The 64,041-nt window shown below is 49.3% G+C and overlaps 2 protein-coding genes across 2 annotated transcripts in view; one reads left to right on the top strand and one right to left on the bottom strand.

Moving 5' to 3' along the window:
* Positions 1-5,797, top strand: part of LOC126046592 (L-threonine 3-dehydrogenase, mitochondrial) — an 8,402-nt gene extending 2,605 nt beyond the window's left edge. Inside the window, exons 4-8 of the mRNA XM_049819236.1 lie at positions 519-668; positions 758-930; positions 1,776-1,866; positions 2,341-2,610; positions 2,844-5,797. Of these exons, the coding sequence (XP_049675193.1) occupies positions 519-668; positions 758-930; positions 1,776-1,866; positions 2,341-2,610; positions 2,844-2,983 (824 nt within the window). The 3' untranslated portion in view covers positions 2,984-5,797. The remainder of the gene's footprint in view (positions 1-518; positions 669-757; positions 931-1,775; positions 1,867-2,340; positions 2,611-2,843) is intronic.
* A 33,369-nt stretch (positions 5,798-39,166) lies between these two features.
* Positions 39,167-60,289, bottom strand: FAM167A (family with sequence similarity 167 member A). The gene is made up of 3 exons (XM_049819245.1): positions 60,147-60,289; positions 51,265-51,806; positions 39,167-41,560 (listed from the first exon to the last, which is right to left on the bottom strand). Exons 2-3 carry the CDS (start codon positions 51,634-51,636, stop codon positions 41,297-41,299), a joined length of 636 nt encoding a protein of 211 aa, XP_049675202.1. The 5' UTR covers positions 51,637-51,806; positions 60,147-60,289; the 3' UTR covers positions 39,167-41,296.
* Positions 60,290-64,041: the final 3,752 nt, after the last annotated feature.

Here is a 64,041-nt window from a genome sequence, read left to right as displayed (position 1 = left end):
TGTACCCTGTTTTCATGCTGTTGACTGGATAAAACAGGAGTTCTTGCAGCAGTCTGTTGAGGTAAAGATAGCAGTTTCCCTTCATTTCTCCTGCTTATTTACTAGTTTATTGACCACTGATGTTAGGTGCGCATTCTGCTGTGCAGTCAAAACCTGAATATAGGTATGGTCAAGAAGCAGAAATCTGAGTTTCATGTAGAACTTTTCTTTACATCCATTTAGGACAAGAGGAAATGACCTCAGGTTGCACCAGGGGAGGTTTAGATTGGATATTAGAAAAAAATTCTTTGCTGAAAGGGTTGTCAGGCATTGGAACAGGCTACCCAGGGAAATAGTGGAGTCACCGTCCCTGGACGCGTTCAAAAAACACGTAGATGTGGCACTTCAGGACATGGTTTAGTGGGCATGGTGGTATTGGTTTGACAGTTGGACTCGATGATCTTAAAGGTCTTTTACAACCTAAACAATTCTATGATTCTTCTTGGCATTCAATTTCCTACTGGTACCATTTCTTCTAGGTCCTTTTATCTACGCGGATATCTTGGACTACAAGAATTTACGTGAGATAGTGGTGAATAATCGGATAACTTGGCTGTTTCACTATAGTGCTTTACTCAGTGCTGTTGGAGAAGCAAATGTCCCTTTGGCCAGAGCTGTAAATATTACTGGTATGTGACAAGGGTTTCAAGTTCCTGACTTCTACAGAGGCTTGAGAAAGTGCAGTGTATGTTCTGATAAATCCTGTTATTTGTTCCAGGTTTACACAATGTTCTGGATATTGCAGCTGAGCATAATTTGAGACTCTTTGTTCCAAGTACTATTGGAGCCTTTGGACCCACCTCTCCTCGAGATCCGACTCCTGATCTCTGCATTCAGAGACCAAGGACAATCTATGGAGTCTCCAAGGTTCATGCAGAGCTCATGGGAGAAGTGAGAATTTTTTATTTTATTTATTTCATGAAAGTTCTGAGAGAACTTCATTGCTTTTGTTAAGATTCCTCACTGCAGTGTTCTTTTCCCCATTCTTTCCTTCCTTTAGGCTTTAGTACTCAATAGTAGTCTGAGACAGCTCTTAAGGACAAATATCTTTTGAGTTTTGTTGGAAAAAGTACAAAGAATTGGAAGCTGGCAAACATCTAACTTCCAATATAATTTCTTTCCCCAGTTCTTCTGACTTTGGCCTCTGTGCCTCATCTGCCAATATGAATGGCATTGCATAAATGACAGTGTGCAAAATGTTGTGAAAATATGCTAGACAGTGATGACTTTGGGCTCCCCTGTCGTCCCCACCCCGTCTGTTCCCAACCTCCCCAAAACTCCAACTCTGGGAGTCTGTATGTGCACAACTTCTCTTTCAGCTTTGGAGTTTTATGTAAACATAACATTGTTAAAGCTGGTATTTTTACGTAGTCTCCTCAGACTTGAAATTTGGGAAGGACAGTGGCAGGTCTGAAGGCTGTATTAACCTGAAATGTCTCACAAACTTAGGAATTTTCTGTTTCTGAACACTAGATCTAGCTAGACTCTACATTAGAAGCCAATCCATATCAAGAATCCATATCTGCTGATGTGGATGAAAACTAGAAAAGTATAAGCAGAGAGCTCAGCTACCTGACAGGGAATGGAGACTGTTCAGTAGTTCCTTTTCTTTCATCCCTGTCGTGGGATGGCTACAGAATGAAGGTTCATACTGTGGCCGATTTTTCCCATTAAATCAATGAGTTGTGTGGCCTTGTCTTGGTGCATAAAGCTATGTTTCTCTCCTCCCTCTGTAGTACTACCATTACCGGTATGGCCTAGACTTCCGCTGCCTGAGGTATCCAGGAATTATATCTGCTGACTCTCAGCCTGGTGGGGGAACAACTGGTAAGTGGCTTGTGCATAGTTCTCAGTATTACAGCAAAAACATAAGCCAATACAGTAATTTTTACTGTGTTTATAGAAATTTAATCTGTGGGAGTATAGAGCATCAGTGTAGAGATGCTGTTTCAACAGTGTTACAACAATACTTTTGTCCACTCTAGCGTCGGGCATAATTTCATAGACTTTACATTTAAGCAGTATCTGAGAGATTTTAGATTAATTACAGTCGTTGAGACCATTTTACTTTAAAAATGTTTTAAACTCTGCTGTCTTGCTGCATTGTGCAAATGCTAGAATAGCATCGGGATATTTTGGGATGACTTCTTATGCTCCTGTTGTACAGTGTAAATTGTACGTGGTTCTGCTGCTAGATTTTAGACGGGAGACTTTGGGGGTGGCCTGAGGACTCTTGACTGTCATGAAGTGAACAATGGATTGAGGCAGATGAGTACACACATCCATTGTTCTTTTCTACAGATTATGCTGTCCAGATTTTTCATGATGCCATAAAGATGGGCAAATTTCAATGCAACCTAAAGCCAGACACTCGTCTCCCTATGATGTATATTGATGACTGTCTGAAAGCGACTTTAGAGGTCATGGAGGCCCCTGCAGAGGCACTGAGCATGAGGACATACAACATCAGTGCCATGAGTTTCACTCCTGAAGAGCTGGCACAAGAGGTGCAGAAGCACGTTCCTGAGCTCCAAGTGACCTACAATGTGGATGAAGTCAGGCAGGCCATAGGTTAGTATCAGCTTTGGCAGTGGGTAAGAAAAAACGTTAGATTGCTATATGTTAAGGGCAAAACAAAGTTTCTTTTCTTTTTAGGCACTTGCAAATTGCTCCTGTACAATTCAAGTCTTACGGTTTGAAATTCAGCTTTAGTAGTTCAAAAGGCCAGTGATGATATGTCTTGAACTTTAAAGAAGTTTTTCTTAAACCTCATGCTCTTTGTTTCTTCTCTCTTTTCACTGCAGCTGACAGCTGGCCAATGAACTTTGATGACAGGAACGCCCGGAGGGATTGGGGTTGGAAACATGATTATGATCTCCCTGAGTTGGTGACAACGATGTTTAGCTTCCTTGGGTCTGACTCCAGGATTGCTCAAGCTAACTGAAATACTTTGTAAGATGTTTCCAGATTTCCACAGAGGACCAGGAAGAAAAGGCTAAATTAGTTTATAATTTTCTGAGTCTTAGAGCATGTCAATTATTAATATTCATAAGTAGCAATAGAGTTGGGCAGAAATGTACTGTAGCTGGAATGTACTATTAGATAAACAACTTCATTCGGTACTGTCTCCAAGCACAGCACCAATGACAAACACAGGATTTTTGAACTTTCACACTTAAGCAGCTAGAAAAAAAAGCAAAAAAGCACTTACTCCTGGCTGATGATTCTCCAATCATTCTTGCTGCCTGCCTCTTCTTTGGCAAACAACATGGGGCAATATTGTCAAACCTGGTGTTTCGGGCATATCCTGCAAAGTTAACAATAGGTTTTTCATTTTTCCTGATGGAGGATGTTAGATCATAGTAAGATATGATCCTTTCTACTCTTTGCTTACAAAAGAGAGATCAGAAGAGCAACTTCATGTTTCCAAATTGCAGGGGTCGTTGCAATTCTAGTTTGAAATCAAACTTTGGTCGATAGTTCCTATTTATATATATATAAAAATATATATAAAATTATACAGTGCTGTATAAAAATACACTTTTCTATACATAGGACATACAAAGTAGCATTATTCTTATAATGCTTATAAATGTGAAGGGGAATAGGACTTGAATTCTCGTTATGCTTTAAAAAACCAGGGGTTACAAGCTAAGCTTTGTCCTGTTCTTTGAAAGTGCTGCTGCCTTCAGTTTAACCTCAGAGATGGATCTGAAATCTGAAGAGTTACATGTATATGAATCTGGGGTGTATTTCAAGAAGGCAATGCCCAGGTATGGGTTTATTGTTAATTAGCACTTAGTTTTGGTTATCCCAGTTGTTTGCCGTGCTAGCACGATGGTATACTGCCTGGAGCAAGTTTTAAAAGTGGGCTGATGATGGAGCCTTACGGTAGAGTCAAGTCAGCCTTTGAAACCTGTTCACGTTCCACGTGCACTGTAAGTGTATTTGTAGATGCTATTTATGTGTAACTGTCATACGCTTTTATTCTTTAGAGAGGGATCCAGAAGCTGAAACCATCTTCTAGTTGAAGTTAAGGGCTGTTCTGCTCACTGAGTTTCATGCGCAGGAGATTCTGGGATTAACAAGGGAGTCTTAGTAGATGCATGCAAGGAAGATATGTTTATTCAAAAGCTGTTTGGGAGACTTTGAGAAATGACAAACTGGAGAGACAGGAAAGCCATTTTAGGTAAAGTACCAGTTTCCGTGGATGTGAGTCTGAGCCATCGGCTACCCTAGCTATAGCATGCCTTCAGAAACAGCATCTGGGAACTTTTGATTTATATTTTTTTTCAAAGAAAAAATATCTTTCATTTTCAGAATGAGTGGAAATTCCCTATATGAAGCTCTCCATCTTTTTTTGTCTTGTATACTCCAATAGCGTGTGTAGGTATACACGTTCAAGTATTTTTTTTTGCCTACAACTTGTTTGCTATATTTCCTGTGACGATGCTTTGGTAGTTGCGAGTCTGTTAAGTCCTCTGTAACCCTGCGGTGTTTCCTCAGTAAGTGGATAACTGACATGACCAGATTTCTGTCTCTGTGAAGGAGTCTACATGCTGCAGGGAATATGTTTTCTGCTGAAAGTAACCTTCAAATGAAGATTCTGTGGTGAAACCCAGTTATTTTAAACATTTGTTAAACTTGTATCTTTTGGTTTTGTATGTATCTTATTGTTTCATCTGTTGGCAAAGTATGCGTTTCCCAGGTATTTAAGCTCAAAAGCCTCTAAGGTTATGGCCTGTTATTGAAACATTTTTTTTTTTATATTGTTTACATTTCTGAAAGGACAAGTTTTTAAACTTTGGCCTCTGTTGTAACTATCACATTGTTCAAGTGTAATATTTGGCCCAATGGGCCAGCAAAGTTGGCCCTCCATTCATACCCTACAAGGAAAGACTGGCTCAGGTTTTGGCCTCTGCCCTGCCAAAACAGGATTATCTCCTAGTAAACTGTTACACTGAGCTGTCAGATGAAGGGCTTTAATGTGAGCTGAAGTGTCTTTCATAATTCAGACCCTGGGGACTTCTCATTGCCTTTGTGTAAAATAAAGAGTTGTTGGCAGGTCTCACTCCATTTCTTTGCTTCGCTCAAAGTCACAGGGTCTAGTCCCCTCACCCTTGTTCAGAGCTCCAGTTCATACTAGCAAGAGTGAAGAGCAAGAGTGTTCATTCTTCAGAAACACGCTGTCTTTGGTTGTGGCATTGCACAAAAGCTTTGGATAAGGTGTTACAGTGAAGGCGAAACTCAAACCTATGGCATTTTGAACAAAATTTTTTTTTTCTTTTTTTGCCAAAAGTGGCTGACTTCATTTAGGGGCACCTGTTTAAGAAACTTTTATTTTGCAAAATCTGAAATAAACCATATTGCAACAGAGAGTCATTTGGAGGTAAGAAGGTGGTGGTAATTGAGGAATGTGATTAGATGCGTCTACAAGGTCTGAGTCCTGTTTGAAATTCTGGCTTTCAACCTGTGACCAATGATGCATGTATTTTTTTTTTTCCCTGTCTTTTCCATTAAGTTCTGTTGTAACTGTTACAGTATTTTCTGTATTAAACCAATTTGATGTGGTACAAAATGTCTAACTTTTGCTACCCATTTGAAGTTTGACTTCTGGGCAGAGACTTCTCTCATGACATTTGAGTGTTGTAGCTGTTAAATTACCTATTCAGGGAAAAAAAAAAGTTGTTAAGAATATTTTTTCAAATATTGTAAGTTGTGGATGATGCCTACTTTAATAAAATCTTATGCAGATGTAGCCTTGTTTTGTCATCCTTGCTTAGAGCATGTAAGAGCAGTGATGAAGGATGCTGGTTAGTGCTGAAGCCTCAAACATTTGTGTGTGTGTGTGTGTTTTAACTTTCTGCTGACTATCCCAGTCACTCCGCGTAGCGGAAAGTTGCTCACAGGCAGATACAGCATGGTTACCCTTTAATCTTCAGTCAGCCCCCAGGCAGGGGTATGGGCTGTGCTTGTAGATGGCAGCCATCCAAAAAGTGCTGGTTTTCAAATATTCCTCTTTCACTTCTAGGGTTCTTAGCCCTTTCTCATGTCAAGAGGCCAGCTGGTGTGTCTTCAGCCATTTTCTGTCTCTTTTTACATCTGTGCAGCTTTGAAAGGGCAAGAAAAGAGCAACGGTGTGCTGAGGGAGGTGCTTTAGAAAACGCATGCCAAGAAATTTAAGATTGTAGGGTCCTCATTTCTGCTTCTGTGCAGGTCTTGACTCCAGCTGTTGCACAACTAATAATGTTGGTCGTTGGGAGAGGTTTGTGCAGACATGACTGAGAATGAGTGCGCTCCTAATAATTTACCATGGACCCGCCCTGCCTCGTTAATCGATGAATAAACACTCCCTTCAGGTTAAACAAGGCCTTTCCCTTCTCCTACTCCTCAACTTTCTAATGATGGGAACTTCTTGTGGAGGAAGCATTCCACTTGACCGGAGTTTGATGACTAATGCAGCCATTATGTTTCTTGCAGAACAGGTGAGGGTGTTACAGCACCGTGCTCTTTCCAGCTACTTCACTTTGCTAATTAGTTTGACTGTTGTTCACACATGCTCAGTCTCGGTTCTATAAGTGCTATAGGTGACAGCTCTTCATTTAACGCGGCTGTAGCTGAGGAGGGAATTGCCATTACTCCTCAGGTCCTTCGTCAGGCTCTACAAAAACAAGTATTCCACTTCTCCCATTTTGCCTCCACCCTGTTCCTCAGAGATTTAAGAATATCTGACCCTGTAATCGCATTCATGCAGCAAAACCAAAAGCCCCCTAACCTTTCTCCTTTCAATCCTCCAATTTACTTCTCCTTCTTGCTGGCTTGCCTTGGAGTCAGCGGTTGACTTTGTTGTCCTCACTTCGCTGTTCCCATGTAAGAGGGAACGCACAGAGCTGAAGCAATGCTGACACACCATGGTTATTAGCAGGCGTATGCTAAAAAGCTTGAAAGGAAGGAGCTCTGCTCCTTCTCGAGGTGTGAGTGCTGATGGAGCTTGTTCAGCTTCCCCTAGGTTTTGGAGTCGGTACTGAGCAACGTGCCTCTATGGTAATGTGCTATTAATACCCAGACTGCTGAATTTGAAACAGGGCCCCAGGGAACGGGTCCTTCTGTCATGCTGAAAGTCACCGCCCAAGCCTGGGATAGAAAGAAATGCAAATCCTGCCTGGGTCTGGGTCCTGTTGCAATGATTAATTCCCAAGATGTTAAACTTAATTCCTTTGTTTAAGCCTCTACAGATGCAGCTGCTTTCTGCTTTTGGCTGCCTAAGACATCAGAGAGAGGTGCAGAAGAGGGGGGACCTTCTTCCCTCAGTGAAACAGCACGAGGGCTGCGGGTGATTAAATTCTGTGCTTTTGGAAAATCCCTCCTTTCGCTCCTCAGGACGGAGGCAGGCTCTAACGTACCATTTGTCAGGAGCTCTGCGTGCCTCTGGGGAAGAGAAGTCAAGCCGGGGAGGTGGAGAGAGGAGAGCACCAGGGTTAGCCAGAGGCCAGGACCGTGGCTTGGGGGGGCTGGGGTGCCCACCTTGCAGCCCTCCTCACGACACCCCATATTTCAGGCAGGGTTGGGGGCTTTCCTGCCACCCTGGAGGCAGGTCGTTTCTATTTTAGGCGAATGTTAGCTGGCGTTGCAAAACCCTTGCCCTTCTCCTGGAGGCTCGGGCCAGACGAGTGCTCTTCAGGGTATTTTTGGCTTCAGACCATAGTTATATGCAATCCTAAATTCAGCGCAGATCTGAGCGCTTGTGGCACGCTGGGGCTGAGGGGGTGTGCGGGGGGGTGGGCTCGCATATACCCGCTGGGTAGCAGTGTCACAAGAACTGTTGCTGTCCTTGCTGGGTGCTTCATTTGTGTCACACGGGGATGGCTGCGGCGATGCCTACCTCCTCAAGCCAGGGCCAGCTTCTGGAATAAAACCGGGTATTTAAAGATGACCGTAACTCCATACAGCAGCTAAGAGAATTGGCACACACGGCTGGCTTTTGCCAGCGGAGATGGGATTCAAAAGACATATGTGCTTCGGCAGTGCCGTTGTGGAACTCAAATCCGGAGTGGGCATTGCTCAGCCAGCAAAGAAATTTGCTTCTTGCACCTGATAGTGCGATTGGGAGCAATTTAGGATGTTTTCCTTCAAGGTGGCAGTGATTATCTGTGTATTTTTGAGGAATCGAGCCAGCAGTTTGATAAAATTGAGATCCAGTTCAGCGCTGGAGTGGTTGTCCAGTACAACCATCATCCATCCTGACCCAGGGGTTGCTTCTATGCATTTAGTAGCTTCCAGTAGATGTATTTTCTATAGTCCTCTGAGGAGCAAACTAAAGCTCCTGAGAAGGTGCAGCACACGAGTTAGTGTTCAGCTTTGAGGGGATTTAATCTTCTTGTCAAAAAATATAAACGACTGAGTGCCATCTACGCGCTGTGCTGCCCTCTCCCCCTCTCTCAGGTGGGTCCCCACAGCAGAAAAGATCTAACGTGCAGGATAACATTTTTTTCTGGCCTCAGGTGGTCCCATCTCCTTTATCTCTCATCCTTCCCACGGAGGTGTGAGATTCTCCAGCCGGTCTGGGGGCCCACCAAGATCTTTCTGGGAGCTGCTGCAGGCACTCGCTGCTAAGTGTTTTTCTAGCTGCAAGTGCCATCCTTAAAAAAAATGGAAAAGTGCTGATTTCAATGATATTTCATGTGGAAAATGTATAGATTTCCTATAAAAGACATTTTTTTGAGTGAAGTCAGAATCTTACCGTATAGCAGTAGAACAGGACGTTCAGTTTTATTTTTTCCAGAGCAGCCTTTTATCTTGAAATATGTTTCACCTCAGATGATTTCAGACGGTGAGAAATTCCACTCCTTTCCTGATCCAAAAGGCATTTCCCCAGCACAGAAATGCTAATTTCTCTAGCTGCCATGTTTTCCTGGGCTGCTCGGGCAAATCTTATCTGAGCACCAGGAAAAGCAGAAACCCCTTACAGATGTCGATGCTCGAAGGTCATCTTAGTTTTTGTATTATCGTAATCACTTTGGCCTTTAAATACAGAGCCATCCCCATGCCACTGTGCAGATCCAGGCTGGAAAGATCTTTCCAGCCCTAGAGTTTGAAAGTCTTACGGCATGACAAGACGTGGATATGGACAGATGGAAGAAAGAAAAATGGGCTTGGAGTCACAGTTGGAGGCAGAGACCTGGATGGTTTGAAGACATCTCTGTACATCTCCTCAGCTCTTCTGAAGGTTTATGTAAAGCTGAATGGCACACGGCTGCAGGAGCGGTTATTTCTTAGCACAGACGTGACCTCAGGTGTCTCAGCCAAACTTTCCCAAAGGGACAAATGAGACCTTCACGTGAATTAGCGCCCAGCCTGCGCACTGGTTGTGGATGTCCTTGGATCCACGGCTTCGATTGACACTGTCAGCCACTGTCCTAAGGAGGAAAGCAGCTGAGGGTCCAAATCCCTGTCGGTTTGTGAGTGAGGTTTGGGGCAGGAAGGGATTTGGGGCTGGGGGGGTGGGGGTGGGGAACAGCACAGTTTTACCCAGATTCCAGCTGATGCCTCTTCTCCTTACGTTACCTGCCAAGCCCATCCCTGGGTGGGAACAGGTCAGGGATTAGCCCAGAGCAAGAACCATACCCAGCAGGCAATTTTGATGCAGTGACCTTGTTTTGGAGGACAAACAAAGCCAATATATGGCTGCAGCAAGACTCTGCCAGCCAGAGAGGGCCCAGGCTCTGCTCAGGTTAGTCATGCAGTCCCTCGTAGCGGTGTCTCGGTGTCTGGCATGGGGAACCAAGAAGCAGGAGAAAGGGGACGTGGCACAGCAGCGTGGGTTAGGTCGTGTCCCTCCTTGGGACCCCACAGCAACAGGCTTGGCCATCTCCAGCCTACCCTTCTGTGCTGGTTTTGGCTGGGATAGAGTTCATTTTCTTCACAGTAGCTAGGATGGGGCTGTGTTTGGGATTTGTGCTGAAAACAGTATTGATAATAAAGGGATGTTTTCGTTCCTGCTGAGCAGTGCTTACACAGAGCCAAGGGCTGTTCTGCTTCTCACCCCACCACGAGCAGGCTGGGGGGGCACAAGGAGTTGGGAGGGGACACGGCTGGGACAGCTGACCCCGACTGACCCAAGGGAGATTCCAGACCATAGGACATCATGCTCAGCATACAGAGCTGGGGGAAGAGGAAGGAAGGGGGGCACATTTGGAGTGATGGCGTTTGTCTTCCCAAGTCCCCGTTAGGCGTGATGGAGCCCTGCTCTCCTGGGGATGGCTGAACACCTGCCTGCCCACGGGAAGTGGTGGATGAATTCCTTGTTTTGCTTTGCCTGCATGCGCGGCTTTTGCTTTACCTATTAAACTGCCTTTATCTCAACGCATCAGTTGTTTTCTCACTTCTACCCTTCCTATTCTCTCCCCCATCTCACCTGGGGGGAGTGAACGAGGGGCTGTTTGGGGCTGAGCTGCCGGCTGGGGTTAAACCCCGGCACCTTCCCACTGAGATCCTGGGACTTGGTCATCCAGCCACGCTTGGGAAGAAGCATGAGGAGGCTCTTGAATATCTCCTGGTAATCAAAGCATATGTCCCCTGGCCCTCTTAAGTTCAACAGATGTGTCCTCCACCTTGCTGCTGGTTGCTCAGCATGTCCCTGTCTTTGTTCCCAGTCCTGTGGAGCTCCTCAGCCCCGTCCTTGTCCAGGGGAAAAGGGTTGGGACCATGCTCCCGGCAGGATAAACGCATCCCCAGGAATTTGCCTCCTGCAGAGAGGTCACAGCAAGCTGCTGGATGGGTGGGATGACCTTTAGACCAATCCTCAATAGAGGAGGTTCTTGGCAGGGGATGTCGGAGTGCAGCTTCAAGGACACCAGCGCGCCGATCATTTTTTGGCAAGAAAGGAGCATTGCTGCAAGGATGATCTCGCCTTACCCATCTGGTGCAATAGGTCCTTAATCTCTCCAGCCTTTCTGTAATGCCAGGGTAAAGACCCGTCATCAGCAGAACTGTTGCAAAAGCACTGTGTCAGAGGAAAGAAAGCAAAGTCCAGAGTTCATCCACCGACCATCCGCTTCCCCTTCAACTGATGCTGCCAGTTCTTTGCATCTGAAGCCCAAGAATGATGGGATGTGGTGCATTTTTTAAAGCCCTGCCTCCTGGAGTCTTGTGATTCCGAGAGACTCTCAGGTGAGGTTTAGAAACGATGCCTACCTTTCTAATCCTTGTATTTTTAAGGAAAAAATAATCCTCTGAAAATGAATATGAGCTGTATGAGCTCAAAACCCTCTAATTAAGTTTAAAAAGTGCAGGGTTTTAAAATTTTATTACTATTTTATTTATAATCATTTTTTCTATTCTTATTAACTTGCTTAATTTAGTGGACTCACAGTTTTTCACTGCATGGCCACAGCAATATTCATACATTCCTTTGGTAAATACAGGAATTACACTCTTATTGCTCGGATATGGCTTGTCAACATTTCCTAAATTGTGATAAACTGCTAACATGACAGTTTCTTTACAGTGTCTTATAGGGAGCACGTCACAGAGTGCCTGAGTGTGTTAAATTACACAGAAACACCACCTCAAGGATGCCGCTTCATGGAATAAGTAGTTTATTGAGCTCCAGCGCTAGGGAAACTCGGTTTGGTGTGGAGTTATGTCTTGTAGCTGATTGATGTGGGTGTCACATAACGAAATAAATAATGTTCCTTTTGCAAATAGACATCCCCTCCCTCTGCCTGAGTCCAGCCCCCTCACGCCCACACATGTGTTCCTCCATGCCCTTCCCTGGTGCACTTGCCTTTGGAGAATGCAAAGGGAGGAAAGGTCAATAAATGAGCAATTGCCCTTTCTTCATAGTACTCCTTTTTTATGTCATCTCTCCTCCTTCCACATCTGCTTGGTTTTTTCCATAGTTATATGGGGGATAAGCAGGTTTGAAATTGTGCCAGGGCCCACTAGGTGTCACAGCTGGCCCTGTTGAAGCCAAACGTGCTTTGGAAACTGGGAATAACCCCAGTTCCTCCTGCAATCTCTTCCCCACTTGAAAGTGGTATGAAACCTGACATAGAGAACAACAACAAAAAATCCCCAATCAGGTAACAGCCGTCTTTACCGGTACCGAGGGCAGGAGGAGAAGGAGTCAATGAGGTGCAGATCCTGCTTGTTGAAGCCCAGGGCGTCTGATCGTCTGGTTTCCCTGGAGGAGCTGCTACTGCTCGAGTGTGCTAATGGGAATCAGAGGGGTTGGTATCCAGCATGTGGGTAGAAAGTGGACTTTGGCAAAATCTGAGCTCTTGCCAGGAGCAACAAGACCCCAGTGCTCACTGGGAATGTTAGTGTGGCCCCATCACCCCACTGCATTGCACGCCCCAAATTCCCTGTGGACATGAGCTCTGTGAGCCCAATGGCTAAGGTTGAGCCCTCGATTTGCACTGTGGCACCACCTCTTTCAGCACTTCTCTGTGAATATTGCCTCCTCCATTAATGGCAGATGACTTGCAAAGCCTCGTGATGACACCAAGCAAAGGACGGGGTCTACCCAGAGGTTTGCTCAGCTGCTTTCTCTGCTGACTGGCTGGTGAGCTGCCAAGAAAAGAGCAACACCTTTATTTTTTCATCTGGCTGACCCTCAGCCTTGCTGTCTTCTTTCCATTTGGAAAATCTGCCCCATCCATTGCACAAGAGCAGCAGGCTCTCACTCGAGACACGCCGTAGACGATAGAGCAGATGTTTGAGCTGCCGATGACCTGCGGCTGCCACGGGGTATTTGCTCTGTTGGCAGCGTGTCCCGGGATCGGTGCCAGGGGCAGATTTTCCACTTCCAGCCTCCCCACCTGGCAACAGCGGCTGGGCCATTTGCCTAAGATAACGCTGAGCCTTTGGGAGAGAGAGGGGTCACGTTTCCCAGCCGTCCCCAAGCACGTATGCCTGCCAGTGACCCTCAGCTGGGGCCAGCAAAATCCGCATTGCACGGGAATGGTTGTACCTCGGTCCCTGGGGACCCGTCCAGAGGGGGCGTCTGTGCAAGGGTCTGGGGCAGTTCGGAGGGGTTTTGACTCTCCAGAGATTGCAACAGAGCTACGGTCACCGTGGTGAAGGGGCTTGTGATGGGGAAGGGCAGTTGCGCTGTGCACAGGAGGAAAAAGGTGTCATCAGGCTGGAAACCCACGGAGGATGAGGGACCACGGTCCACAGCCCCTAAGCCATTTGCTGGAGGCTGCAACCCACCACCATTGGATCTCCCTTGGCTGGTCCTTTTGGGGCTCGGACGTGACCCTGGTCTGCATCCATCTGCCACCTCCTTTGGCAGAAACACAGGAACCAAAGTCAGTCTCCGCTTTCCTTGGCCCTCCAGGGGTCTTCTTCCATCCCACCTGACCATCCAATACTCAGCGGACCACCTAAAGAGGCCAAGTGGAGGTGTGAAGGCCCCGTGTAGCCTGGACACTGGGGAGTCCTGGGCTTGGCCACAGCTGAAACGGGTGTGCAATGGGAAGCCCAGAGGGGAAGGCAAAGAGGTGGGAAGAGGACATGGCCCCTACCTTGGCATTTTGGATTTCCCTATAAATGCTGTCTAGACAGAACACGAGGTTTTGAGACCTTCCCAGGGGGTTTCTGGCACTTGGGGTGACCAGTGGGACAGGGTGATCAGAGCTCTCTGACAGTTGCCTTTCCCAAAAAACCAACCACACGCAGTGTCCCAGCTCCACCGCACATACCTGTTGGGGCACTGGTGGTGCCCTCCACCCTCTCTCCTTTGCACAGAGCGCAAAGGAAAACCGACACGGTTGGATTCAGCTTTAGTTGGGAAGACCTTTCTAAATTTCTTCCCACTTGCAACACTCTCTCCGTCATCAAAGGAGGGGAAAAAAATGTTTATGACATTGATGTTGGCTTATTTCTTTTTTCTCTTCAGTTTTCTGGTGCTTTATGTTTACATCAAAAATTGTAATTTAAATTTTAAAACAATCAAGTTCTTTTTGATTTACCAAAATGCAGGGGTTTAGTAAGTAAAATTTTCAGGGATCATTTTCTTTGTTAAAAATCCTCCCCCTCAATTCAGGGCCAGGCAGCATTTTTGAAAGAAAGGCTCTATTTAAACCCTTTGAATGCAGTGATAGAAACATTGCGAGAGGAGTGTCGCACACACTAGTTATTTTCTGAAGGACTTGAAATCTGGCCATTCCCCCTTGCTCTTCCCCAAGCTCCAGTGCCATAGGCATTTTTTAGCCTGCTTCCTGAGGAAATGACACATTATATGCCTGACTGTTTGTGTGTCTACCTGTCAGTGCATCCCCAGCAATAATTGCGTCCCATGATTGATTTCAGCCAGGCTGCACCTAGCGATAGAGAGACAAAAAAATGCCAAGTCTGTAGAAATTTTAGGGCAGAGGCAGCTGGAAAGAGCGAGGGAGAGATGCCACAGGGTGAGCTGAACCTCATATTAGACACCAGAGAAGCCCCTCCCTGGCACAAATCTCGCTCCCTGGGGCTCCTGGCTGCTCTCACCCCAAAATGTGTGCTTGTCTTGCCATCTACTGGTAGGAGCCTGTCAGAGGAGCAGGAGCAGGGGCAGAGGACAGCCAGGAGGAGACTGGAAGGGCTGAGCATCCCCACAGAGGACCAGCCTGATCAGGATGGAACCAAGCACAGCCTTACAAGTTAATTTCTTGCTTTCCAGAAGGCTTTTCTTCCTCCCGCGGTCTACCAATATCTGCTTAAACGTGGTCATCCTTGTGATAGCGTCATCCCTCTCCTAAACTGCCCTCGGGGATCCCTCCCTGTTTGGTCCCCCAGGTTTGGCTCAGGGATGCTCACTTCTCTGCCTTGTCTCTGCTGCTGTTCTCCTTGTTTCCCCTTCCTCAACGCTGATGTCCCAAGGATAAGCCGCAGGTGGCCTGGCCCACAGGGGCCACGGCATGGATTTTGATGAGTTAAAGGTCTGTAAAAGCTACCCTGAGGTAGGGTGAGAGCTGTGGCCAACAGGGCTTAGAGAAGCAAGAGGGCAAACCCCAATGCACTGGAAAGAGATGGACATGGGGGAAGCTCACTGCAGGTCTGGGGGAGAGATGTGGGCCTGATACGCCTGGCCGTGCTTGGCACGGTGCTGGCGGTGCTTTGATTTGGTTCAGAATGCTTAATATGGTTTTCTGGAAGATGCTTTGCTGAAGCACATTGCACCCAATTATTCCTTCAAAGGTTTCTGTGGGTGAATCATCACCAAAACTGGATCTTGAGGGATGCCTCAGCCACTCGGTGGGTATTTTTCATGCCTGTGGCCCAGACCTGATGGGCGATAAGCGAGCCCAGTGCCTTCCCCACCAGCTTTTGGGAGGATGTTTGGACCAGTAAAAAGTGTCAGGAGAGGGAGCCAGAGCCTCAGCTGAGAGCTGCCAGGAAGGGCTGCTCACCCCTATAGGGGCTTCCCAGACTACACAACCACCGTGCCTTTGGAGCTGGTCCCAGCCACATTTGAGGATGCTGAGAGCGAGTCAGGTCCTTCAGGGCTCTGATTTTTTGGAGACGCATCCTGGTGTAGTCATCACAAGGGACCAGTGCCCTGCGGGACAGCAGTTTTAAGCCCTGCGAGAGTTTTACCTTGAATTTTAATTGCATCGAGTGCTATGTGTCTTGGGTGGGATTTCTCCTTGCCCCCTCTTCTGTGGTGTTAGGAACCTGAATTCAGCTGCCTCTAAATACTTTCTGCGGATTTGAACATGTTGGGTGTACACCCGTGTGTGTCAGCACACGGTGGTGTGTCCGTGGGGCCAGGCTGTGCGTGCACTGGTACGTGCGTGTGGCCGTGGGGCTGGACGTAGGTGTGCACTAACCTGGGCATGTTTGGGAGCTCATCCAGGTGGGCATGTGTGGTCCCTGTGTGAGACAGGGAGGAGATACTTAGGCTGTGTTTTCAGGGGGTGCTGACATCAAAATTGCTTGGATTTCTCTGTCTTAGCAAATGCAATCCCTCTGTTTTGCTGAAGATAAGACAGGGTGGGCATGTGTCCTTCCAAAAGCTGAGCTGTTAAGAAATGTATCCAAGGATGGGTTGAATTCCCAATTTAGCAAGAGATGCCCTCTGTGCTGGTAACTTCAGCTTCAGTCTTTTACCTTCCAGTTTTCCTTCTCCCTACTTTCCCTGAATTTAAGGCATGCTCAGGAATATGTGACAGCCTCATCCCAATGTCTCAAGGATGTTTAGAGTGGAGCATTTCTACAAAAATGCACAGTGCTGTATGGATACCCTAACGCCAACCTTACAAATAAAATCCTGCTCCAGCAAGCTCAAAACCTTACTCAGGGTAGAGAAAAGCACAGAGCTGAGTGTGGGACGAGGTGATAAATGAGACTTGTGTCTTTCTTGGGAGGCAGAGCCTAGCAGCAAGCTGGAGCCTGGTGGCTTGAAGCCTGGAGAGAAGCAGGATCCGACCATCTTCATTTGTTGGTGAAGCAGGAGAAAAGGATGGGGAGCCTGAATTTGGTGTCTGCCCCTTGAAATGCACAGGTGATAATGCTGCATCCCACGTGTTCACCCATGGCTTTGCCACCCTGACCCCTGGGGCAGAGTGGTGTTGGGTGCTTCAGGGGCTGAGCAAGCACTGTCCTGCATCTCATCTCCAGCTCAGCTTCAGAGCTTCCTGAATTATTGATGGCTCTGATGCATTAGTCTATAATTAGCTCCCCAGACCTTTTCCCCGTGGGCTGGAGCTGCGAACACATTTTCTTTCTCTTTCTGTGGTTTTGCTCTGACTTGAGCAGATTGGGGAGGGAGGAGGGGAGCAAGGGATAGCCAGGGAAACTTGGGGAACATCAAGGGAGGACCAGGACGGCTTCAAACGCATGGGGTGGTTTAACAGTGTGGCCACGCTCATTACAGTCCGTCAGGGAAAGGGGTTTGAGGAGAGCCTGGTCTGTCTGAGGGGTCTTAAACCCAGCTTGTATGGGGTGGAGACCATGCCAGGAGCCAGCAGAAAGTGAGGGGTCTTCTTCGTGTCACCCTTTGGGGTCTCCTCAGCCACAGTGCTGGTGGGTCTACAGGTCAGGGGAGAAAAACACTGAGCCCTGTCTGCTAAAAGAAAGCCAGATTTCATCTCAAGGGGACAAAAGGCTGCATTCGTATGTGTTTTGATATAGAAAACGATGGGTTAGAGGCACACTTAGGCAGCAAAGGGGGTCTCCCACTCGCAGAGAGCAGTTCAGTATTAGAGTGGGTAAGAGCTATTCACAGTCTAAAAATGGCTTCAGTGATTTCCAGGATGTCTGGGTGCATTAACGCTCATTCCTCGAAACTCAAAGTCCCAATCAAAACAGGAGCACAAATTCTCTATGGTTTTGAGGTCAGGGGCACTCGTCCTCAAGTTTAACTCTATGTATTGCTTTCTGAAAAACAGGCAGTTTGAGCTACAGCAAATAGTGGTACCTGCAAACTGCCTCAGTTCCCCTGGCTTTAATTCAGGGGCTCTGTAGTTACGCTGGAGAAGTTTTGTTTCTAAAAAGAGGCAGAGCCGGAGGCAGGACAGCCCTGCTGCTTTCCTCTGCTTTGCTCTCCCTTCTGAGCTATGGAGAGAACCCTTCACGTGAGTGTCACTGCCCCAGTGCCCCCTGCCATCAGCTGGGTGGGCAGGAGATGCGAGTCTCTGCATGGAGGGCGAGGGGACTCCCACCGCAGGATGCAAACCAGAAATAGGGGTGCTGTTAAACAATCCATGTGCAGCTCATGGCTGGCTTGATAGGGAAAGATTGCTGCAGTAGCTTGGCTTGATAAGAAATCTTTTCCCAATCTGTAGTCCTCCTGCAAGGGACGTGCTGTTTCAACAGGACTCACCTCCCAGGGAGATGCAGCGGGTCAAAGGGAGGCACAGCAAGGAACTGGCTCATTGACAGGGAGGAGGCGAGTTGTCTTCAACCCCAGAAAGTCTTGGGCACCCACTTTCTGGGCCACAGCACGGTGACAGGGGCTCTTCCTCGGAGAAAAGCTGGTGCTGGGGTCGGCCTGGCACTGGTGTGGCGAGGACCACTCTTGTCTGTAACAGCACATACTCCGCTCCCCATGGCTTCACGGGGACTTCAGCCTGGCTCAGGCCCTTAAAAACAGCAAGAAACATGCTCCAGCAGGAGACTGCACCTACTTATAGCATATTTGCATAGTTTTCAGCAGGGCCCAACCCATGTCTGTCCCTTGTAACCCTTCCATGGGACAGGCTGAGCAAGGGGCGGATCGCCTTTCCCCCCAGCATCACCGAGGATCCATCCTGCCCTGGTCCCATGCCCTTGGAGATCCCTTGTTCAGCGCTGGGAGATTTCTCTGTCCCCACCACGCAGCCTGCCTTGCTGCAAGTGCTTGCTTCAAGATGTGCATTAAACATATATTTAAGCACATTCCCTAGAAAATTGTCCCTTTTTTGAGAAACCTGGCATAATTAAAGAGTTGACTTAGTTTCAGCTGCGTGGGAAGGGCAGTACCCGCATGAGTATAAAGCTGCAAGCAGGCTCAGAGCTGTGTTTCTGTTCTGTACCCACTCACCCACTTGGCTGTGGGCATAGGTTTGGCCAGGATGAGTCCCACTGACCCAAACAAGCCCTGTACACGTGCATGTGGGGGCGGTGGACTAAAGACAAATGGGCTTTTTTGGAGAAAGGAGGATTTTCCAGAAGACACCACCAGAACTTTAATGAAGATGAAGAATCCTGCTACTGTCCTCTCTATGTTGTGGGCATCATCCTGGGCTGAAGAGACAAAGCTGAGGGATGGACCGGGGTCACTGGGAGACCATGGGACCAAGCAGGGACGAAGGGGATCATTCAGTCTATAGCAGAGAAAACCTGGGGCAGGTGAGACACAAGGTGATGTACATGATCTAGGTGCTGATACTTGATGAGGCCATCAGATAGATGCCACCAGCAATGATTTACATGTAGTTTCTCCTCCCACAGGGCAGGAAATGATCTGAACAACCTCTCAAGGCACTTTCCAGATCTATTAATCTGCATTTCCTAAGGGCCAAGTGAGCTTGCTAACCAAAAGACCAACCTTCCCTTTCACCCAGTGATGCGAAAACCCGGAGATGAGTGGATAAGAGAGCAAAGGGGGAGGTTTAAGTTCAGGGCACGGGTCATGGGAGCCTGTTATAAGTAAACAGGACTCATTTAAAAGATGATATATGCTGCGCTAATATTGTTCCCAGTCTCCCACTCATCACTGCAAGCTAACTATACTTCCTGGAGCCATCAAACTTTCCTTTGCATCTTGTATGCACTGTGCAAGGAATGGATACGACCCAGTGGCTTGGGGCTGGCCCTTCTATTTAGGTTTCTTTTAGCTTTTCTGCTGTAATTGCTCATGCAATTACACACTAATGAACTGTGTCCTGGCCTCTGAGGAACTCGGGGTTCCTACCACGTTTTCTTGAAAGAACACGGGGTTAATATGAGGTGAAGTCCCATATAAATCTCATATAAGGCTTTGTGCAAGTGGATGCGGATTGAAGGGGGTTTAATTAGCTGCGTTTGTGCCTGCAAACAGGGTCCCTGTGTGCTGGGAGATGGACCCAGTCACTGGACCATGGCCATCTCCACTGGCTTTTCGTACTCGCTCACATGGTTTTGGCCCACTGCTTACAAAATGAAGGATTTCTACCTCATATCTGGAAGGGAAATGGTTAGTGGTAGGATGGTGGAGAGACTGGGAACAGTGACTTCTTCCCCACTGTTTGTCTGTATGATCTCTGAGAGATGGAGATCCTTCTGCCAGGGGTCCGCGTGCTCACCAAGCCAGGACCTCATAGGATCATAGAATCAAAGAATAGTTTGGGTTGGACCTTTAAAGGACAGCTCGTCCAACTGCCTTGCAATGAGCAGGGACACCTTCAGCTAGATCAGGTTACATCAAACTGGGATCGATGGGCCAAAATTAGTCCCTTTGAAAGGGGTGCCCTCTTCTCACCTTAACACCACCCCATAGCTCCTGAGAGGGGGCTTTCAAACACATCCTTGAGGGCTGCAGGTCCTCAAGGCCAGTTCAGAGGTCCCTTGGTTTTGGGTGGTAGGTGCTGTGAAGTGTCCCTCGGCCCTCACCCAGGGTTCAGGACAGCTGCTGGGATGTCTGTAGTCTTTAGGACGCGGCATGCATCCCTCAGCTTCAGTGGCATCCTGCGAAAAGCTGAGTAGATGCCCAGCAAAGCAAGGGGTGGCTAAATTAGGGATAAGTCCTCCTCTGAGAGGAGTGGAAGGTGCTGCCAACTAATTTACCAAAGGACGAACCCAAGCCAGGGCTGGCCCCAAGGGTGCCCCTGCCCGCAGCAGGTTTCCTATGTGATGTTGGGGCTCAGCCCACCCTGCTGCTCTGCATCTCGTCGTGAAATGCCTGAGTGGCTCATACTGCAAACCCCATAGGTCTTTTTTCCTCCTCCTTCTCAGCCTTGCCTACATAACTGATCAGCGATGCTAATTCTGTCACCCCAAAACTGTCTCCAGGCAAAACGAGCTGGGGGGCACTTAATAAATCTGCCATTGCTCTGATCCACAGCATCAATGATGTTTTGAAAACCAACTTGCTGTGTAGGAAGTCGGATGCATGAGATGGCTTAATTTCCACCTGACCCCCCTGCCCTCCTTCATGTTTCCAACGCCAAAGACTCCTGAAAGCCCATAGGAAACACTTGATGCAAGGATTTTTTGGGTGTCTGCATCTGAAAGAGACGCCCAGGGTTTCTTCGCTGGATGCTGGAGGCTGAGCAGCAGCCCTGACCCACATCACTGACTTTGCTGCAAGGTCTGACTGGAGGAGAGACAGTCTGCACCTATCTGAGTGCAGAGAGCATCCTTGTTAGTCACAGGGATTTAGCCATCAGTAGAGGACATTTTGGGGGTGCAAATATAATCCCAACCTCAGTTTAGCTCCAGTGCAAATGTCTATTTAGGGCAGAATATAGCCATATGGACGTCAGGTATATGGAGGCATGGATGGGGCTGGTTTCCAGGAGCTGGCCTGGGAGTCTCTGGAGTTGCATGCACTGACCCCACCACTCCCATCTCTTCTCCGGAGAAAGCTGGAGCCAAGCACAGTTGAGGCTAATTCAGATGTCTTGTGTGGGAAAAATTACCCCTCTAAAGCCAAGCCCCAAGCCCTGTAATAAGAACAGACCAGACAAGGCACAAAGAGCTGGAGTCTGAATTGCACGAGTTCAGAGACCAAAGAAAGAGGCAAACATCTTTGTAGGGTTGGGACATACAAAACGAGGTGGGTCAGACATGCAGAACTGTTTTTTCAAACATCAGCCCTCATGGGTTAGGTCTATCTTCCTAACATCTCTGCTACCGTGTCCAGAAGCTGGTGCCTAGAGAATACCATGAGCATGAGGCAAACCTAAAATATCCTTCCCCAAGATACTCTTTCAAATTCAGCTGTGCCTCAAGGTATTCCTGAATTTGTCTGGGCTTTCTGTTTGCTAATTTACCAACGCTGAATTTCACTGTCACAAACTAATCTGGTCTCCCATCAACTTCATGTCAACTTTTAACAGCAACAACATCTTGCAGCGAGGAGTTCCACAGTTCCGGTAACTGAATCTGTTTTTAAGCACTTTCCAAATTTAATTGAACCTGGGTGGAAAACAGGGTAACAGTTGGTCTCTGAGAAATACAGACACCTCCTCCAGCTTCTGGGCACAGGCATTGGCTTCTGTCCCTTGAAAAGGCTGATGCCTTTGAAGCAAAGATGGGGACAACAGATCCTTTCATACCTCAGCAGAGAAAGGAGCAAGGCCACAAAACACCCAGATTTTCCACATTTCTGGGCTAGAGAGGTGGAAAACAGGACTGCCAGCAAAGCAAAGACAGAAACGCAAACACTTGAGGTGCAGTGTTTCATGGTGCTCCAGCCAAATCTGAAATTCTTCCCCCTCAAGGTTTTAAAATTGCTCTTCCTGAGGCTGAAGATTGATGGGTTCATTCCTTCCTTTCCCAAGTGTAATTTCTCTTATTCTGACCTTATTCTAACAGCTCCAAGTTTTTAATGTCTGGGATATTTTCCAGATAGTTTAAAGACCAGTTTCAAGGGCTGACTTGATGGTTTCCTGCTTTAGTATATGCTGCGGTTTGATGTCATACGGGATGCAGGTGATTTCTGGTCATCTTTCTCCTTAGACCAGCAGCTTTTCATGAGTCGATGTCGGTTTGCCCCTCCTCAGAGCCTAGCTTACCCTTTCCACACATAACACCTGCTTTGCTTTTTGAAAATTGCTCCAATATGCTGAATCTGAACAGCGCCCAAGAGATCCCCATTCCTACCTTTGAAGAGCCTCCTGCAAAGCTCTGCCGGGATGTTTCTGGATGAGTGGTTCACATCTATTTCAGGTATTGGTGTCACCAATGCCCAAAAACTATCATCTGGAAAAGTTCATGTAAAAAAAAAAACCCCGCCACCAGATGCAGCCCCGAGGGTGAAACTTATTCCTGGCCTGGTGACTGGTAGTAGTTAGTTTATTAGTACAGACCACATCAGCAATTTAAAATCATGGAATAATTCAGGCTGGAAGGGACTTCTGGAGCTCATCTTGTCCTATGTCCTGCTCAGTGCAGGTCTAATTAAACCAGGTCACTCAGGACCATGTCCAGTTGAGTCTTGAATACCTCCAAGGATGAAGATCCCACAACCTCTCTGGGACACCAAAAGGGAACTTGTTTCTACTCCTTTTCCAGAAGCTACTGCCCTGTAGCAAAGCCAACACAGTTTCCCTTCACAGGCTGGCATGGCAGCACCAACCTGCCTCCCTGCCAGCCTGGGGCAGGGGTTGGCAGAGATGTGCACGTGTGTCCTCTGCTTTGGGAGGGGTTTTGCTAGCGGCATCCACGCTGTGGCTGTTTCAGCTGAGCGACTTATCCTGGGTGGGTGGGCATGAGGTGAGACGATTGCCCCAGAGCTGTGAGAATTATTTACACCATGCTCGGCATAAGAGAGATCTTCCAGCACCCACCCTGGGTCACTTCCCAGTCTTCCCAGCACTGAACATGAAAACAACAACCTATTATAACATCTGCCTTCCCCTTTTTGGTCTAGGCACATTTAGCTGTAATCTTTGCATGGGGTACTTAAGCAGGTAGCAATGTGCAGGGAGTGAGTTATCAAAGCCCACGTGAGGTGCCATGCTTTGGTGTTTGGAGGCCAGGAAGGGCCTGGCGATGCGGCGTAAAGCTTTGAGGAAGGATGAGAGCCTTTTCCCTTGTCTGACATAGCTCTGCGGAGACAGGCAGGGAGAGGTGATGAATGCGTGCAGCCCTGCAGCCATGGTACACCTTAAATTTGCATGGGGAAACAGTTTGCCATGGCCTTCATAGGCCTGGGGTCTGGAAACTTGTGCCTTCCTTGGTCCAAACCACATAGAAGGCTCATCTGGCACCGTGACAGACTTCTGCAATCACTGCATCTCCCAGAGATGAGCCCGCGCTGCGTTAGGCACCGTGACCCGGTGTGAGTCTGCCTGCAGGAACCACCATGGCCGTGGCTGGAGCCATAGGTGCGAAGAGTGCCTTGAAGCTTAGCCAGATTTAGAAATCGGTTAAATGAGTAACGAGTCTGCACAGGGGCACTGGAAGGATCAAACAGAGCCTTGCACTCACCCCCATCCCAGTTTTGCTGTAGCCACTCAGTGGTCCTGCACTAGCTGGAAACCTGGCAGCAGAGCAGGACAGAGCACTGCCAGTCTCTGGGACATCTCACGTTGGAGTCAGACCCCAAGGTGCTTATATTCTCCATGAAAAGGGAAATATCCCCTAGCGTTTAACCAGCCAGGAACCCTGGGGCTGGACAACCTGGCCCAGAGCTCTCTCCCAAGAAGAGAGATTTCCAAGGGCTGTGGGAGAGGAAGGGGTGTGAGTTGCATGTGTTGGATGGGAGCTACTGACCTCCAGCCAAAGGACACTTTCTGCTCTACCAATCTGTTCCCTGTTTTTCCTTATTAATGCTACTTCCATGCTCGACAGTTGTGATTTGAATAATTTGGACTGATTAGTGTTTACATAGCAATATTTGGAGGAAATGAAACCACACTACAGCCAACAGCCAACTCAAGGCTCTGAAATGCTGTTTTGTTGGATTTCCTAAAGAAAGGGGCTTACATGACCATGCAGATCTACGCCTCTTGCTTGTCTGCAAGGTTAGTTACCTGGAAATACGTGACAAATCCCAGCCATGTCTGATCTAGGGGTACACGTCTCAATGATATTTGGTTCTTGCATGTTTTTAGTAAAACTGGTTGCTGGCTGGAAGACAGGAGGTGCATTACTGTTGGAACAGAAGGGAGGGCAGGGGTGGCAGTGCCTCAGACTGTTTTATATCCACTAAAAAAGAGACACAGCAGGCAAGCAGTGCCTCTGCCCTCTTGCTCAGTAGCTGCATAGCTCCAAACAAGGCCAAAACAGTGTGTATCCACAGCTAGAGAGCCAAGGATGGTTAGGAGATGGGGGGATCAAGGAGAGAAAGGAGTGGAAGTATTGCACCTGGGACATCAAGGGGACTTAGGAAGCAGAAATGAGGGTTATGAGATTATCTGGGAGTCTTGTGCAAGTGGGTGAAAGAAGTCTAGGAGCTGTGGGACACAAACCTGTTGTGAATGAATTCTTTGTTTTGCTTTGCTTGTGTGCGCGATTTTTGCTTTACCTTTTACACTGCTTTTATTTCAACCCATCAGTTGTTTTCTCACTTTTACCCTTCTGATTCTCTCCCCCATCCCACTGAGGGGGAGCAAGCGAGCAGCTGCGTGGTGCTTAGTTGCCAGCTGGGGTTAAACCACAGCCGCTGTAGAGATTTTTCCATTGCACAGAGCTTCTTTGCCTTTTTTCCTGATCAAATACCATTTTTTTCAAAGGTTGCTGAGGATGCAGAAACCTGTTTTAGTGAATCCTCTGCCTTTCTTCATCTCTGCAGGCAGAGAGGCCTTATCTGATCTTTTTCTGGGAATGGATGTCCTGCCCCCTTTCTTCAAAGGTCCCGGTGGGAACTGTGATCCTTGAAAAGCCAGGAAGGTTCCTCCTCCCCTGTCTACTTCAATGCCCATCTCTGCTTTTTACTCATCTCCTTGGGGCTCAGCAGTTTGCCTGAGCTGGCTCAGATGACCCTGGGAATGTCCTGGCACCTTCAAATTCCCTGGAGGAACAGTTGCAGGGGGATATCTGAATGCAGGGGTAGATCCGAATGACTTCAACGGAGCTTTCAAGCTCTCCCAGTTAGCAGCGGAGCTCCGAGTGCAGCAATGCTGGTGGGACATGGGACGCCCCAGCACAGAGGGACGGGGACGGGACTAGCATGAAGCTTCAGGGATCCTTTCATACTTTGGTCCCTGTAGTATTTACCCCTCTCTTCCAAATCCAGCTTGCAACTCCCCCCACTAGCATGCACCCAATGGGGCCATTTCCCACCACCTTCCTTCCCCGTAAGCCCCAAGCAACCAGGAAAAGGAGGAGAAGATTGAACAGAAACTGAAATAATCAAATCCCAAAGCCCTTCTCCAAAGCTAATCTTTTATCTGAGGAAGGGAGCAACTCCCAAGCCCCTTTGATGCCTGCTGGGAGCTTGAGCCGAGTACTGACATTATTCAGGAGATGCTCTGATCTCCAGCAGTGAGCTAAGGGTAAAAACCTAGGAGAACTAAAGCAACCTTCCTGTACTTATTTACTTGACACTGTGTGTGTGGGCATGTTTGTTTGTATGTATAGGGATTTCTAAATGAACACAGGCTTGTATTTCCTTGCTGGTTGGTTTTGGTTTTTGGTGGTTTTTTTTTTTTGTTTTGTTTTTTTTTTTTTTTTGTTTGTTTGTTTTGGGGTTTTTTTTGTTTGGTTTTTTTTTGTTTGGTTGGTTTTTTTTTGGGGGGGGGGGGGGTTGTTTGGTTTTTTTTCCCTGAAAAGGCTAAAATGCACCCCTCCAATTTAGGTAGATCTGAGTGTTGGCAGTGACCGCACACACCCCAGGTGCTTTCTCAGTGTCTCTGTGGATGGTTGAGAAGAGCCTGGCTCTGGCTGGGTGTCCGTGTGCTCTCTAAATGCGGGAGGAGCTGACATTTCTGCCTTTTTGTTTCCTGCCAGCACATGATACTGCCAAGGAAATGTGAATGCATCCCCTCCTGGCTGCAAGAATTAATAACCAGTTTACTGAGACAAATGACCACCAGCCTCTCCGTGTTCACGGCTCAGCAAACACCGACGCTCAGCTTGGGTTCTCCCAGCTCTGCTCTCCACGTGACGCAGATGGAGATGGAGAGCTGCTCCCGGGGGAAAATTATGTCCCCCCGAGACTCCAGTTTCCTCTGTTTTCTAAGGTCTCTACCCTTGCAGGACTTCTGGGCTCCGTGATGCACGTCTCTGCCTTTCCCCGTCTGCCACCCTGCTTCCCAGCCAGGCCGTGGGCTCCCTCAGGATGTGTTTGCACAGCCCTTTGGGTGGAGGAGCATCAGTCCCAAGAGGAACTGTGAGGATCCGTGTGGTACAAGCAGGCGTGGACATAGGAAACATCTTCAGGGGTCACAACATGGTCCCTTGAATCCACGCTAGCCAAAGAGATGCTTTTTAGGGAGAGCTGCTGAACCCAGCACCTCTCCGTGGGTCAGTCCGCAAGTGCTTGCTCAGCATCCTCATCCCCAGGGTTAGGGACACTAGGAGGATATCCCAGCCTAGTCTTTAACATCCACCTATGGCCCTGCTGCCCACAACTATTTCTCGCTCTTTTCCCAGAATCCTTATACTTTCTGATGCCCATTGTGCCAAGAGTTAATTTGCGTTACCTGTTTTAGACCGATTCCCTGATTGTTTCACCACTTGCTCCCTAGGACTTGGTGAAAAGTGGGTCTGCAGTTATCATATCCATCTCCTTCACGGCCACTTGATATGGTCAGGGGTGCCTCGGGACAGAAGACAAGTTCAGACGCTGGTTTGTTCACTGGGATGTACGTAATTAGTCTCAAGCATGTCCTTTGCTGGATAAATACACTCATGGAAAAGCACTTGAGAAACATTTGTGGGAATGTGACATCTCTGAGGTTCACTGCTTTGTCAAATCTGGCAGGGACCAGGAGGTTCAATAGTTGTTTGGAAGGAAGAGGGGGTGGATGACAGAGGGATACACAATCAGCGTCATTCATAAGTGTTGTAGGAAAATTCCCCACTCCAAAACCAGCTTGTGCATCAACAATTAGAACTGATACCAAGAGAAGGAAGATCAGGATGAACAGGCAAATTTTACGAGGCATAATTAATCAGATCTACCAAATAAATCAGAGCTCTGCCTCTCAGGAAGCCAGAGAAGCAGAGAGGCAGAAAATGAGGCTGAACCTCTCTCTCTCCCCCCACACCCAACATGCAAATCCATCCTGAGCAATTTCTGGAGCAGCAGAAGGTCAGTAATTGATTTGGAGACCTGAGTTTCTCACTACATCACGATGCAGATGTGCTTCCCAGCCCGGCTGGTGGCCGCACAGCTCCCACTGCAGCAAATGAGCTCAGAATACGAATAGAGAGGGGAAGGGGAAGGAATATACTCGTCCCCTGGCAAGCAAGCAACGGGGAGACAAAAAAACCCCCTTCCATGCTGAATTAACCCAGTTTTGCCTCAAGTTGCAACTCCCTCCCTGCCTCCCTTTGCTCCCCAGAGCAAAAAGCCTGGTCGAGGTTGCCTTGCTGGGGTAAAATGAAGCTGGAGGAGGAGGAGGGGATTTGCCTGAAGTTGTTTTTTGCTTGAGCTGCTTGCTTTGGAAATGATGTTGCAGTTTCAATAGCCGGAGTGGCTCTGGTCCTTCCCAAATCTTATCCCGCCAGCTCAGGCACCTTTTGGGAAGGACTGAGGGTGCGATGAACCTCATACCAGGGCTGAAACCATGATGGTGTAGTGGGGAATGGCTGCTCCTGGCTGTGTTGTCTGAGCACTGGCCCAGGCTCAGACAACAGAGACATCTCCCAGCCTGGACTCGAGCATAAAGCCTTCAGGAGCCCTCAAAAACCTCCTGACCCCTGCGCCACTGCATCCTTCCCTGCGGACCCCAGGGGGTATGGGGATTCAAGGAGAAGATAAGAGAAGCCATGGAGGGTTGGTCTATCTGTAGCAACTGAACAGAGCCTTTCTCAGGAAGACCTTACACTGATGGCAGAGGATTAAAAGAGGGGCCCAGGATGAAGCTGCACCCTCACAATGAGATTCTGAGGAGGGCAGAGTGCCTTCATCCTTTCCCAATGAAATTCTGTGTCCACCTGGCTCTTTCTGTGACAAGGATAGCCACTGCCATTGCCTGGACTGATGGGCCAGTAAAGACTCTTGGGGTGATGACACCTATCCTTCAGGACCTGGATGGAGAACCACGGCTTTGTGCAGGGGATCTCGCAGATCCAAACCAGTTACACCTCTGGTTTATGGGCTTTGGTACCTGAACAGCACAACCTCGGAGTATAAAGAAGCTGCCCGCAGAAGGGACTGTGCTGGGAGCTTTTGCTCTGATTTTGAAAAGTTCAGAGGTCCTCTAAGCTGAGGTTTGTAGGTTTTAAGCCCAACACGCATGCTCACCAGCTCTGGATTTTGCAGCAGTGGAGTTGGATGAGCATCTCAAGAGTGACTATGAAAAACCCAGGAAAAAAAAGGAAGGTGGTGCCCAGAAGAGTATGAGTGCACTTGTGGGTGCAGCCCCAGCCTGGCAGATCTCCTGAGGCCGGTGGACGTGGTGAACCAGCTCCATCCAGAAAGGGACATACCATCAAAAGGGCAGCTGGGGCTCCATCCCTTGTCATCCTTGAGGAGCAGTACAAAGATCAGCTCCTGCCTGCTGCAGATTTGAGGTTTGCTGCTATATAGTGCTACAAAACCCACAGCAGTCAAGAGGAGGGATCCCCTTGGGTACAGCCACTGCAGGATGAGCACTAACAACTGAGCAGAGAAATATCTGGGATCATGACTAAACACTAAAGCAGGACCAGCACAGTTTTTATTTATTTCCTCTTTAATTACATCCTCTGTTTTAATGACATCTACAGTGATACAGAGGACAGATGGGCTGGGTGAGCTGAGACAATTTTCTTCACCATCCCCCCCCCCCCCTTTAATTTCTATCAAGAGATGGTACAAGGAAAGGCAAATATTTGACTGTTTGTGATGCGGAGGAAGGAGAAACCGAAATGTGAGCCAGTGAGCAGCTCCTCACTCAAGCAGGGCTTTCTGCTGCACCAACACTATCCTCTGTCTATTGGAGGGGCTGGAGTAGGAGTTTCTGGCAGCCAGCTGGAAAGCAAGACTGAATGAAGAACATCTGCATCCTTTTCAAGCATGTGCCCTTATCTCAGTCCTACAGCTGAGGGTATTTCAGAGAAAAAAGAGTGTTGGAGGGGATGCTGGGGAGGGGATTGGAGCTGGAGTGATGCAAGGAATGGGCTTGGGACACTGGTATAGAGGAGGAGACAGGGATTTGGGAATGAAACGTGCCACGAGGATCCACCATCTGACAATGGCTCTCATTCAGGGATGTGCTACTTTGGTACCAAAGAGATACAGTTCGCCTCCTGTCCCCAAGGACAGCCAGCACAGCTCTCCTCCACCCTCCAGCCTGCCTGCGCTGGGGAGGGCTACTGGGAGCAGTGGGGTTGTCCCCTGTCCGCTGCGGTCACCGGAGGACCACACAGGCAGGGACAAGGTGGCTGGAAGTCACGGACACGTTTGGCCCATCTGACAGCCCACACGGTGACACGTCCCCAGGGCTGGTTTGCCACCCTACCCCAGAGCATCGGCACGTTCATCCCTGGAGCCTGGCTCTGCTCTCATCGCTCTTCAAGGAAACATCCTGAAAATGAAGATTAAAATGAGCGTTGCCGTAAGCCATGTGCCCAGTACCAGCCCTGCACACCCACGCACGTTGTGCACAACAAGGCACACACATATTTGCACACTGATGGGCACACATACCCAAATGCACGCACTCGTGCAGTGGTACACATGCACGTAAATGTTGTGGACGTGCTTTGTGGTCTACACTTATCATATGTCAACAGTTTTCACACGTGCGCTGCTGTGTTCAACACACACACAGTGATACACATATGCGCACAAGCATTGTTCTACACACACACACACACTGTTTATTATCACTTTATTATGTTTTGAACGCATTACCTGTATACACACACACACACAAAGCTTACGTTACACGCATGAGCGTGTTCAGCGTTGCCTTTGGGCACACACACGCCTGTGGTACACAAGTGTGTGCCAAAACACACACACGCACCCGTCCAAACACGGTGGCACACGCGGACACATCCACTGTGGTTCACGTTGCGGTGTACACGCACACGCTCCTGCCCAGCAGATACATCACGCTCCTGGAAGCTGATCCCCAGCCAAAGATCTCTTTACATGTCTGAGGCCAATTAATGGGTTTTGGCAGCCATGTTAATAAATTATAATCCCTTTATAACAGTGCACGGAGCCCTCAAAACCCCAAGGTCTTTGACATGCGATTGCCTTTCTGAATGCTTGATGCCAGCTCCGACTCCTCATACTTCACTGCGAGTATCCTCGCCTGGGTTGGCGAGGGCAGCCGTGCTCTCGGGGAAGCCAGCATCCCATTTGGCTTTACTAGGGTGGCTCTCCTGATGCTCTCAAAACCAGGGCTTAATAAAAAACAATCACTCAGAGGTAGACAATGAGATCCTGAACACGTCAAGGTGAGAAATGTGCTCGTGAACATATACCCTGGGGCTTGGAGACAGATGAAATCTAAGGAGGGACTTTTCACCTAGGGAGGAGTGTTAATGTCTGCATTGCAGGGGAACAGGAGGGCTTTGGTGGTGTGTCTGGGGCGTGGAGATGTCCTGCAGCTCACACGGGCCCCCGAAAATCCTGACCCCGCTGTCTGCTCCTGTGAATCTCCCCTTCCCATCACCCACACCGCAAATGCGGCATAATCCGGAGCACATGGGCAGCCCTGCAGGAGAGCACGGCTGGGTCCGAGCTGCAGCCAGGAGCACCGCAGCATGCCGCCGAACAGGCGTCCCTGGTGCAGGGACGTTGCCTCCTTATTTCCCCAAATATCTTGTACCAGCAAATTTTGGCCCTTCAGTCTGGCATAGCCACTAGACAGATGGTCACAGGAGACAGCTCAGGTATGAAGGCAGCTCCTCCATGCTCAAAACCCTCCCTTTTCCCTCTGCTTCCAAGCGAGGAAGGGGCTGATTAGCACAAAAATCCATGGCAACCCGGCCGGCAGCCTTGGATCCAGCTTCTCCCTCCCTCCCCTCCTCAGCACGCCTTTGTCTGCCGCTGGCACATCCCTCAAGCCCTCACTTTTTGCTCTCCTCCTGGATTTCGGAGGGAGCAGCTTTACTCTTCTCTTCCCCTCTGGGCAGTGCTGGCTGGGGACAGAAGGTACAGGTTTCCCCCTCCTCTAAAAGACTTACCTGTAAGAGACACCTCTGCTCCTTTCCCTACACTGCCAGCATTCTAAAACCCACCGTCGATGTGCACAGACACTCGCTGGGAACAAGCTGGCATAGGCAAGCAAGAGCTGGTGTGCGTGCAAGCCTGCAAAAACAAGCCAGCAAAACTCCTAGGGAATCTCTCTAAGAAGCCAGGTAAGGGCTTATGCTGTCAGAATTCAAGGCTTGTTCTGGAGCTGGGTAAATAACCTGGACTGTCACCCCCCAGACTGATGATTTCCACCTGCAAACGGCCCGGTGGAAAAAAAAAATCAGGCTGCAAAAACCTTCTCGACAGCAACCTGGCAATTACAAATCAGGGTGTTCCCCTGAGTAAAAGACCCTACAATAACGCGCAGGTGTGGTCTCCTTTGAGGTTAAGGGCACTCCTGCAGCAGTGAAGCAGCGTGTTTTCCCCTCTGGGACCCACGGAGGGGAGCGATAAGAGCCCGCGCTCAGCTCGCTGCTTGTGAGCAACGCTGCTAAACCAGCCTGAAGTCTGTGACTTGCGTGCAAGGCTAGAGATCTGCAAGTGCAGCCTGCTGAGGACAAACCTCAGGAACAGGGAACTCAGTAGGAACAGGGGAATTTACCACCTCTCCAAGCAAAAATGGGCCGGAGGGAATCCCCAAAAGCCCCTCTCTGAAATCTCTCTCGCTGAGCCCACTCCAGATATGAAAACCATTTCCCCTTTTTTAAGAGCAGCCCTTGAATCCGCCCATCTCCTTCTCCACTCAGACAGCTTCCCCAGGGAAACAGCCTCCTCTGTGATGCCTGAAAACCCTCCAGGTACTTGGACGTGATGAATTGAATCTTTGCATCCCAGGAGGAGCGTTGGCACTGTGCTGTTGCCAGAGACTCTTGACTTTCTCCCTGCCTCCTTAGCAATCACCCTGGGACACTGGGGTGCGCTCACAAGGAATCCTGTGCTGGCAAGAGCCCCCCAAAGCCTGGCCAAGCAGCCCAGCATCCCTCTGGCTGGTCCCAGTAAGTGGCGGCAGACAAGCAGAGCATCAGGAGCACCCTCCTCTCTTCATCGCTTCGCCCGGAGACTTCACGTTCACGACCTGCCCTGCGGGAAGGCACGGAAAAGGGGCGACTCGTTGCAGCGTGGGATGGGGCAGGGCATTTCTCGAGCACCTCAGACGCCTGGCGCGATGTCCTCCTCGTCTCGGTATGCGAGCGGTCTTGCTGAAGCCGGTAATGCCGCTTCCAGTTAAAGATAAGCATGTGCTTGCAGCCCGGGCTGGCTGGAGCCCAGCACCGGCACAAAGAGGGCTTTGTACGAGCGGGATGCACGAGGAGATGGGGCAGAGCTGCTCTTCGAGGAAACTGGAGGCCCGCAGACAAAATGGGTCCCCGGGGGGAAGCGAAAAGGGGACCTTTCTTTCTTTGCTTTTCACGGAGCCGGAGGAGAGCTGCGCGTCGTAATTAATAAGCCGCAGGTGATCAAACCCCTGCAGCCGCTGAGCGGTGAAAAGAAAACAAAGAGGCGCGGGGGGGAGCGGGGAGGCAGGAGTAAACACTCTCTGCGGGGCACTGCTGGAAAGAAAGGCGAGCTAAGCTCAGAGGGGTGGGAGGCTGAGCCACGATGGCATCTCTCAGATCCGCTGGGCTTGAACTCATCAAAAACCTTATTTTCTATGGGCCGTGATGCTGACAGCCAGGCTTGAAAGGATAGACTCTCCCACCGGTTAGAGCAAGGGGAGAGGAAGGCAGTTGTGATATCAGGGGAAAAGCATGGCCCTGTGCTCTTTAAAGGACTTGGGAAGGCTGGGCTGGTTTTCTGGCCAAGCTGAGGAAACACGGGCCGGTTCAGTGCTTGATGGGGGGGACATCTGCAAATCCCACTTGCTACCAGCATCAGCTGAAGCATTTTGCAGCTGAAACTTTAGCGAATGCACGACCTTCGATTCAGGCTCTGCAACTACATCTACGCTAGTAAGTAAAACAGGTCAGGAACTACCCGCTGGTCCCAAGAACCAAGTGACATGATATAGATGACGTCGTTTGTATGATGACATCCATACCTGTAGCTAAACAGCCTTTCTCCCCCAGCAGGGCAGATGTATCCGACTGCTGCTGGAGGCCAGCCCGTGCTACCACCGGTTCCCAGGTGTGGTTTGGGAAAGCGCTGCCGGTACGTGCCAGGGAGCACGGGGCTGGTTGTGGGGCTCGCCCTTGGCTGTGTTTTCTTTGCTAGATAGACACAACGTGTAGCTCCACTCGCAGCGCAAGCCGGTGCTGAGGAGTTGAAGGCTCCTGTCCCTGTCCCGTCCATCGTACCCCTCTCCTGTGTGTTGGCACACACGTTTGTGCGGCCGTGTGGGGAGCTGGAGTGATGAACCCATCTAGGTTTTAACTAATGTGGCTAAATCATGCAAAAAACCCCGAGGCATAAAGTCAATCCAGGGTACCCTGCCACGCTTGGATCATCTTATGGGAGAGAAGGCAATAAGGATGGAGAGTGGTTAGCAAGCAGGTAGGCTGGCATCTGGAAGAGATCCAGGCCAGTTCCAGAGAGAGCAGGACTGGCCCTGTTTCTAACCCAGTTTTCTAGGAAAGGAAAACTCGCACCATCAGGGTCTGTAGTCTGTCTTTGACTACCACCCTTGCCTTCCTCTCACTAACTTTTAAGCTCATCGGCTGTCCTTGATCAATGCATGCCCGTGTCCATCAATGTGCTTGACCTGCTGCTAATGAATGTGGAGGAGCAGAGGACAACTGTGGTCAGGGGTGGCAGCTTGGTCCGTCATAGCTGGGAGATGACCGGGCTCGCATCTGGAGAGAGGCTTGAGAAGACAAGCTGTAGACTGAGGACTCTACACCTCAGGAGAGTTGACTTCAGCTTCTTTGGGGAACTGGGAGGTTGCTATGAGGGGAGAAGGTGTCCAAGACAGCTGGCTAATTTTTTTTTTAAGAAAAGTTATTCAGAGCTTGGGAACAAACCCTGCCTTTGCACATGAAAATCAGGAATTTCAGCACAAAGCCCGCTTCGCTAATTAAGACACTTCTTAGCGAACTGCGCTGCTAAAAGGGAGCATACAAGAAATGGAAATAAGGAGAGAAAATGAAAGAAGAGTGCAAATGCATTGCTGGGGTACTTAGGGATAAAAGCACAAGGGCTAAACACCAGCTGGAGCAAAGACTGGCCAGGGATGCTAAGAGTAACAAAAAGGGGGTTGCAAGTATTTTAACAGCGTACTGCAGGGAAAATATGGGTGGATTGTTGGATGGGGGGATAGCCTAACAATGGATGGTTGTTGAAAAGGTTGAATGCCTTTTTTGCTTCAGTTTATATAGGTCAGACTTGCTCCAAGCTTCTGCACGTAACAACAGCATTTGGGAAGCAGAACAGGCAGCAGTGGGGGAAGAAAAAGGTTAGGGACTATTTAGTGAAATTAAACGTATTTACAGCCCCGAGACTGGGTGATATTCATCCTAGTGCTCTGAAAGAGCTCTCCAATGTGATTGTGAGGCTGCTGCCTGTCATCTACAAAAAATCCCATGGTGTCTGGCTTCTGCCCAGCCGTCAGGTGTCTCCAAGCATTATACACATCTTAAGAAAGGGAAAAAGGAGCATGTGGAGAGCTATAGAGGTCAGCCTCACCTTGGGCCCCAGAAAGTTCATGGAGCATGTCCTCTGGGAATTGATTTCTGGGTATATGAAGCGCAAGAAGACAGGGACCCAGGGACTCCAAGCTACGGGGCAAGGTTCTATGGAGGCTGGTGTACAAATCATCCATCTTCACCAGCAACAAGGACCCATTGGCTGAGCTAAGGCCAAGAGACCAATCTGGACAAGTCCGTATCATTAACTACAAACCAGAGTAACCACAGCCAAACTACACCTTAGGAATGGTCCCTGACGCGTGCAAGCTCCCAGATCTTGCCTGGGGATTGTGCGGGTGGCTACATGCCAAAGCCACTGAAGCTTTGGCTGCAGTCGGCAGCGTGGGAAGGGGGACAGGGCAGTCTATAACAAGCTGCTGGTTTCACAGGATGAGTTTAATAGCGTTAAGAACTTGATCCCTCTGATTTGGTTCGAAGCCTTGCAACAGGCTTCCAATTTTAGTTCACCTGCAGGACAGGGTTTTGTCTAAAAGCCCAGTCCCAGCAGCTTCCAGGGTGGCGAAGGACATGCTGAGCATGCCAAGGTGTTCACATCTGAAAGTCCAGAAGGTCCTCAGCTGTATCTCAGACTGAGCAGCCGCAGCATGGGGCATCCCACGTCTCATTTTCCACCTTATAATCGGAGGATAATTGTTTTAACTATCTTCCTGGGGGGTTAGGAAGGAGCTGACCTTTGCAGTTCTCCACAGAGCACTATTAGCAGCGGTCCTGCTTCCCGCTGAATCGTCTCCTTAGCTACCCAGGCTGCCAAGCTAAAGCGGTTGGGGAAAACTCCTTCTGCCTCCCTGAGCAATCCCCATCCTAAAGAAATCCCCTTGTAGAACATGGCATTTTTTTGAGCAGCTCCTTCCTACCCCCCATTGTTCCCTGAGAGGCGAGACAATGATCTAAGAATGCAAAGCTCCTGAAACCCCTCCAGAAAGCTGAAAATTACGAGCAGCCTGTTCCAACTGGCAGAGGGAAATTGTCAGTGGAACAAAAACGTTGTGTAATAACCCCCATCCTCCTCCTCCCCCTCCGAGAGGCGGGCTGGGGTGATGGCGGGGAGGGGGGGACAAGGCAGCCCCCAGGGAGAGGGGGTGTCGGGGAAGGGACAGCAGTGAAGCACTGGGCATCTTCCACCTCCATCTCGGGGCTTGGGCACAGCAGACCTCTCGCAGTGGCTGACCCAGAGTGTTTTGAAGCCCACTGAGATGCTGAAGGCGACGGTGACCAGGGTGGTTTGGCTGCCCCAAGGATCAGCCCCCAGGGACTCTGCACCATCTGCCTTTTGCAAGGATAGGGCAAGTCCAGGTCTCTGAGTGATGGGTGCGTGGAGCTGGTCTCTTGGTCCTGCTTCATAAAGTAGAGAGAAAGGAGAAGAGGTGAAAGCCTGAAATCAAGAGTTTGTCCCCAAATCTGATCATCTGCTTATCTTAAAATCCACATCCAACTGTTGCAGCTTGGGGTTCAGCTTCACGTGAGTGAATGTGGTCATCAGAGGCTCAGGGGTGTCCCCTGGTCAGATGGGGGAGGGAGCTGCCGGTGTTATTCAGCTTTCCAGATTTCCCACGTAGCACAGAGACTGGTGAGGGTTTCAGGAGTGGTTTGCACACCTTTTGGTGCAGCTCCTCCTTTGGGCTGCTGCGTGGCTCCTCTGGACACCGGCTGGGCTATGAGCAATGACCAAGGGGTGATTTCTCCCCGAGGTTTTGGGATGCCTTGCTCCCTTGTGCGTGGTTCCTCAGACGTGGCACTTGGTTGTAAAATGTGCAGAGTGGGAAGCGAGTCTGATTCTGGTTTCAGTGTGTAGCCTGCCACCTCCTCCTTGCAACCCTTTTTTTTAATTCCCCCCCTTCTGTCTTCCTTGATCTAAAATAAAACCCACTTAGCAGACAGCGTCAGTCTGTGAAAAAAACCCACAAGGTGCTGGCAATACTCCAGCTAGGGTTTTTTTCCATATATGTGTGTATATATATATAAAAGAGGTTAGACTGTGATAGCTGAAATACTGTGTAGCAGAGGCAATGTGAAAATTCAGTCTTTAAGTCCTTAAACATGTCAGTCCCTGACTTTGCTGGTGTAAGTGGGCCCTATCAAGGTATTTCTGTGATGATATCTCTATTGAATTTCATTAAGGCTTATATGGAGGCAATTGTGGGAGATGTCAAAATACAAATCACTCACTGACTATATGATAGCACTTCCCAGTGCCAAAAGAGTGAGGAATGAGACACTCTTCTAGGAACAATAAACCTTTTTGTTGTTGCTGCATTGGGGCTGTGACAGACGAGCAAGGTCTTGTCCATTAGTACGTTGTGGCAGACCATGCCACAAGACCGTAAGTTAAAATATGTAAAATTGTTTTGCACTTCCTCTTAATTGACCCAAAGGAAGTCAGAAATTAAGCTGGGCCAATTAATTTTTAACTGATTTCTTCATGCTGCAAAATATGGAGAGCTTTGGGTTGACTAAAACTTCAGGGATTGGGTCTAGCTGGATGAATGGGTGATACCCACTGAAAAAGAGAAAGTGGGAAAGTTTCATTAAGGCTATTTCAGGGAAAATGTTTTGACTGTACACTACAAAAGAATCTTTGAATGAAAATGAGGTGTTAATGGTTTCAGTTTTAATTTAAGATTTTTAGAACTGTTTTAAGTAAAAGCAAAATGTAACCAATTAAAATGCTAGACTGACAACCCCCATCCAAAATTTGCATTGAGCTTTTTGGAGCAAGAAAAAATAATCTGAAATTTGGTCTTCCAGTTAGCCTGGAGAAATCCATGGTCTTCCACTCTGGCCATCTAAATTAAAAAAAATGCAGTTAATTATTCACATAGATTAGTCTCCAACTTGCTCTTTAATTTCAGCAAGCAACATGTCTCACTGCTCGGTGGCTGTGGACAACCCTTGAATCAACGTCCAGTAGATCCCTGCTTCAAATAGATGGAGCAGCAGCCACTGGTGCTCCAGATGGAGGTACCGTGGCCTTGATTCAGGGGTCCACACGTGTGGTCACATAGAAGGGTATTTTCAGGATGGACCTCAGAAGCATCAACCTTGATTGCCACCAGCCTTTCTCTGCAGGCATCGTAGGTCATCTAGGAAAGGGGACATGGCTCTAAGCCACTTGTACGAGGGGAGGAACTCGTACTCGGTGGCATGAATCATCTCATTGCAGACAGCTGAGACCTGCAACCTCCTTTCTGGGAATTTTGTGGTGGGAGCAGTGATCTGTACTCATGTTTCTCAAGGCCCACCTAACCTTTGGATGACTTGGGTTTTTTAAACAAAGTTCAGCAGTAATCAGACATACTTCTATTTATTTTTCTTCCCTAGCCTGATATATTTCTAAGTGCCTGGACCCACTTTTGACTCAGTGGCTGACTAACAAAACAGCACCTAACATAAAAGAGTGGAGATTTATTTTTTTTTTTGGCCTTCTTCCCTGCACACTTTTGTCCAAATACGTAATAAGTGCTCCCACCTTAAGTTCTTCCTATCTCCTCCAGACTGCAAGGCGGAGCAGTTGCTGATGGAGCCGTAGGAGTGTCCCAGTGATGTGTGCAGATAGAAAAACCTGAGTGGAAACCTTGCACACCTGTAAACCTTGAAGACACCAGACTGGTGCTTTCCCGACCGCTCTCCAGACACATCTGGAGTCACTGAACACAGTGAGAGACCAGAGGCAGAAATCAATACAGACATAATTTTATAATTAAAAAATTGTGCATTTCAACAAACAGCTGGCAGTTATAACCATCCCCCATTCCACTTAATGCAGAAAATACATGTCTGGAACCCAGACGTCTGATATTTCTAATGTCACATATAATGACCTCCTAAGACTGTGCTTGTACTAACCTCCTGCATTTGGCTACCAGACAAGAGCCCAAAGGCAGGTCCACCCTACAGTCGACTCTAGTTGATCCTAGAGAGAAGCGGTCCCCCTCTTCCAAGGCATTATTTTCTCTGAAAAGTCATCATTGCTATCTTTTGCTCGAAAATGCCTCTGAAAATCAACATGTGGGACATGAATTGATTTTTTTTATTATTAAAAAAGTAAATAGAATTTTGATGAGGTGTTTTTTTTTCTTTTTCAGGATGTCCATGGGGAAATAAGGCCATTTCTCTCCTAGTAGACTAAATGGCATCATGGCTGGTTATCTTGTCCAGAGGCCAACTGACAGTCTGGCCACAACCCAATTAAACCTTCAGTGCCTGGGCAGCACAAGACTCAGCACCCAGGCATGGCACTGATTAACTTACTGGTGTAGACAGAGCTCCAGTGCCCCAAACGCCTCCTTTCTTAGCAGAAAGAAATGATACTCAGTGAGCTTTGAAGTGGAGGGGGAGGCATCACCAAGGGGTTACGTACTATGGGAGATAAAGGACTGAACTGAGCTCCAGAGTCCCCTACCAGTCCCCAGCCCCATGTGGCTATGAACCCCTTTGTGATGTTAATTTGTTCCTCCCATGGACACCTGTGGAGGCAGATGAATTATTTATCTTCTCTGCATGGACCTAAGCTCTCTGTGGAAACCCCAAGTCTTGAAGCCTCATCGCATCTTCCCAGGCACGGCAGAGTCTCATCAGATTCTGGTTCGTGTCACGTTTGGGAACAAAGACATGGGTCGACCACTCAACCTCCTGAGAGAGGCATCCTGCGGGCTCACATGCACACACACAACAACTTACGCACACACACACAGCTTACAGACACAGTCAGGTACAGGCACATCAACACAGCCACACAGCTTTCAGCCCAGCGCTGGCTTGCTTCTTCTGCTCATCGCCAGGGCTTGGGCTGGTGCTGCGTGGACACAGTCACGTTCATTCAGCTGCAGAGCTCTCCGCTCAGGCACAGAGAGCAGAGCTGGGCCGGGCCGATGGGTTGAGAGATTGTACCACACTGACACGGTCAGGAGCAGTGTCGGCAAAGGAGGGAGAGCCTAGAGGCACCCACGCTCCCTCTAGACTTGGGTGTCCCAAGATTGCCATGGCTAGACCTCTTGAGTCCCTGCCCTTGCTGGGCTAGACCACGGGTGTCTCTGCCGTACAGGCACGTGTGCAGCTGTGTGCACCGAAAGGCAAGAAAATACAGCATCCATCTTACATACTGCCAAGCAGGGAGGGAATCCCATGTGTTTGCTGCAGGTCCGAAGCTCATCACAGCATAATTTCTCCCTTTAATTTTATAGCCACACTTTATGTTCATTACACAAAAGTCCCTCTTCTCCTCTTGAAGTTCGTTTCGCTGATGGACGTGTGTTGCTACAGAGGATCCAGGATTTGCTGGTGCTGCTGTTGGGGGAATGTCAGCCTGGGGTGATTTCTCTGACATGAGATGTCTTGGGTGTAAGTTCCATCCTTTGCCTTACTGCTTGCAGGGATAACCACACGGTGTCTTGTGGCCACTGCTGACAACAAGATCAGAAACACGTATTGCTCTGGGTATAATTTCTAGGACACACAGGCAACTTCTGTCTGGCTGGAGTCCCTATATAAATGTACCCATCATCTGTCCATAATCTATACCACAGGCAAAATTAAGCTAGAGTACACTTGACTCAGTGGAGCAAGTCAACAAACACATCTTCTCACCACTTCTCGGGGCTGTATACCATTTAACCCATGGTCCCTCACCTGCTGGGAGGGCTCCTTTCCACTGGAAATCAGCTTTCCACCTGAAAGAGCCCCACGGACCTGTGCTTCTACCAGCAGAGGCTGAGGACTGATGCCCAAGGAGACATCCATGGAGGAGAGTGACTTATTTTCTGAAGAGACGGCTCTAGCCTGGTAGGAGGTAAAGGGGAAGGGAAAAGGGATTTTGCTTTGCTTTGTGGCTGATCTTTGCCCCCCTTCCTTTGATTTCTGAGTACAACCAACCACACTGGAGCTGTGTCCGCTTAGCTACCGTGGGGGGAAAAGAAGGAGAAGGGACTTTGCAAAGGAGCAAGCTAAGTGCACGTGGTGGGTTCAGATGCTCTCCACACTTCCTCCATGAAGGTCCTGTCTTCTCAACGAGCATCTCTGGGCCATCTCAGTGCCCAGCTCCGCTGCTCTACCCTGCCACCAAGACCAGCTGTGGGTTCCGTTTGCTCCTGTTCCCTCTGCTCCTCTTTGGCCTCTTTTTGCCCAGCCATCAGGCGGAGAGAGCCCTGGCATTGCCCAGTCCTCTCTCTTTCTCCCCCATCCTTCCCTCTTCTTCCCCCCTTCAACACAGCGAGAACCGGCGGGAGTTGATGTTCATCTTGGTGACCCCGATGAGCTTGAGCGGCGTGGAGAGGCTGAAGGAGCTCACGAGGGGGAAGTCGCAGAAGAGGTCGGAGAGCTCATCCCTCTCCTCCAGCTCGTACGTGGCGTCGTTGAGCATGCGCTGGTGCAGGTGGCAGGTCTGCTCGATCTTCAGCTTGTTGATGTCGCTGCGAAGGCGCATGAGTTGCCTCGCCAGCTGCTGGTCCTGCAGGCGCATTTCTGCCTGAAACACAAGATGGAGGGTGGGGAGGGAAGAAGGTATTGGCAAGGGCACAGCAAATGTCCTCATTGTGCCGCTCCCTGCTAAAGGCTGCACCAAATCGTTGGAAATGTAACTCATCTAGAGATGCTACACCATTGCAAAGAACTGGGAGGGACAGGGGTCTTCCAAGCCAGCAATGCATCCCACACAAATACTGGTTTAGGATGGTGAATTTTTAGCATTCAGGAAATCCGAGACTGCTCAGGTTTTCAGGAGCACCTGGAAACTGGAATTAAAACCAGCCATGCCAAGGCTATTGGCTGTGTATCTGTCAGTGCAGGCTTCAGAGCCCCCATCTCAACCTTAAGCAAAGCCCAAATTAATTTTGCTCATAAGGGAGCAGCCACAGTGAGAAGGAGCAATTAGAGGGGAAAAGGACCAATTAAAAGAACCCCAGAGAACCAATCCCCAACTACTTGGCCTGGGTTTCCAGCCTACATAAATACGGTAGCCAGGAACGTGGTCCTCCACATCCCCCATGGCTTATCTCGCTGATTTGAAGTGGCTCACGGGATGGGACCTCCACGGTTTCCCACAAGAGAGAGAACAACTATCCTGCAGGCTAAAGAGCTAAGTGTTTCAGAGGTTTTTTTTCCTCCCCTGGCACCTAACTTTGGAAGGTGGAAGATTCAGAAGTGATGAAAGAAAAGAGCTGCTTTTTTTTTTTTTTTAATTCCAACTCATAATTAAGCAGAGAATTTATTGCCACAGGATATTGGGGGTGATGAGGGAAAGAGGTGAACACTTGGTGCAAGAATCAGCCTTTGTCTGGGGAACAGAAGCAGGCAGAGCTAGAACAGCAGATGCCAAGAAGACAATCCCCACGTCTCACCCCAAATCCCTCCTCGCAGAAAAGCAACAAACCACAAAAACCTCAAAGAGAGCGGTGGGAGAGAAGCTGAACAGCTCTTAGCAAACTTTGTGGCTCAAATCTCTCTGTAAGTGCTGGAAACAAGGAGGGAGCAAAACTGGCTGGAAAAGATGTCCTACCTCTGCCCTGATGAGATGTCCTGCCTCTTTCCCTGGTGTTGCCTCTATTGCAGGACATGGACTGGCAGTGGAAGGAGCCCCTTGACACCAAGGCTCCTGATTTATCTTCTCTGTTTTTTTTTTTTTTTCCCCTCCCAATGTGTCCCAGGTATGTCCTGTCCTCACCAGCTTCTCAGTGCATGAGACGATGCCCTGAGCTCATCTCCAGCTGCACTGCGGAGCTGACCTGACCCCATCCTTTACCTCACTCCTTTCATTTGCATCACTAGTTTCTTGGCTCCCTGTGGTTTGCACAAGCTCAGAAACAGACCCAGACTACATCTGTAGCGATACATTAAATAATACTGCATTACAACAAAGTCTCTCCACTTGATTGCAAGCAAGGTCCTGGCATCCTTTGAGCTGTGGCCAAAGCAATTCTCCGCAGGCACTCTTCAGGAGTTAACACAGAGGGATTCATCCTCGGTAGGCATTTGGGATACAGCCACCTTGCCTGGATTTTAACACCATGGACATGGCCAAACCATACCAGTTTGCCTACAGGCCTGAAAAATAAGCTGTTTAGTTTACAAGTGCAGACGTAGCTCTGGGGATGGGGATAAATTTATTCCTGATCTAGTGGCTTGTACATGAAACTGCAGAAGGGAAGGAAGGAGGGAAATTTCCCCTAGGGAGGATCCGCAGGCGGCCCTTGTACTCCTACATGAGATCTTTCTAATGACTTATTCATGGGCTGCTGCAACAAGGCTGTCAACCAGAGCAGTCTTGGGGCTGCTCTAGCTTGTGGCATAATCCCTCCTCCTCCAGGCGATACCTCCAAAGACACTGGGATCCCCCCTTGCAGCATTGCCAGTCTCACAGCAAGATGAAGCAGCCGCCTCAGGAGGTTGAAGGGCTTGGAGGGAAGCCTGGATCTGCTCCAGCTGTTTTCTGTGGCTGTCGGGAAGCCCTTTGCAATGCTGTGCTCAGAGCCTAAGCCAAGAGCTGACATGAGTATAATGAAAGTTAATCCAAGCCAAGCAAGGCTTTTCACACTCCTGCACCATGGAGGTACCCTGGAGGACCTTGCCTGGTGCTCTCAGCCAGCAGTTGGACCCCAGCTTGGTTGCCTGGAGAGGATTAAGTCACCTTGGTACAAATCTCAGAGTGAATCTCTCTCTCTCATGAAATCTCTCTCGAATTGTTGGCAGGGTTGTGGCCATTTGCCTTTTTCAAAAAACCACTATTTCCTTTCAGACCTCGTAGCCTATGCCCCCAGCAGAGTAATGCCACTCGGCAGGTTTTTCTTCTCCCACATGAGCTGCAATGAAAAAAAATTCATTCTGTCGATATTTTTCCCTGTTTCACAATGAATGCTGCAACTCGACATTTTATCAGGAAGGCAATCGTGGGCGTTATTGAACTGACCCTTGGTCGTTCTTTCTTGTCAGTTTATCAAGCTACACAAGAAATGTCAACAAATACTTTCATTAAATGCTTTGAGGAATGTGGAATAAAAAAAAAAGCTACCACCAAAAAGGGTTTAAAAATTAATTATGAGGCCATTGTGGAGAGGGATGTGAGTTGGAGATTGCTATCTTTCCCTCGCAAGCCAGCTTTCCAATTTTTGACTGGTTCTTACTTTCCCTGTCTTTTGAGGAAGCCGTCTTGATTTCATGCAAGCTGGAAGACAAAGCTCTCCAGGGTATGTCCTTCAGGTGCTCAATCTCCAGTCACCCTTGTTAACCCCATCGGACCTTCTGACCCTGGTGTTTGCCGAACCGACCTCTTCCACAGCCACGTGGCCTTGTAGGGTGGGGACAACGTGGCATGGGACCCATCTACGTTGATCACCTAGGCTGTAACACCATCTTAGACACAGCCCTGCCTGGCTCTGGGGCTGACCAGGGAACCCAGGGTGACCTGCCAGATGTGCACCATCAGCCAAGGCTTTCCCAGGGGGATAAACCCCTCTTCTGTCCTCCAGAAAAGAAAGGTAGATGGGTGAGGGAAAAAGCCTGGCAACGGTTGAGTGAAGGATGACACGCACAATGAGGAGATGGCATAAGGGATGAGGGCTGTCACTGCTTGTGCCCCTTGGGAGGCTGCCTTCTCTTCCCAAGGGCTTGGGAGCTCCTTGCATAGTGACAGGTTCCATGAAGGTAGGTCCATGGGGTGACAACTGGGCAGGGGGAAGAGCATGAAAGGCCCCACTGTGGGCAGGAAGGGTGGGCTGCTCTGCAGGGCATAGCTTCTCTCACTCTTCCCACTCATCACTGGGACTTGGCTTGAGATGCAAACACCCTGCCCTCCCTCCATGGACTTGTCCCATTAAACCCTGCTTTGTTCAAAACCACCCAGAATATTAGCAGAATTTGGGTCAGAACCCAGAAATCCTCAGTCTCCTTTCCTTTCCCCGAGGCTCCTCATGAGTACTAGAAACATTCAATCCGTCCCACGCTGAGGACCAAACCATCGCTAGAAATGATAAATGATCTCTTTTTAAAAGGAACACTGTTGGGTCAGCAGAGCTCCACAAAGCTTCCTGGAAAGAAATAATGGGATTACAGGGGCCACATCATGGGAAGCTGTGGGTTTTCGGTTTATGCAGTTCACCCACAGGGCCAGTCACCACAAAGTAACTCAATGCACCAGTTCGTCCCACACACTCTGTGCGATGTCCTGGACAAACCCATGGGGAGCACCCAGCAGAAGCCGTGGGTTTTGCTTCCTTCGAGTCTCACGTGCCAAATGCAGTAAGACCCTTAGGTACGTCTTGCCCACACAAACCACTTTTTAACACACTTTGCCTCTTTCTGCATGCCCAGCTCCAGCAGGCGAAGAGCTGCGTTCATCTGCATGTTTGGAGCATGCTGTTGGGATGGACAGGCTGCTGGTTTGAATTTCCTTGGGTGGGAGGGGGAACCAAACTCAGGTCCTTCCTGGCAGATGAGCTACTGCAACTGCTAGACTGAATCACAAAGCTGGACCACAGAATTTTATGAACCCAGGAAGGATTTTCTGTTTGGATTGAGCCTCAGAGCCTCTCAGGGATGTTTAATATGGGGAGGGAGAGAAAGCTTTGGATGCATCCTTGGCTGTTGTCCAGTCTAGGTGGCTTAGCCCGAATAACTAGAAGTAGCTGAGAGTGTAGCCCAGACTTGTCTTCAGTTTGCCTTAACCATATGGTCACAGACAGAAAGACCGATAACGTTCCCATTGCCAGCGGTCCATCTTCTCCCTGCATTGCTATGGGGGGATGTATCAGCAGGGAGCACCTCATGGCAGGGAGGTCTGGAGCTCCTTGGACCTCTTCCCAAAAGAGAAGTGTCCCATGGACAAAGTCCCAGTCTGTGGTCCATGAAGCTCAGGGTGATGGTCTGTGGAGTAGCTGCTGCTCCCATGGGGATAGTCCTTTTTATTTCCAGAGGATCAAAAGAAACTTAAATCCAAACTGATGCTTTCCTAACTGAGTGCAGCCGCTTGGATTCAAGCACAGAGAAGCACAGGCCAGTTATTAGACCCTTGCCAAACACTTCAGAGAAGTCAGTTAAGTCTGTGTTTTGGTTTGAGGCTTCATCTTCAAAGGTGCTCAGATGCCACCCTGCCATGGATAATTTTAGATGCTCACACCCTTGTGGTGCAATCTGCAGCCCCAAATGAGGTATCTCATCTCCTGCAGTGCCTGGGAGTTACACACCACCAAAGTTTGGGATAACTTTGCCAGCTGACACATGCAAAGCCTGATGTGGGTCCCAAATCTCACGCTTCTTCAGTGTTGACTCCCTCAGAATTAATCTTCATATTACCTTTCCTGAGGGAGGTAGTTACATCTGTTTGTGGTTTTTTTTAACTTAAGGGGTGCTAAAATGCTTTCAGGATTGGGAATGGCGTACCTAGGACAAAGCCCACTGCCAGAGAAAAAGCCTGGCAGCTTAGCATCTGAGTGAGGTGAACAGAGGGACATCTCAGTGGGCTTACGCATGGGCTTACACAGGAGAAGAGCATATAATTTCTCAGAGCTGCAGTTACATATCTGCTGCACTCATAAATCCACAACCAGCCCATGAAACTCCCTCTCTCTCCAAAACAGGGTGGCTGCACCAAAACTGCCCCTTGGGCATGGTCCTGTTCTGTGAGAACTCCTAAGCTGTGCTCTGGTTCTAGCAATTTAACAGTAGAGATGACCCCACGCTGGTGCCTTCCCAGTGTCCTTTCACTGCTTTAAATACAAATAAAGACAAATCCTTCCTGGACCTGCTATGTAGCAGAGGGGTCCCAACACAGGCCGGTCTCCATCACCATATCCATGCTCTAGACTCCTTCTCCTCCTCTTCACTTCCCAACAACCACAGGGCAATCTTCAACGAGGCTCATGTCAACACTGCTTTGGTGCCACATCTTTTAAGTTCAGTTAAGTACTTGTTCAGCCAATATCAGTATCCCAAATGGAGTTAACAGCAGTTAATATTTAATAGTAAATGTCTGCCCAACAGGACATAGGTGTTTTACGATTTCCCAGGAGAGCGCATCAGACATTTTTGTCCCTTTTCAAGAGTCTTTCCTGCATTCTGGCTCACACACCTTAGATTTTAGTGCCAAACACTGGTGAATTTGAGATGGAAAATGTATTTTCCTACTGGGACAAAGTCAGAACTGTCCTAAGATGTCCCAGTTCTAAGATGTCTTTGTTCTTTAACCACATTTAAGAGGAAGAGGACTTTGAGGGCTTAATTTTACAACTTGTAAAACCTGACAAATTTCAAAAACAAAGAGGAAAGTAGAGTCTGAGCAGTCTGATCCTTGGGTCTGTCACCATACCCTGGCTTTACTTTCAGCATTGATGAAGAGCAGTCACACTTGACAGCACAAAGGCAAACACGAGGGCAAAGAAGAGGCAGGAGGAGTTGGGGAGGGAAGTGCTCCAGCCCTGGGGCGGTTCAGCACATGCTGAGTGCTGCAATTTGCTCGTGCACCTACGCAGAGCCTCTCGGCACAGAAACAGGAGCAGGAGTTTGCATGTCTGAATAAATCACCTTCTCGGGGCCAGATTCTCAGCAGGTCCCAGCTGACGCGGCTGGCTGGAGCTCAGTGGGCATATGTCAGTCCTGTAAATGAGGGCCAGGACTTGGTGTACGGAATCAGGTCCTGGGACGGGTCATGTGGGGTGAAAACCCAAGAACAGCAGATGCACAGCCAGACCTTGGGTTTGTCCTTCACTTCTGAACATGAGGAGCCTCAACCTGGCTGAACCTGAAGCAGAGCAGACTCTGGAGACACAGAGGCAAATTCCTTGCAGCATTAGATGACCCCTTTTGTGTGATCTGGGGGTAATGCTTCAGATTTTACAGGTAACTTTGATTTTAAAGCTAGGCATTCCTAGACTATTACTTGACCAAGAAACTAACCCATGCATGGCCAAGGAAAAGTTTGGACATACACATACTACTAAATTCATTTTGCTGCGTCTACTGGTTTTGGCTGGGATAGAGTTAATTCCAAAATTGGGTGGTCCCGTACAAATTGCCTGTTGGGAACAGTCCCCAGCATGTGCAAACTCCTGAAGCTTTAACTGTTTGGCAGGGTGCTAACTGGTACGAGCCAAAACCATGCTGGGGCCATGCTATTGAAATAACCCAGCCTAAACACGCTGGTAGCTGTGAAGAGGGTTGCACAGTGTGGGTGATGGAGCTGCCCACCCTGCATCGTTCTGTTTCATCCAGTAAGGACCCGGGCTGGTGTACTTCTTTCCTGGATAGAAAACTCCACATACAGCAGTTTTTGCCCTTTTATTGGATGGATGAATCCTACATACTCTAAATTGACTTCTCATGAAGGTCTATGGAGAGAGGGGGAGAATTCACCCTGCAGCAGAGGACAGCATGGTGGAGGCAGATTTCACCCTAATTATGACTACTGGATCATTTTTGGATGACCTTCAGAGAGCTGCCTGGGATACTCAAAACTTGCTTGGGGCAAGGCTGGGTTGCGTGGTGTTCACACCTACGCTAAATCAGACCAGAAGGATTAATTGCCCAAGGTGTGGGGTGCTGGTGTCCTGCCTGGTTGCCCCAAGCAGGGTGTTGTCTGAAGGATGCTGTCCTTTCTGGCTTTGGCTCCTGCCTTAAATAAATATATAAACTTAGACGTAACCATATCCTGCTATGAAGCCTCCCTGGTTGCTTTACTATCACAACATGGAGATAAGCAAGGAAAAATCTTGGCTGTGTCGGGATATGTGGAAGCTTGTTCATTTATTTGAAAAGAAACTGGGTTTCACCCTTGAAATGTAATGTGAAATGCATCTTTTTGTTCCAGTATCCTGTGATGTGATGGCCTCGCTGTGTTCTCACTGTTTGCTGGCAGCTCTTACCCAACAATAGTGCCTCCAACATAGCTATTTAGCTGTGTGGTCAGTCAAATACATGCTCTCTCTTTTGGGGAAATTGTTCTAAATTACATGAGTCACGTCCAGATCCAGCAAAGACTGGTATAATTAAGAGGCAGGAAAATGGAAAGTGAGGAACAATTAGGGTTTGCTTTGCCCTTTTTCTTCTTTAATTTAAACTTCTAGTTTTCATCAGATGGTGGTTTATATACCACACCCCAGTCTAAACAGTAGAACTGGCCTCCGAGACAATTTATACTTCTATCATGGGCAGAAACTGAAAGAACAAACCAAATCTTTTAAAATCTGGGGCTCTGGGAAGGAAAATCTGCTTCTTACTGTTTTTGGGCACCTTGAGATTTGGGGGTTACATCAAGTGCACTGCGAATTTAAGATTGCATCACAGATGTAAGTACAGACCCAGATTCAGGCTTCAGATCTGGAGCTGAGATTCTCCAAAGCACTGCGTGATTTTCGGAGATCAGCTCAAAGCTCTTCCTAAAAGTCCTGGATTCCTGAAAGCACTGCGCTCGCCTTCTGAAAGCCATGGTCCTGAGAAACAGCTCAACCACTAAAACTGACATCCAGAACCACCCCTGTAAATAACTTCTCTAGAGATCAATCTAGCTGGGTGTATACAGGAAGAGCAACAAAAACTCGACAAATAAACATCATCTGAAGCAAAAGTTGCAGAGAATTTTTAAAAACTATTAGTCCTTGTTGTGCACAAGAAGCTTTCCTCAAAGACTTTCAGTGCTTATCAAAAGCAAAGAATTTGCACAGGAACATTTTCACAAGTGCCTCCGAACTGCAAGTGATGCCCCAGCCCCTGGGACACTGTTGCAAATATTGCTGCAGTCAATATATTGCAAATACAGTTGCAAATGCTGGTGGGACTCATAGGCAAACTTCCAATTAGGCAACAGAAACAAAGCCACGTGACATGAGTTGTTTCCAGTCCTGTGGGCCAAATAATAAGATTTTTAATTCCAGTGAGGAGAAGGGAAGGATCACTGGGAAGTGTGGTCTTGGTGTCTGCTTGCTCCTACACTTGTAAAGAGCACCGGGGCCCATTCTCCATCCCTGAAAACAGCTGCCCTGATCTGGTCATGTCCACCCTATTGACCTCACGTGGCCTCCAGAAAAGATGCGCTGCATCCCTGCTTCCTCCTGGGAATTATCCCTAGGCTGTGCTGACTCCTGAGCTGGGTTGAGAGCTGCTTGGGTCAGCACTAGTTGGCCCAGGCCAAATTTGTACCAAAGACAAGATATAAAAGATGAGCTTCCAGCACCCATGCAGTGGCTCTGTGTATTTTCCTAGTATAGGTGTGACATTTTCGTCTTCTTCTCTGTGAAACTACCAGTTCTTAACTACCAGAAATAAACAAATGTGTAAGATAGGGCCCAAGGTTGGGGTAGGAGGATGACAGAAATGTGGACCAGCCTCTAATGAGGCAGGAGCCAACAGACGATGAAGCTGTAAGAGCTGCATGAGGAGGGGCTCTGAGATGAGGTTCTGGCATCATGCATACAACAGAAAAAGGAATATTATTCATTAGATATTACATGGTCAGAACAAGGGGTTTCCACAACAGTTGGAAACAAAAGGAAGCACTTCATCTCACCGTGCAGAAATTACTTGGGGGAAGCAGGTTAGGACAAGACCTTATAGAGAGATATGAGTTTAAAATAAAAAAAACAGAAAACGAGGGAATTAAGCAAACACTCAGAGGTTAGATCCGCTAATGACTGTTAAACGCAGTGGTCAGTATACAATCTCCCGCTGAGGGAGTTCCTAAACCACCAACAGGCACAAGCTGCAAGGGCAGATCCAGAGGATGGATCTAGCCATGCTTCTTTCCTACAGCCCTGATGAAGCGCCTTTTCCCGATCCCCGCCAGAGACAGGCTATTGCACTAGCACTGCCCGTGTATTCATGGTGTATTCATACCTGCTGTATTCATCTGAGTGTTGAGATATAATTAGAGAAGCAGGGGAGGGAGCAGACTGCTAAAAAGTCCTAACCAGTGCAAGCTACCATATTTCCCCAGCCTGCTGGATGCCAGCAGGGATGCTGAGATGGACCCAGCTCCTTCTCTGAGGTTATGGGTGCTCTGACATTTGCCTTTTCCCTTCCCTGGGCTGTTCCTGCTCCCACCAGCCATAGAAAAAGCAATGATTGATTGTTGCCTTTTCACCTGGGGCTGAAGGCAGGTGGGAACAAGGAGTTGCTTGTTTCCTCATTCTTTTTTTTTTTTTTCCCCTCTTGAAAAAATGTGCTATCTAACAGGGCCAGGAAACCACTTACCAGTTCTTTCCTGAGCCACGTCAAAGCTTCGTCGATGCTCTCAAAGCCACCTATTCTTCCTGAGGTAAGAGTCACCTTGTCCTGGGCAGGGCTCCCATTGAGATGCATCTGCACCTTCCTCAAGGGGACAGTGTCCCCCAGGGACTTTTTGGCCTCGGTCGCCTCCTCCTCTCCCGACGGCTGGGGGCTCTTCCATGCCTGCTCCTCCAGCTTCGCCTTCCACTCCAAGTAGGACGGGCGCCTGGTCTCCAGTCTCAGCTTCTCCGTCAATGCCTTAAGGCTCCTTAGGTGGTCATCAGGAGGAGCAACACTTCCAGAGCCAGTATCTGCGCTGTCCGGAGCCTCCTCTATTTGGATTTTGGGTAGAGACATCCTCTCTGGGAGTCAAACAGCATAGGGTTGTGCTGCAAAGGGCCAGCGATGGAGGTAGGAAACCCTCAGGGCTGGACCAGCTCCTGCAGCGTGACCAACGTAGCCCCTCGGAGGACAACCACGGTGGTGGTGGCTTCTGCTCAAGCACCGTGCCAGCCCTGGATGAACACCTAGAAGAAAAGCAGAGGCTTGGTTTCCAGTTTGAGAAGGAAAAGGGTGCGAGGAGGGAGAGACTGCTTTTGCTGCATGGAGGGAGCGAGGGCTTTGGGAGAGGCACAGTGCCAAGGTATTCCTGGGGAGTGTTACCTCACCCCAGCTATCTGACTGCTTTTGGGGCAGGAACAGACAGGCTCTGGCTTTTAGGGAAGCTCTTGTTACTTACATCTCCAGTCTTAACTCAAGGGGCCATAAAAGGGTTGCCAAAGAGGCCGGGATGTGTTCACAGACCCCTCCGGAGCTGTATCACATAACCCGACGTCCTCTGGAGACAGCGATGGCTGTTGCTGGGGGTCGGGGTGTCTCTGTGTGCCATTCTTCTGATTTCCTGGCTGGCAAACCTACGTCTTTCCACTTGGGCAAAACAGGACCAGGTGAAGTAAGACACTTCTCCCAAGAGTTTGAGCCAAAAGGAGAGCTGGGAAAAGTGGCTTTTTATTTTTTCTTTTTTCCAGTTTTACGGATTTGTGGTTAGGTCTAGGTTTGCCAAAGCTGCCAATCTGCAGCCATAAGATTCAGCTCCCTCCTGTCCACCAGGCTGAGGGCAGGACCATGGTCCCCAGCCAAGTGTGGGAGTAACTGGGATGCTGGCATGGTTTGGGTTCAGATGCTTGTGCTGAGGGAGACTCGGACTTGTAGTTTCCATCATTGGCCACGTCCAGTCTGCCCACTGGGATTGATCCCAATGGTCCCCTTGAAAACACGCTGGTGGAGGACTAGCACAGAGAAGCCAGGAGCTTCCTTCTAGCTTCTCCTCCTGCCACCGCATGGGGACTCAGGGAAGCCGTGCCCAAAGCTGGTTTACCAAACCATGGGACCTGGAGGGACAGAGGACTCAACTTCGCAAGAGTTAAGCTCAGGCAGCTTCTGCCTTCATTTGCTGGTAGGATCAGATAAGAGACTTTCTCAAGGTCGTATGCTCATCTATGGCTGAGCTAGGAAGAGATTCAGAACTCTCGTCTACTCGTCCAACACAAAACAAAATATTTTTTGCCTGCCTGGTAACATGCCCAGAAAGGCTGTCCAGGACGTATGCAGCTTTCTATCTAGATGCACTAAACCACAGCAATATGAGTTACTCAGCCATTCTTTTCCCTGCTATTTGCGCCCACAAAGACGTGTGTGACTCTGAAATCCAGACCATAATTATGCCTCTCCAACCTTTTCAGTAAGAAGATTCAATTTAAAATCAACACTAACAGAGAGCAAGATTTATCCCACAATTGTGTGCAGGCACATGAGCTGAACAAGGAGTTGATAATATACACACAGACAGTCTGGGGGTGGAGAATTAGTCATGTTGCGGTCTTGTTCCCGCTCCTATTTATGTTAATGAGAGTTTTACAGTGAGCTGGAGCAAACACAGATACTATAGCAGGTTGAAGCCAGCAGCTCTCATGCCTGCAGCAGCAACAATTTTCCTTATTCTCCTGAAAAATAGCTCATACGGAGGGGAAAGCAGAGGGCTGCCCTGTCACAGAGCCAGGTCCTGCACCAGCTCTTGCACGGGTGCTCTGCAGGGCTGAGGGCACGTCAATGAATTCAACATACCTCCAGCTTCAGCCTACCAAAATCAATAAAGGCAAGCACCTAACGACTTTAAAGACCTCAACTCTGAGCTTTTTTTCTGCCCATTGAGATGGAGATTGCTAGGGGTGACCAAAACCAGCATCCCAATAGAGTGCTGCAGCTCCACACTGGGCTACTGGATTTGGTAACCCCTAGCAAAGATAATATTTTTATTGTAAGGCTGACTTTTCTGAATGCCACAGCTACAAAGCAGAGCCCCCGCGAACTCTTTTGTCTTGTGTCTTCAGCATGGGTAAAATCCTCAGGGTGGAAAAAGCCTTTGCTATTTGAGCCCTGGGTACGCTCAGTTAGCAGTTACAGCACTGGAGCATGAAAACAGGACAGCAGTTTGGAGCATCCCCTTTGTCATGACCCCGCTGCAATCTCCGCCTCCCTGTCACTGCCTCCCAGCAGCTTTGGAAGGATTAGATTTTTCTGCCCTGAAAGCGGCACCGATCCAAACCCATCCTTCACCTCCTCCCAGGTGCAACACGAAACCCCTCATTCACTCTGTAGGGACACCCCCTAAATAGGCAGTCAGTTCCCCAGCCTGTCCAAACTCAAAAATGAGAGAAAGGAGCCACCTCTAATTTCCTATCAATATCTTGGACTTGGGTCAAAGATCTGCTGTAGAAAAAGAGATGTGAAATTGGTAAGCGTGTGAAAAATGTCTGTGTGCGAGGCTGTAACACAAACCTGTTTGCTGCCTGAGAGCTACCTAATTCCCAGGAATAAGCCTGGCCTCTGGCTCAAATCAACAGACATCTCCCAGTCTCCCTGCCCCAGGCTCAGTTTCCCCCTAGGCTGGCCCGTGCAAAAGAATTTACGTGATTAACCCTTGATCTGTCTTCGTTATCACGCTTGCCAGGGTAAGGGCATTCATGCTGTGCCTAATTAGGGGTAACAGGAGTTCAGCACCAAAATGGGGTGAGGGGCTGCTCCCACCTCTACTAGGACCCTTTGCTCAGGGGTTTCTCCCTTCCCTTGCATGAGTCCTATCAATCCTGAAGGTGCAGGGCACATCATGTCACTGAGACAACAAAAACCCCTTTAATTTCTTTCTTGGGTTAGGCTTCCATCAGAGAAGTCAGCTTAACTGACCTACCCTGCAAACTGTAATGCAAAGGGATTAGCAGAAGCACACGACCAGGATGGAGAAACAACCGCACTGTCAAACTGGACTGGGTGTGAAGTCCTACCACGCCAAGACTCACGGAGATGGCATGCTCTGAGGCTTGGCTTTTGCATGGTTGCAGGTCAGCAATGCGACTCCTGCTCTCTCCCACATCAGACACACCTTGTGAAGCTCATAGGTTTTCCTATGCTCTAAGAAACCAGGTCCAGCGGCACGATCTGCCACCACAACTTCCCACTGCAGCCATTCCTCCAGCCCTGAAGCAGATGCAGAAGACCTGTCCCCACCACACACCCTCGGACATCCCTGCCCATGCATTAGAGCAGGGGATCAGGAGAACCAGGCGAAAATCCCCTGAAAAAAACAGGTGTGATGGGGTAAGGAGGCAAGGCGAGCTGTACAGGGGTGTGAGAAAAGCTTCTCTTTATCGTCGCTGATGACAGATAACAATACAATTCAGATTCTGTTCATGGTTAAAAGGGAGATTGCACAAAATGATGCTAGGCACAGCCTTTTACCCTATGGGAGTTTTACATGCCTTAGAAGTTTTATACGTCTCTACGTTTCCCATCAGGTCTCTGTGCCCTGGTCAGCTTTGAATATGAGGCTTTCATGAAGCAGCATTGGTTGGTGTGTGCTGGGCCAGGGCAGCCCAGGTACAGCCTGTTAAATTCAGGGCTGTAAATAAGGGCACACGGTGCTTTGGAAGGTCACATGCTGGGAAGCAAGAGGTCTAGGAGAACAAAGAAGAAAAAAAGAGAAGGGAAAACCACTCAGGATAGAAATGGGAGGGAAAAAGCAGAATAAATAAAACAATCAGCCAAGGCAGAGGTGTGGGAAGGAAATTATCCTTCTCCCTTCACTATTGCGGATAGACTTCAGCTCACTGTAATACCATTTTTTATTGCAGAGGAGCAGCAGCGATCGAAAGAGTTTATATTACTCTGCTCACCTAATCTCTGAGAATTAAAAAAAGCCTCAGTGTGAGACAAAGCCCAGGCTGAGGGAAGCGCTTTTGCAGGATGAAGGAGTGCCCGGAGACCCCATGGATGACACTTCTGGCATGGTTTAAACAAGGCAGAGGTAACCATTTGGCTTGTCAATAACTTTCAAAAAGCTCTTCAGCCCTTTTTATGCCTCAGTTTCCCTCTCACTGAGTAGGCAGTTCATGCAACTGGCCTTCAGGAAAAAAGCTCTGAGGATTTTCAGAGATTCACCTCTGGTATCTTCAGATCTCTCCATCTCATCTGGGTCCCTATGCTCTGGCTATAATCAGTGCAGGGACACCCTCTATGTTCCACGGAGTTTTGGGATTCGGATCCCCTGACTGTTTGCAAGGCATTTGCTCCAAGGCTTTGCATAGGTGTCACCCTGTGGACCATGAAAACACTCCTTGACCCTACAAAAGAAAATCCTGGAGTAAATTGCACCTGCTAACATCACCATCAAGCTCTTCATGTCCCAGTGGGTCCTGAGCCCGAAACGGCAGGCTGAAGAAATACTGAGGTGGAGCGAGAGGTGGGGGAACGGTGCCCAGTGTGCACACCCCGTGCAGGGAGAGCTGTCTTTGCTTTCCTTCTCGGCACAGCAAAAAAGAACTCCTTTTCCCATGTCAAAATGACCTCGCTCAGGAGGGGAGCTGCTGTGCTGTGGGGGTTTTGGTGAGCTTGGGCTCTTCCTCACCCTGGGGTCCCCTGGCGCAGCCCCCCAAGCAGCCCAGCTGCAGAATGCTGCTCCGCACCAGGTATGGTGACGGAGAGCAAATCGCTCCCCCAGCTGTCCCACCGACTCAGCGGAGAGCAAATCTCCCTGGGTTATATTATCCAGCATTTGGCCACCCTATTCTTTTCCGTAGCACCTGAAAACTGCTCCTGTAGAAAGCTGACCTGCTTCCCAAATGCCTTTCTCGCCTGTCCCAAAGTGACCTTCAGCCTCCCTACTCCTAGAAAGAGAAGACTCCAGCAGCCTGAAGATCTGCCCGATCCTGAAGCCAGGACTCCCTCCGGGGCAGAGGTCCCTGCTGAAATTGGTGCTGCCAGGATCAGATGCTCTCTGCCTGCTCAGAACGGTTGGGGCAGGATGGAAGAGGGTCTGCCCATGCATGGCAGAGCCCTCAGTTAGTGCCCACTGGACATAGTGCCCATGGAGACCTCCTGGCCACACTCATGTGGGCTGTGAGCTTGTCCCTTCTTCCAGGGGCAAGGTGATGACACTGAAGTGACCAAGCTGAGCATCACAAGCACGGGAGCAGGTCCATATCTGGTGGCTTTATCTTCAGGCCTCCTTGCAGGGCTGCCCGTGTTGGCTGCGTCCCTTCACACACACACAGACCTGACCTCTAGCCTAAGACGTGACAAAAGCCCACGGAGGACACCAAGTTATTGTCCCCGGGGTTGATCCAGAATGCGATACCTTTGCAGGTTTGGAGAGGTGGTCCCAGAGCCACCCCACGCAGTGGTCTGAGATATGGGTACAGCACCCGGCTTAATGGGATCCTGAGTGCACCTGGATATTCCTGTCCATTTAGTGCCACGAACAAACCCCCAGAAGACCTCCCAGACAGCTTGGATTCTCACGGCAGCAGCGGAGAAGCAGTCCCTCCTGCTGCTTCAGCCCTTTGGAAGTGGACATGGCATTCACACATACATGGGGGAAAGGGGGAAGAAGTGAGGCTTTCCATTCACGTATGACCTGGAGCAGGATGAGGATTCCCCCTGGCATGTCCTTCAGCCCAAATGACCTCCAGAAAGATCCCTAAACACTGCGATGAAGGGACGAGGGGAGAGCAGTGGGGGGCTGCAGAAAACCCACCAGCCTGACAAGAAAAACTGAGCAGAAGTGCAGAGATAAGGGGGGACCAGTTAACACTCCCTGCCCTAAGGTACTTCCCCCTGGCTGATCTCCAGCATCGCTAGCAGAGTCAGAACCTGCTTCAATAAAATACATCTGTACCTTCCTGCCTAGCTATGTCTTATCCCTCCTGCATCCCCTGCACAAAATCAAGCAGGCTCCTTGCGAGGAAGCAGGACTGAGGTTGCTGCCTGCTTCAGATGGACCCTAGCAGCTCCATTTTCAGACCAGCTCAACTCCTCTTGATCACCACATTTCCAGCAGTTCTGTGGAAATCCTGCACAAAAAATGGGCATTGCCAGATACTTGGCATTCCTGCAAACCAGTCTTCCGGTGAGTGGGAAGTACGGGCAAACTGGGAAGCTGGAGGGGGTCAGTGTTCTCAGCCCACAGCCAAAACCAGGTGTGATTACTCTTAGAGGGAAAGCGATTAAGCAGCAGTAGCAAAGGCAAGGTTACATGCTCTTGGTAAATACACCCCCTCTGCCCCAGTCATCTCCTGGTAAAGTCTGTTGAGGTGAAGGGAGCCATGGATTATGGGCAAGGGTTGCTTCTCCATTCACTGCCCCAGGGTCCTAGCAGGTTTTGGGACTTAATCTTGGAGGTGGCATGCCTGACCTGTCCCCAGAGATGCCCCCAAAGGACCTGTGGCTTGGCAGAACCAGTTCCTTCCCTTATTTTCCCTGCTGCCACCCCAAGCACTGCTGCATCTCAGCAAGGAAAGAGCAGACGGAGCAGGCAGGGACCTCTGTGCCCGTGCAACCAGGGTAATGAGAAGGGCTGGGTCTCCTTGGGAATGGGCCAGGTCAGGCTGAGAAATGCTCGCTTCCCAGGAGACTAGCACAGGGACTTATTTTTCCCTAAATGCAGCATGGAAGGCAGAAGGGTGTGTTTTCAGAAAAAAACCCCACCAAACCTCTTTCTGGCTTTGCTGGGCTTCATTCTGCCCAGCACTGAGCTCACCCTCTGCAGAGGCAAGCGCGAGGGCCAGCTCCCGTTCGGGATGCCAAAGCTCCAAGTTAAAGTGATCGTGGGAGCGGGGTCAGCCCCCCAGGGATCCCCTAATCCTCTTTACATGCTCCCCGTCCCATCCAATTACCCGCCTTGGCGGCTGCCCGAGCAATAATCATGCAACCTCTGTACTCAGACCTGCCTTCTCTCAATGCTGAGCTGCACTTTGTTATTTAATATTAATTAAGGCGAGCTGGTTGTGAACAGACCCCCACTCCCTTCCCCCAGAAAGGATACATTACTCTGAGGCTGCTTATTAATTTTTTTTTTTTTTTCCTGCAGTGTCTCTGCTACATTTTGCAAACACCTAATGGCTGCAGAGCTATTGCAAGCCCAGAGCTTGGGAGATGCCAGATCCCTCCCATTCTGTTTTATTTTTTTTGTGTCGTACAGATCCCCCCATGAAGAGGTACCACTGCAATGGGCATTCAAAAGCAGAAGAGACCTGAGATGCAAATAACAGCGACAGCCCCAGCATGCTGAAATGATGGCTGGCGGAGAAAAAAACCCACACCAGCCAAAAACAGGCTTGTTGCCACTGAAAAGTGGGGAGTCCTTAGGATACAGGGGATGAGCAGACAAAGCCAAAGGAATCAGCTGGACACAGCTCCTCACTGGAAACCAGGCACCTGGTTTTCCCCCATTTTACCACCCCCCCCCCCCCCGCCTCCACTGAGGTCACTGATGTAGAAAAGCTCCGAAGAGCAGAGCAGGACCGAATAATACGGGGAGCATCACAGAAAAACAGGGAGTGGTCTCCTTAGCCCTGCGTGGGTGCCCGTTGTGGGAAAGGTGTCAGTCTGCACGGACTGGAGAGGGTGCCGGCTGGACAATTCGGGTGGTGGGGGTGCAGGGGTGTGCATCGCACTGGGATACACTGGTCGGAGTTGCACAAACGTTTGTGCTGGGAGGGGTGTGGGCTGACGGTATTATTTTAGCAATTAGCTGTTCTAAAGAGCTCTGAAGAAGTTCTGGGTGATTTTATTTTTATTCCCCCCTGCCCCCCTTAGTCTTAACGTGAGCTGCAAGGGCCAGAGCTGAGCAGGTGGAAAACTGCTCTGCTCAGCACACAGTGCCTGCTTCAAAAATCAAAGGTAGCTACGCCCTGCGAAGCCACCACGCTTTATCCCATCATGTCTGCACTGCACAAACCGGCAAACCTTTCCAAGGCTCTTGCAAATCTCGGGGAGGGGGCAGAGGGAGCAACAGGTGATTGTCCCAAAACCTGGCCAGACTCTTCCCTGTTACACCTCATCCAGTGCAGAAGGTGGTGAGTACCCCCCCACTGCTCCCAACTGAGAGCAAAAGCCACAAACCTCAGCGTAAAGGAGGACTCAAACCCTGCCCTGATTTCCAGCCCGTCCCGATCAACAAGGAGCCACCGTGCCGGCCATCTCCAGGGGATTTTGGCAAGGCAGAAGATTGTGGTTGGTGGCGGGGGGGTTGAACACAATGCAAGCCCCCAGCCCTACCACGTCGTAGCCGGTACCCCAGACCCCAGTGCTGAACTTCATGGTGCATGGGGTCCCCGTTGCCCCCACCCTGATGCTTTCCGGGGACCTGCTCCTTGCTGCTACCCCTTTCCACGGGGCTGGAAAAGCCAGGGGTCCCCTCTAGCACCAGGAATCTCTCAGATAGCTCCCGTCCTGGGTGCAGCGGGGTGTCCCCAGGGTGGCTGTTCTCCCTGCCAGCCCCAGCACGGCCAAGTCGATGCGAGCAACAAACTTACCGGGGACCAAGTCAGAGGGCAGATTGCACGGACATCTTGGCTCCCTCCTTCCACCTCGGGTGTCCAACTTGGTATTTGCAGAGCAGTGTCACCAGTGCCTTCAGGAGACTGTCTCATCCTCTCTTGTCTCGCTTCAGAAATCTCTGTGTGTGAGTGTGGGTTGGTTTGGTTTTTTTTTTTTTATTTAAGGGACTTTTTTTTTTTTTTTTTTTTTTTTCCAGTGGTTGCGTCAGGCCTGTTGCCTGGAGACAGGCGAGCTATTCCAGTTGGAGCTTTTCAGTCCAGATTTCCTCTCTCTCTTTCATTCATACCACCAAGCCCTGAACCTACCTCCCACCAAGCAATAACCCTAGAGAGACCTGAAAGGGAGGAGCTGCACGGCCTGGGTCCTAAACATCCTCCCACTCCAGCACCCAAACGAGGGAGGAGGGGGAGCGATGCCCTCGGCGTGGGGAACAGGGATGAAGGGCTGCTATCGAGGGCAGTGACCCAAAAGGCTTGCAGGAGATGCCCGGCGAGCTGGTGGACTCCCAAAGGAGCCTGTGGCTTTTTCCGACACGAACCGGGCTGGTGTCCCCGTAGCTGTTCCCATTGCATGCCGTGGAGAGCTATGAGCCCTTCTCCAAGGAGCCTGGGGTCCTCTGGCACTCGGGAGAGCGTTGGGATAATGTTTTCCAGATGCCACGGCTTGCCCAGGGGTCAGGGGAGTTTTGCAAGGCTGCATCAGCATCTCCGGGAAGCCCTGGGGTGGGTATCTCCGGGCACCGTGGCTAGTACTTTCTTGCTGGCACCATCCATGCCTGGACAGAAACCAGCTCAGAAACCAGCCTTTGCCTGTTTTTTGTACTGGGAAAGCGCCTGTTGCTCCCACGTCACCCCAGTGGGGCTGGAAACCATTTTAATTGCTTCCAAGGAGGGACCGATAGAGGTATGTGCCCCAGCTGCTGGCTGACCGGGGACAGAAGCAAAGGCAGGGGACAGAGAAGGTTTCGTGTTCCTTCACCAGGAGCTGAAGGTTAACCCTTCGAAGTCTGGGGACAGCTCTCAAAAGCATCCCACACCTCTGTCCCCACAGGCAGCTATCGCACATGTGGTGTCTCAGGACCACTGGCCGTGTTTGCAAACCTGGTGGCGCAAAGGGTTAAGTGTTGGCATCGACACCTAACCATCCAGGCCCCTTCCCACATTCGGCTTTTGTGAGAGAAACCCCCTCACAGCCTTCTTTTTTTTTTTTTTTTTTTTTTACCCTTCCCTTCTGCCTAAACTGTCCCTCCTCTCCCCCACGGGCATCAGGGAGAGATTTACAGCCCTTTCCTGAGTCCAGCATCACAACAACAGCCTTACAAATCTCATCACAGGGCTGGGATTTCCCACCACCCTTCCAATGCCAGCCAGGGGGTGCCTCAGACTCCCCCAGTAATTTGGATGCTGTGTGTGTACAGCACCGAGTGCACGGGGAGCGGGCGCCCTGCAAGATGCAGCAATGCAGACTGCAAAGAGTGGAGAACAGCATTTGCACATTTCTGATGCAAATGCAATTTTTTAATTTTTTTTTTTTTTTTTTTTTTTTTGCTTTGCCAGCACCCTTTTTTGTTAGATTTCAGATGTGCGTATGCAAACTCAGTCTGGTGATAAGCTCTCGCTGTGCTGAAGGCAGGCACCCGACGGCTTGCACCCGCCCTTCCTGCGGCTGCTGCTGATGGAGAGGGACCAGGAAGATGGAAGAGCTGTTGCCGTCACGCTAAAACCATCTGACACAGACCTACTTGCTGCTCTTAGCAGCAAACGGGTTGTTCAACATTTCCTGCAACATCTCATCCAAACAAAAACCGGGTCCGTGCCGATGAACCAGACAGAATCAGGGGAATGGGCATGGGCACAGAACCCTGGCGAAATACAGTCCCTGGTCTGGTTTTGACGTGGGACAAACGATCCCAGGATATGGCTCAGGAATAAGCAAGACCAAGGCCCCTTCCCGACAGACAGCTTGGCTGCAGCTACCCAGATTTGATAGCCAAAAGCGTTTAATTGCACGGACGTGGCCAGACAGGGTCAGTTGGCCTCAGGGCCAGAGACCAGGTCTAGCAGGCGTTATTTTACTAGCAGAAGTGGCGCTACTGAGGCTGGACATCTCTCTCATCGCGGTAGCAGACCACACACTGTCACCAGCTCCCTCTTCTGTAAATGTTTATTTTTAATTTAGTTGTGTAATGGATTTCAAATGAGCTGCCATAAGACATCAGTGAAAGGCTGGAGCCAGGTCCCTCTGAAGTCTCTTCATGGGTTTTGAATGTTTTTTGGGCCCGAATCAAAAAATGTGTGGTGGGGAGCTGCTGAAGAGCAGTGATGCTAACCCCAACCACCTGCAGCAGGTACCTGAGATTAGATGTGATGAGTCAAAATAAACCTGTGCAACACTAACACTGCCCATACCTATGGCTTAGATCTTTTTCTTTTGCTCAGATGAAGCAATGCCTGCTGCACTCAGAGATGCAGAACCTACCAGTTCCTGGAGTTACGTCCCACAGCATCCCTGGGCACAGCACCTTTTCCAGACGACACCTGAATCCTTGGCAACACTTGGATCCAAGACTGGGGCCCTGCTGAGATGTGGTTTTGCAAAGCTCAAGCTGCCTGCTGTAGTGGTAATACCCTCCAGACTTTCTTGGGAACCCAGATCTCCTGTACTGATATGAGCACCACAAATGCTATAAGGTAGATGTGCCCTATAGCCAGCTAAATCTCATCTGGACCTCCTGAGCTGCCTCTGTATCACCAGAAACAGGCAGAAATGACCATTTTTCTACCATAACAGCAGAGGTTTGACACAGCTTAGATTTGAACCAGCTGCTTCTTGCTCTGGCTCCTAGCTTTGGGGAATTTCTCCTTGTAGGCATCTTGCCAACAGAGCATGGAAGAGCTGGACCTCCCAGCAGGGGAATGCGGCCATTCTGCGGAACCATGTGCTGGGAACATCTTGCAGGAGAACTGATGCTTGCTTCTCAGCTGGTCACCCAAGAAATATACTTCCCCCAAAGCAAAGTCCCTGGGGCTCAGCCTGCCCAGGCTGGGATGGGGCGAGGAGGACCATCACCATCCTATCCTAGCCAGCTGCAGCCTCCACTCCCTGCACAGGGATTGTACCAGAAAATCCTCTGACATCGTCCGAGGGCCACCCCCAGGCAAAGCAGTGAACCTGGAAATGTGGCAGAGGCACCTACAGAGGGCAGCAGGTCTCCAGCTAATCCTGTCCCCATGTCACCCCAAAGGGACGGATGCAAGCACAGACGACCTGCAGAGGGTTGTGGTCACCTGGCTCCTCATCTCTGTGAGATGATCCCTCCATCACTGAAGGACCTGGGACTGGCCTTTTTCAGTATTGCTCAGTTGTTTAGTTTGGGTCAGCTTGTTTTAGAGATGACCCAAAAAAATAGATTTTTTTTTTTTTTTTTTTTTTTTTTTTGTCTTTTCCCAACTGGGTTGGCATGAGGTTTCTGAGCAACACAGAGGAAATAGCCCACTGCAAGGACAAGCCCTCTGAATCCATGTGTTTGGCCCTGTTCTGCTTCTGGATGATGCTGAGCATCCACCCCTCACCCTGCCAAAATGATGTGCATGCTGGGACTGAGGAATTGCCTTTCCCATGGAAAGGGTTGTCCACCCATACCTTCAGGCAGAGCCTGGAGCGTAATGCAGATTAATTGTCAGTTACTGGGAAATGGCACAGGGAGGAATTGGGCTCCTGGGTACCTGGGATAACGTGGCAGAGAGTGCTGGGGCTGTTTCAGCATAAAACAGGTTCAAGCAAGAGGGAAGTTGGTTTTGGACCATATATCCTGTGTGGAAGCGGAGGTAGAGTAGTGATGTAGGGATGCAGGGGAAAGACAGTGGTATG

The sequence above is a fragment of the Accipiter gentilis genome, chromosome 16 (genome assembly GCF_929443795.1).
Source record: "Accipiter gentilis chromosome 16, bAccGen1.1, whole genome shotgun sequence".
NCBI classification, from domain to species: domain Eukaryota; kingdom Metazoa; phylum Chordata; class Aves; order Accipitriformes; family Accipitridae; genus Astur; species Astur gentilis.
The sequence above is the reverse complement of the archived record's forward strand: the minus strand, read 5'-3'. Positions and strand labels throughout refer to the sequence as shown.

Coding starts and splice junctions, on each gene's coding strand:
- FAM167A (XM_049819245.1), bottom strand. CDS start 51,636: ATGTCTCTACCCAAAATCCAAATAGAGGAGGCTCCGGACAGCGCAGAT. Junction 41,561..51,264: donor CGTGGCTCAGGAAAGAACTG/GTAAGTGGTTTC, acceptor CTTGTGTTTCAG/GCAGAAATGCGCCTGCAGGA.